This window comes from Rhipicephalus microplus, chromosome 6, assembly GCF_043290135.1.
Source record: "Rhipicephalus microplus isolate Deutch F79 chromosome 6, USDA_Rmic, whole genome shotgun sequence".
Lineage (NCBI taxonomy): Eukaryota > Metazoa > Arthropoda > Arachnida > Ixodida > Ixodidae > Rhipicephalus > Rhipicephalus microplus.
Window position 1 is genome coordinate 170115751 of NC_134705.1, and position 67299 is coordinate 170183049.

A 67299-nucleotide genomic window follows, 5' to 3' on the forward strand; every position below is an offset into this window, starting at 1 on the left:
CATCCCCAGCGCCTTGAAGCTGTACTTCAAGCAATAAACACCTCCGGACTCACTCCAAAGCCAGAAAAGTGCTATTTTGCATACAAGCAACTCTTGTTCCTGGCACACGTGATCAGCATGTCTGTAGTACGCCCCTACCCGCAGAAGACAACACCTATCGCCGCATTTCCGTCTTCCGCCGACAAGAAGGCCGTGCGTTGATTTCTCGGTCTCTGCGCCTATTACAGGCGTTTAGCCAAAATTTTGCTCGCATCGCCGAGCCACTCACTAACTTGACTAACACCGACGTCGCTGTCAAGTGGGAAACTCTGCCGGAGGAAGTATTTCGAAAACTAAAACGACGCCTGCAGACAGTGCTAATACTTGCTCATTTCGACGAAAACGCCGACACGGAAATCCGCACCGACGCAAGCAGATTAGGGCTGGGAGCCATCTTGGCGCAGAAGATTAACGGACTTGAAAGGGTCATCAGTTATGCGTGCTGGTCGCCATCTAAGGTGGAAGTCAACTATTCATCAACAGAAAAGGAGTGTCCTGCCGTCGTCTGGGCTACCTCCAAGTTTCACCCTTACCTCTACGGCAGGCCATTTAAAGTTAAGAGTGACCACCATGCCCTCTGTTGGCTAGCTAACTTGAAGGACCCATCAGGTCGTCTTGCACGGTGCAGCCTGCGGCTTTAGGAGTTCGACATCTTCGTCATTTACAAGTCGGGGCGAAGGCCCTCTGACGCCGACTGCATGTCTCGCCCCCCTTCGAACCACCGCCGCAGGACAACGAGGATGGCGACTGCTTCCTGGGAACCTTAAGCGTCGATGATTTTGCAGAACGACAGCGTGCTGACCCTGAACTCATGGGCCTTGTGAAATACCAAGAGGGTAAGGCTGCCATTGTTCCAAAGTTATTCAAGTGAGGACAGGCGTCGCTTCTCTTGCAAAACGGCATCCTCGTGAAGAAAAAGTTTTCATCACGTCGGGCCAACTACCTCCTCATAGTACCTTCAGCCTTACGTTCAGAAGTCTTGGATGCTCTACACGACGACCGGACGGCTGGACATCTCAGTGTCTCCCGTACACTCGCGAGATTACAGGAGAAGTATTACTGGCTACGACTTGCCGCCGACGCCACTCGTTACGTACGTACATGCCGAGACTGTCAACGATAAAAGACACCGCCGACTAGGCCAGCCGGACTTCTCCAGCCTATCGAGCCACCTCGCCAGCCGTTTCAGCAAACAGGCATGGACTTACTGGAGCCGTTCCCGACGTCCTATTCTAGTAACAAATGGATCATCGTAGCGACCGACTACCTCACCCACTACGCCGAAACATGGGCTCTGCCCAAAGGCAATGCCACCGAGGTAGAAAAGTTCTTCGTCGAAAACATCGTCTTACGTCACGGAGCTACACATGTTCTCATCACAAACAGAAGTATGGCCTTTACGGTGAACCTAACTCAGGTAATCCTGAGGTACATCCAGACAAGTCAACGCTGGGCCACCGCCTACCATCCACAAACCATTGGCATCACCGAGCGTCTCAATAAGACCATCGCCGATATGCTGGCCATGTACGTCAACATCAAGCACAAGACATGAATTGCAATCCTTCCTTCCGTACGTGACCTTCGTGCACAACACGGCCATCCAAGAAACGGCGCAGATGACGCCGTACAAGCTGATGCACGCAAGGAGCCCATCCACAATGCTCGATGCCGTGTTACCCAACGTCAGCGACGAAGAAAACATCGATGTGACGGTCTACCTCCAGCGGACTGAAGAAGCTCGACTACTCGCCCACCTGTGCTTGAAAAATCAGCAGAGGTTGGAAGCCACCGTTACAATCAACGACTAAGCTACGTAGAATACTAGCCCGGCGACCGCGTTTGGGTATCGACTCAGATAAGCTGACGAGCACTGAGCGAAAAACTTTCGCGATGGTACTTCGGGCCATATAGGATAGTTCGGCGTCTCTTTGCACTCGACTACGAGGTTGTCCCCGATGGCATCACGAACTTTCAACGGCACCGTGCACGACCTGAAGTCGTCCATGTCGTGCACCGCAAACCATTTCATGCGCGTTAAGGAACATAATTGTTGTATTATTTGTTGTTTCTCTATAATTGTGCTCTATTGATTATGCCTATTTGTTGTACTTTTTTGCTTTATTGTTATTTTTGCGTGCATCTTGCTCTCGTATTTTCTTTTGGGCATCTGGACGATGCCAATTTCAGAGGGGGGGCAATGCCATGTTCCTTTCCTAAAGTTTTGTTATCATCCTTTAATACTACGTTCAGCCCAAACCACGCCTACACTGTTCGAGAAACTTCGGGACGAAAGTGGATCATTTTGCTAAAATCACGCCCACTTTGTGAGCATTACAAATTATTCTGGAACATACGTCGCCGCTTGCGATAACGCTAGAATATTTGATGGCAAGTGTATAAATGCCGACACGATTTTCTGCTTGTCAGTTGATCGACGGCTGGCGCTCTTTTCCCCGCTATCAGTACCAGTGTTTTACTTTCCTTTTGCGGGGCCAAAAGTTCAGCCCAAATAAAGTTTATTTTTCGACCAGGAGTCTTCTCCCTTCGTTCACGCCACAACCCCGTGACAATATGCTGTGATTATTTGGGGTGAAGCTCGCTATGGCGTCACTCGTTTGTCTCCCGTTAACAATTGTAACCACCGGTGGCACATACTCGAGAGATCGGTACTTAGAATGTCCTTTGATGGCGGCACTTGTATATGATGAATACATGTTGAAAAGAATGATGAGAGAGCTGTGCTTGCACTGTACGGTGAAAATGCGAATGGTATGACACTAGAGTGCGTTTCTTGTAGAAAGAAGGATTGACGTTAACGTATAAAAGGAGAGAGAGACAATCACGCGACTACGATCGCGTGTTTTTTAGTGTTGTTGTACGTTACAAGGCACTTTGTAGTACAATAAGAGCGCCGTTCTGGCGCGCGCGCACATTCAGAGGCTCGGCGACGGAGAATGGACAAGGCTGCTGAGCGGAGTGCGCGTAGGGTGGCGGCGGCTCGCACTCAAAAAAGAGGCCCTGACGTGCGGGCTGCGAGGCAAAATCGTGCCGTGAATCTGTGCAGCGGCGCCGTGAGGACCCTGCTGTACGATAACGGGAGGCTGAAGCTGCACGGCCGCGGCGTGCGGACCCAACATTGCCCCATTCTCCATCATTCACCCCGTGAAAATACTGTCATTGTTTTTATAGAAGATGAAGTTTGTACTAATAATTGGCTTCTTCTAGCACAGTAGCATCTTATGTCATAATGTGCGAAAATTTTCATGTAGCATTTATACTCTAGTCCGTACGAGTGTATAATTTGCGGCTATATTCGCCCTATGCAGCTAAAATCAGCGCAAATTGAGCGAATTACACTCAACCATTGGTGGGACGTTGTCCGCATCGGCTATAGAACAATAGAAGCTATATGTCCGGGACACGACATCCTCGATAAAGTTTCGACACTTCCTCTATGAAAATAAAAAAAAAAACAAGAAAAGAAAAAGGAGATGATAATGGCTTTAGGTCTGGCACTTGTATTCCCCCAGTTTCTCAAAGGAAAACAGGGGGGGGGGGGAGGGGGGTTAATACAAGCGTTAACGGGATGAATGAGGAATAACACCATTTTCCGAACCCGCTCAAGTGCCACTATCTTGGACGTTGCAGTTTAGTACTCGTATTAAATAAGCAAACAGTGCTACGGTGAGCCCACACGTACGAAATCGCTTTGCCGGCACATTCATCGGTTTATGACCTCAATCACTTCATATGATGACACGGAAAATCTACAAAACAAACGCTTATCAGTCCAAGATGGCGGCACCTATGAGTCGAAAGGAAAATAGTTTTACCAAGCACCAGGGCAGAAGCGTCTTTGTACCTATATGCCCTATAGGTACTCGGGGGCAGCAATTCTCTGTCCCTCATAGCAGCTGCAATGCTCTACTGTCATCAAGACTATGGACTATGGTATGCTATTGTGTGCCCAAAAGCGCTTCATGCAACCTTATTGGGCCAGGTTTTGAGATCGGGAAGTGTGAATGAGTGAGCGATGGGTCGGTGTTCTTGTCTACTCCTCGCAACAATTAGAAAGAACTGTTTGGTTTTCAGTTGTCATTGCAAATCAATAAGTTGTGTGCGCGTGCGTGCGTGCGTGCGTGCGTGCGTGCGTGTGTGTGTGTGTGTGTGTGTGTGTGTGTGTGTGTGTGTGTGTGTGTGTGTGTGTGTGTGTTGAATTTGTGGTTTAGTCGACTTCACGCGTTGTAGTTTTCGATGCGTTCGTGTTTTTTGCCTTCACTATGTATGATGCCGAGTGAACGGGCTGCCGTCAAAGTTTGCATTTTTCAAGCCAAACCTTACCCATCTATATGCTGTGGTCATCCTGGTTTTGTGGTTGACTCATGCAGATCACTATACATATTATTCAATATTGAGAGGACCTGTGTTCATGTTCATGGCAGAAAAAAAAGTGATGTCGTGGTTTTACGCAATACATTGTTATCTCAGAACTTTCTCTGCATCGCTCACTTACCTCTTGCTGCACCACTGTTGAAACTGGGAAGCTGATAATAATGCTGTTGTGGGGTTGCAGCTATGAGTACGTTGCAGATGTGTTCTCGAATGGCCCGCAACAATGTGTTACGCAATGATTGGTACACTGCCGCTTAACAAATTTCAAGCAGCATGAATGCCACCGATAGTGCAACAGAGAAGTCCAAAGAAGGACACGGTTGGTTTGGTTATTATGTCTTTCGATATTCTTAGTGCTTTGATGATATTGGTTTGTTCTCTTGAAGTAAGGTAACTCGTTTGTCTTTACTGCTCGTCCTGTTTTGATGTGAAAGAAGCCTGCTATCGTATTCAGAAAAGCTGAACCAGTATACATGATATGTAAATGTCAGAGCCGGAATATTTGAAGGTACGTAGACAGCACTTTTTGTACATATTCCATGCTTCGCACAGAAACTGTTGTGGAGCATATATACCACCCAAGGCTTGTTGTTAGTATCTTCTATCAGGCATCTTGGAAACTTCGAGACGCCGATATGGCTTTTGTTATGTTCGATGTAGCCGAGGATATTAACTGTCAAGATAAATATGCCTCTTGACGAAAACAATTAGGCACGAACATACTTAGACTTCACGCAAAATGCCAAGTGTGGTCAGCACACCGTGGTGGAGGGAAGACAAAAATTTTAGAAATCTCAGAAGATTTTACAGTAGTGCACTTTCATCACGCCCGAAATTATTAGTTTGAAGCTGTCCTAATTTGTTTTCTGCAAATCACGCCATGCACGAGTACATGAATTTGTCAATGTCAATTGCTACGTTTCACCGGAGAAACAAAAGCACCACGTAAAGAAACTTGTGCAACTTTATCTGGTTGGGCTGCGCTTTTACGTCTCTTTTCTTCAAATATTTCTGAAGCAACCGCAAATGGCAGAAAGTGCATAGGTTTTTGCCCTTCTATACACAATAAAAGCTTATATGCGTCCGACGCAAGAATCTATTGTTGTCTAACAATAGATAGACATAACTGCACATTGAATAGCCGTACAGAAGTATTCGTAGCTTCATATTTTTATTTTAATTATTAGAGATGCTGGGACGAATACTTAGCAATGAAGCTACTATTGTGGTTGCCGGTAATCCTGTGTGTCCCAGAAACCCATGGTAAGTTGCAACACTTCAAAGCACAGCATTGATCAAAAGATTAAAATAGCTATTGCTCTGCAAAGCTGGAGCCATCTATGAACTGGAGTTCAGGAATTACTCGTGATTAGTTCGTATTTATGAGAACAGTATGTTCATCGGACCTCTTCATAGAGGATAGTATGCTTCTCCAAAAAACTATCTTTTTGATTTTTCCCGTTCTCTCAAGTAGAATCCTTCGATATGGCTAGCTATCGTGCTGACTTATTCACTGCCAACACTAGCTAATCTCCCTAACTTCAAGACTGACACGTATTGAGAAAGTAGCACACCGGGCCCATGCCGCCGTCCTCCTAAATTTGCCTCCTTCTCTCTTTCTTTAATATATATATATATATATATATATATATATATATATATATATATATATATATATATATATATATATATATATAGAGAGAGAGAGAGAGAGAGAGAGAGAGATTGTAAGATGGCGTTCATTACCATCAAGACTCTTCTTTATTGTTTCGAGTATGTGCCCCACAACCTAAACAGGAGGGGTGATGATGAGTGAGTATGTACAGATGAAAACAAGGGACAAGTAATAATGCTCACACCTATTTTCTTCGCGCACATGAGCGGCCGGACTGGCCGAGACTTAGGTGGGAAAAGTACGGCAAACAAAGGGTTTAAGACGTGAAACGTGGAATATTTTTGAGGCACGGCAACGACTGTTCGAGGAACCCTCGGCGGGAGTGACAAGGTAATTGACAGGAGATGTTCGTTCGCAAACAGCGTAAGGTCCGAGAAAGCGTGACTGAAGCTTTTCACACAATCTGGGTGTGCGAACAGGCGTCTAATGTAGTACTTAATCTCTAGGACGAAAGGTGAGGTCTCGACGGAAGTTGTCATAGCGTTGCTTGCGGTCTAGTTGACTGGCCTCTGTGTTGAGTTGAGCACGTTGCCGTGTGTCAGCGAGCCTGGAGACGAAATATTCTGGCGTAGTCGTGGACGTTTTTTTCGTTACATTGCCCCGTCGCAGTGGCCTAATGGTTAAGGTACTCGGCTGCTGACCCGCAGGTCGCGGGATCGAATCCCGGCTGCGGCGGCTGCATTTCTGATGGAGGCGGATATGTTGTAGGCCCGTGTGCTCAGATTTGGACTCACGTTAAAGAACCCCGGGTGGTCAAAATTCCCGGAGCCCTTCACTACGGCGTCTCCCATAATCATATGGTGGTTTTGATACGTTTAATCCCACATACCAACTTTCGTCGTTACATTGAAGAAAGAGGCGTCAATAGTAAATGTCGGCGCACGACCACAGACGAGGAAGAAAGGTGAATACCCGGTGGTTCGTTGAACAGCGGTGTTGTGTGCAAACGTTACGAACGGCAAGGTTTTGTCTCAGTTATCGGGGTTTGGTCCGATGTACATGGATATCATGTCGATTAAAGTCTGGTGGAATCGCTCTGTCAGGCCATTTGTCTGCGGGTGGTAAGCGGATTTAGTCTTATGAACTGTGCCATAAGTTTTTAGAAGTTCGTCAAGAATTGTCGACATGAAGGCTTTGCCTCGGTCACTCAACAACGTGTGAAGTGCACCATGACGCAATACAATGGCTTCTAAAATGAAGGCGGCAACGTCTGAGGCGGAGCTAGTGCGTAGAGGAGCGGTCTCCGCGTATAGTGTGAGGTGGTCGACGGCTTTGACGATTCAGTGGGGGCCCATTGGCGTTACGGGAAGTCGTCCGGCGAGGTCTATTCTGACAACGACAAAAGGTGTAACGGGCCATAGAATGGGTTTAATAAGTCAACAGGAGCTGAAGTTGGTCGTTTCCGGCGTTGACAAAGTGCACAAGAAGCGACATAATTAGCCACAAAGGTAGAAAGACCAGGCCAGAAGAAACGGCTCCTAACGCGGTTGAAGGTCTTCTGAAATCCTAAGTGTCCAGCTGATGGGTCGTCATGCAGGGCTTCGAGAACATGTTTTCGCAGTGAACGGAGAAGTACTGACACCCACCGATGCCCATCCGCAATGTAAGTTTAGCGCTGCAGAACATTGTTCTCTAGCTTGAACTGCCGTAGCTGACGACGTAGTCTGGCATTAGGTGGAGAAGGCGAGTCATCCAAATACCCGATGATGCAGTTATGGTATGGGTAAACACGTTGGCACGTGGCAAACTGAGCGCTGCTGTTTAAAGATAGGGACCCAGCAACTGCCAGGGGTGATAACGTGAGTGAAGAGGAAGCCGCTTGGTCACCTGAGGGGCATAGAGGATGTGTGTTTGCAGATGAAAGTGGCAGAGGGCAGCGAGAGAGAGCGTCCGCATCGTGATGCTGTTTGCCAGACCTGTACACAACGTCAAAAGTGTACACTTGCAAACGGAGTATCCAGCGACCGAGGCGCCCAGACAAATTCTTCAGTGAGCACAACCAGCATAGGACATGGTGGTTGGTAATCACAGTGAAGTGGAGTCCATACGGATAAGGTCAAAATTTCTGGATGGCCCAAACGACAGCAAGACATTCCTGCTCTGTTATCGCTTAGTTCTGCTCCGCAGATGTTAGAGCGTGGCTGGCATACGCAACTACTCGCTCACGGGAAGTGTCGTCGCGCTGGAGGAGGACAGCACCGATTCCTGGGCCGCTGGCATCTGTGTGCAGAAAAGTGGGTGCACTCTAATCGAAGTGATGGAGGACGGGGTCTGATGTCAAAGCACGCTCAAGGGCTTGGAAAGCACACTCGCACTCGTCAGTCCAAGTGAAGGCCGTGCCTGAGGTTAGAAGCTTGTGTAACGGCCCCGCAATGGCAGCAAAGTGACTGATGGAACGGCGGAAGTAAGGCTCCAGGCCCTCGAAACTTTGCAATTGTTTTTGATTGCTCGGATGTGGAAAACTAATTACGGCAGCAACCTTGTCGGGGTTGGGTCAAACGCCATCTTTGCTGACAACGTGACCCAATACTTTGATGCTCCTGCTGGCGAAGTGGCACTTTTTTGTATTGAGCAAAAGGCCAGTGTTTGAAATGCACGTAAGAATTTCGTTCAAACGTTTAAGATGTTCAGGAAAAGTAGAAGAATAAATTACAATGTCGTCCAAATAACATAAGCAGGCTTTCTACTTGAGATCACGTAAGACAGTATCTATCATGCGCTCGAATGTTCCTGGAGCGTTGCATAAGCCAAAAGACATGATGTTAAACTCGTAAAGCCCGTCAGGCGTTGCAAACACTGTTTTCTCATTGTCTGCTTCGCACATAGATATTTGCCAATACCCGGATCGGAGGTCGAGGCTGGAGAAATATTCTGCGCCTTGTAGGGTGTCCAAGGCATCATCTATGCGTGGCAACAGATATACATCTTTTTTCGTTATCTTATTGAGTGCTCTGTAATCAACACAAAGGCGGAATGAGGCATCTTTTTTTCTGAACCAACAATACAGGAGACCACCAAGAGCTGGATTAAGGTCGAATACTATCCCGTTTTAGCATGTCGGTGACGTTTTGCTTAATGATTTGCCATTCTGCCGAAGACAGATGTTATGGACGGCGGCGTACAATGGAGCTGTCTTCGGTTTCAATGCTATGCTCTGCAACGGATGTGCGGCCCAAAACTTTGGAATGTACGTCAAACAAAAATCTGTGTTTTTGGAGAAGGTCTAAGAAATGTCTCTTTTACTCAGCAGTTAGGTGAGGAGTTATGGCAGCATTTAAAGCAAGAGTGCTAGCCTTGATCTCAGTTGTAGCAGACAAAGGCGGTGATTCTGCGCAAAGGATAACCCGCAAAAAAGGCTCGCTGTCAGCGAAGCAGCTCACAGCAATGCCCTGGCGCTATATCACTGGCGGAGTAGTTTGGTTCAAGGCGGTGACCAATGCCTTACCATCGTTAAACTGCACAAGGCCGGGTGCAATGGTAAGCCCCGCAGGTTTGGGGTGAACTGATGGAGCTTTGAACACGTCCCCGCTAACTATAGTGTCCGAAGCGATCGTGAGAATTCGTTCATCTCCTGGCGAAATGAAAAAATCTGCGGCAGTAATGAAACGGAAGCTGTATGGATCAACATCAGATTAACTCTCAGTAGCTAACATATGAATTACTCGCTGACGACACGATATGAAAGCTGATGCCGAAGAAAGGAAGTCCCATCCTAAAATTACTGTGTGAGTGCACAAAGAAAGTACAAGAAGTTGAATGTGGTGAAGGATGCCATCTATGAAAACGCGGATTGTACAAACACTTGAAGGCTGAATAAAGACTCCACCTGCGCAACGAAGGGGAGGGCCATCGTATGGCGTCCAAACTTTTTTCAAGTGGACAGAAAAGTCTGCACGAATTACGGAAAGGGATGCGCCTGTGTCTACCAGTGCCTCTTTCTGTACACCTTCAACATACACCAATAAAATATTCGATGGATGGTCTGGAGGAGTTTGACGCGCGCAGTTCGAAAGATGCAACTTTCCCTCCCGAAGCTGCACTGTTTAGTTTTCCAGTTGGCGGTCGGGAATCGAAGTAGAAGGTCGAAGGGAGAGGAGGAACGCCGCATCGGTGCAGGTGAGGGACAATGTGAGAAACGGGAACTGCCAACTGAGCCAAAGTTCTGCGGAGATGGCGACCGACGTGCTGTTCTGATACAGTCGGCGATAGGGTGGTCCAGTGGGTTAGAAGTCGTCCCGTTGAAAGTCATCGTAGCTTCGTCCTTCGTCTTGTTGACGGCGTCGGCAAAACCTTGAAATATGACCACGGATACCGCAATAGAAGCAAGTCAGTCGTGTAGTGCGCCAGGTGTTGTAAGGCTGGGAAGATGATCGTGGTGCGAGTGAGTTGAGCGAACCATGCACTTCGGGCGCTGGTAGCTGCATTGGGCTTTGCTGGGGTGCAGACAGGTGTCATAGCAGTAACCTGAGCATAAGTTGGCATGGCTCACAGTGTATATATATATATATATATATATATATATATATAAATATATATATTTATATATATATATATATATATATATATATATATATATATATATATATATATATATATATATATATATATATTTATATATATATATATATATATAAAGAGAGAGAGAGAGAAAAACAGAAAGTAGACACCACGAAATGACCTGGCAGGACCCCACCTCGGATAAAAAGTGTGTGCTTCCCCCTTCCTGCAACTAATTTCTGCCTACACGCTTGCTTCAAGGTATTCTCCACCATTTTAGACCCCAGTGTTGCTTTACAATTCAATGAATAGGTTTTTCATTGTGACGTGTGCCTCAACAAGGTAGTAAAAAAATAACAAATCTGTGCTCACACTTCAAAATGAGAATGAATTGGTAAGCAAGATAATCAATTATTTATTTATTTTTTGTCAATATTTCGGATACCTTTGTTTGTGTTTCGCAAATTTCTTCGTACGTGCACTTAGCGCCTCCCTTTATGGTGTGCACCATTTTCGTAGAATATGTACAGCGGATGCCCAATACAAGGTTCCGCGGAAGGGCAATTTTTAGGGGTGAAGTTCCTTCAGGAGTGGGTCTGTCCATCCCTTGTATGTAAGTAGTAGTACGTAGCCACCGAAGGCACATACCCATTTTGAGCGGGTATGTGCCACAGAGGATGCGAGATGGGAGATGACGGTACTTGAGTGTTCACAAGATGGACACGTGGAAGAACAGACAGACAGACAGACTAGCAGACGACGGACAGATGGATAGATGAACGGACATACGGACGCATGGACGCACAAACATATAAAACGACAGATGAATGGACGGACTCATGAACGGACGCATGGACAGACGTACAGACGCATTGATGGACTCACGGATGGTCGCGTGGTCGGACGGAAGCAAGAATGAACGGACGGATCGAAGCATGGACTGGCTGATGGATGCTTCGCCCCACTCATCATCATTCACTCCGTGGATATGCTGTGATTTTATTTCATCAAAGTTCTAGCTGGGTGACATTCGAAACGGATGATTATAACCAGAGCCAATGCGATTAAAACGGTGGAGTGTAGGTTTGCTTGAATGTCGCCTAATATTGGCCAGCGCGAATGAGTACTCCCCACGTTACTTCTTTACCAATTTGACCACAATCATTGAATGTACGTTAATTCATTGTGCACGTGTAGTACGTGAAGTTCCATTGGATCGCCAGCATAGATTGCAAGCAAACTTTACCTCGTCCCTGACGGTCTGTCTAGCCGCTGTGTCGTGGACAGCGTAGCGTAGTGCAGGCACGACTGCCCTAAATTTAATGCAAGCGCTGATACCTGTTAACTAGCCTAATATTACAGTCTGCTTCCTAAAAACACGTAATAAACAGTAGTACAAAATAATCTCCAGTGAGGTCAACATTGAATAGTGGGTGTGATATTAGGAATATGCGAATGTTATTCATATAGGAGACAATGACTCAAGTCAAACTGAAGAATTATATCTATTCTCCAACGAAGAATAACAGGTGAGTAACATTATAAATTAAAAGGCCTCATTCCTGTATGTTAATCTAAGTTGTGAAAATTACCGAGAGTTCACACTTGAAAACTAAATTCCTAAATTGTTTGATATCTTAGTCCTACGTACTGTGATCCCTTTTCAGCTATGCCAAAGAAGATTCCATCAAAGTGCCTCAAACAACCATATGTTGGTGTCTGCCACCTATTGTTTGGCTATTATTTCTACAACCCTAGCAGACAAACGTGCCAAAGCCTTCCAGCTGGAACTTGCGCTGCAGGCCCAAATTTGTTCTCGTCGCTTTTCCTGTGCAAGAAAACATGTATCCGTGAGTGGAATTATTATTCTGACATAATTATTTTTTGGAATACTGAAGAATACTTTGCAATGAAGCAAAAGCATGAGGTTTTAGTTATATATATCCCAAGAAATGTATCCATATAATGTATCCGAAGAAATGCGACAATCTTGCTTGGGATACTAGAAATTTTGGTCCGTCTGTCTGTATATTAGTCCTTGTGTCCTGTGATTCAGCCGATGGCGAAAGTTTAAGCCTTCGCTCAACTCCAGTACGCCATGATTTTCTAGTCCCGTTCATGCTACTGAATAATGTCAATTAAAACAAAAAGATTACGCATATTTGATTCACAACATCAATACCTTAGGGATCGGTAGTGTGGTTCTTTATTTACAACGTGTATAGATACGTAATTCTAAATGCCACATTGTTTATTACGCTGCACTGACAATGCGATGCTCTGCACGTAAAATCCGGCGTTTCCTACGTTTCGCTAAAACGAGAGCATGCTTAAAACTTTCTTGTTTTTATTTCTGCCAGATGTCGCTATAACTCGCACAGTGTTTCCAGAGAGAAGAAAATCATCTTTCAACGTCATTTGCAGCAAATTGTGCATATATGCGACAGCTTTTTTCTCAAAAGTGACAACGGAAGGCGTCTTCTAAGAACATAACCTTTCCTTCGCGCGTGCATGTTCTCTTGCAGGAGCGTTTTGCAAAGTTACGAAAAAAAAAGAGGTAGAAAAGTGCTTGCTATTAGCACACTTCAAGTAACATTACAACTTGTTGCTATCGCATTCATCACTTCGCCCTTGAGGTGAAACGGTGCATTTTTCATTGTATTATTCATTTAATTTGCTCCTAGTTCTGGCTACGTTTATGGCTCATATCTTGATATTTGTATAATAGAAGGAAAAAACATGAAAATAAAACAATGTAGGTAAAATGCTCTACTGATTGTTTTTCTGCTAGCTATTTTGTCGCATGAATATGTGCTATCCACCTTTTTTTCAGCCCTAACATTGGAGCATGCAAAGCGATGCCTCAGGCTTCCTGTCGAAGGTCCGTGCGGCCCAGTAGTTGTTGCGTGGTATTACGATTACGGAGGCGAGGATTGCAAACTGTTCAACCGTACAATCTGTGGTGGCAAAGGAAATGACTTCGTGACTGAAGCGAAGTGCCAAGCTGTATGTCTACGTAAGTACAAGTTTAGGTCCAACACAAACAAAACATGTTTCTGGATTTACTTCCATATAATATTTCTTTTTTTTTCTGTGCCATGGTAAGCATATGAGGCAATCGCGACATTATTACTTCTTCTATATGCAATATAGACCTACAATTGTAAGCACAATTCTCGAAAGAAAAGATGTTTGCACATGAAAAGTGCACGCCAGCTTTTAACATCAACCAAATACTTCAAGGTACATGTATGCATTTTAAAGCACGGCTAAGAGCAAACATTTTGTCGCGTCGTGAGAAACACATATGAAACACATGACAGTCGCGCACAAAACCCACACGCATACAACCACTCTATAATGGCAGGAGAATAAAGCCTGGTGATCGGTAATTACCAGGTTGGTCATAGAATTTCGGTGACACATAAGAGTTTTATGCAAAAGAAACTAGACAAGTTCGCAGTACTGAGACCAAACCTTAAAGAAGTGCGGGGCTGAGCAGCCTTGATTGTTTCTCTTCGACTTTCCCTTTCTTTTCTCATCCGTTTATTTCTCTTCGTAGTTTGCAGTTTCTCTGTATTTTTTCTATCTATTTATTTTTGCTTTTTATACTCATCGCTTTCTGTCTCTTTCTACGTTTCGCTTTTTCTCCTTTATGTTAAACTTTTTTATGTGATTTCCCCAACGTTACGTTAAGCTCCACCAGCATATGTCTGCATGTCTGCATACAAAAGCCGGGGCCCCTCAATTGCTTCCCTCCTAATATTATCTTCAATGAGCTGAATGACAAGAACAAGATTTCTCTTTGAAGTGAACACGTACTAATATGCTACAAAAAACTACGATATAGGTCGTCGTGCCTGCGTTAATGTTAATATCAAGGTGCTCTTCGAGGCGCGAAACAAATGGCTATTCCGTATGTATTTTTGCATGGTTTACAACCTAAAGTTTCCTACAATTTGTATGAAACGCTATGGGTTACGCCTATAGCAACAAGTACGGTGACAGTATACGACGATATATGTGAGAATGAGAATACGACAGCGCGACATCTAAAGTGCTCTACACTTTAAATGGACGCCGCTTACACTGAGTGACAGAGACCTAGGCCGAGCAGCGCAGGGTCAAGAGCTCACACGATCATATTAGAAATCACAAGCATTGGCTAGATGGAGTGGCGATATTGGGGGAGGGGGTATCACTCTTATGGGATAGAGAAAGTGTACAGATCGAAAGAAACAGAAGTTTTTGCGAAAATTATACCATGTAGAGGCGAGATTTAAACTCGTGTACCCACTATCTGAAGGCAAGTCCCCTAACCCTTCAGCTATCCTCATACGCTAGTAGACAACAACATAGTCTTGAATGGTACAGAGAAGCAAGGGGTTGAGAAAAAGATGTGAGTATGGAGAGACTGGGAAAAATTGCGGAAAGAATAATAGCAGAAAAAGAAAGAGAGTCAAATAGAGAGAAACGACAGGGATACGAAATGGTCAGTTAAATGAGAGAAATAAATAAAAACAGATCAACGATGAAGCGATAAATTAAGCGAAAAAGAAAGAAAAGAGAGCAAGAAAATCTGACGTCTTTCATACTAGTATCAATGGCCTGAAATCAAGCATATTCGTTGAAGCTGTTTTGTTGCGCATGTAAGCACGGGAAGATTGGGCTTGCATTCTCCACTCGTCCTTGGTGGGGATCATCCGCTCGCTTTTAGAGCAGTTCAATATACTCCGAATATTATAGTGCAAAATGAAACGGCCTTTTGTCCTGCGAAGCTGCGTTACTCTGTTATCGTTATTGGGATGTGCCACACTCTGAGCGGGGGAAAATAGTGTGCGTGCTCTCAACACATATAAAGGCCAGCCATTTTTTACACCCATCACCGATAAGCCCACATTGACACGTATGCGCTCTCACTCAGCACACAAATGTGCTTCCTTCTCCGTGATCCGAGCCATGCGTCCTATCAAGCTCTCATGTAGACAGATGGCAGGCAAGCGCTTAGGAAGACCCTTCAACAAATTTTATTGCTGCCACGCTGTCCAACACACGGAGCGTGGTTGGGCGTCCGTGCTTTCTGAATTCATTCAGAATAGGACTGCGAATGTTATACCATGGCGTCTGGTTATACTGAGTGAACATTACGACCGTTATGTACCTAATATTAAAGAGAAGCACTAAATGCCTCACCCGAAAAATGAATGTTAGTATCGGAAGCGTCCAAAAAAGCGACGAAAAAATCACCACACTGTGATCACGGCATAATATGACGTCATGACATCTCCGACCAACATGGGGACGTCGTCATGAGGTGCCTATGACGTCACACGATGACTTCATTGAACGACCTAGCCATTTAGCCAGCGGTGCGCTAATTGTCCAGGCATTGTAGTACAACTTCAAGTGTTAAAAGCTTACAATGTCTCCTATGCCGGAGGCAAAGTCAAGTCAGGTTTATCGCCGCCTAGAAACTTTTCTGCACCCACAGGTGCGAAACACTTTCTAGGTTGTGATAACAGTTGGTAGAAGCGAGAAGAGGATCGGCAGAATCGATTGAGATAATAAACAAAAAGCAGGCTCTCACATTTGAGTCATGTTAGGTGAAATATTGGAAGAATTCACCTTGTGCTACTCGGTTGATTGTCTTCAATGATGTGTGCAATGTGCGGCGGTCTAGTAGAACAATAAAGAAAAGAGGGGGCGAAAGAACTAAGAAAAAAAAGAATGTAAATTCACACCTCTAAGACAAACTCTCTAAGATTACGTTGTCCGCATGGTCATTTGGTCTTTGCACGAAGTAAAAACCACAATGTTTCAAGTGGCCAAGCTGGTGTGGGTTGTTTCCTCGTCGAAGTAGTATGTTGTAGCAGTAGCCCCTTTTATAGTTAGCTCTAAGAATTGTTCACTGAATCCTTCTAAATCATATCACCAATGGCATCAGTATTTTTGCATAATAAAAAATACACAGCATATCTACGGAGTAGATTATTCTAAAAGAACTGGTTGTTGGGCTAGTTGGTAGAGCATTTCGAAAAGTTAATTCGAGCGCGAAAACTTGACACGATCACTCACGCACACACCCATGCATCAACCACACACAGCACCCACTTCCAACTGATTTATTCATAGCTCGAAGGTTTGAATATCTACAGGATACATCGTGTGCACACACACCATAGACGGCCAACAGCATACATTATCAAACGTACAGTTAATCAATGTCATAGCCTGAGAGCGATAAACTGAAGTTCGCTTGGTAACAGAGAAATTTAAGGGGCGCATACACAGTGATATTTATCGTTTTCAATGAAAAGGGCCTCTAACACTTCACGTGTAGTTTTACTTGCGCTTCTGCCCAGAATCTTCGTCTCAGAAAATCGTGAGTCACAACCACACGAGATGACATGCGCAACCAGGTGCGCATACTTGTCATCTTTTTTTTGAAATTTTGGGCGTGTTCCCTTAATCGGTCATTAATACACCGTTCGGTTTGGCCAATATTCACTTTTCCGTAGGATAAGGGTATAGAGTACACAACCCCCATGGAACACTTAACAAAGGCCCTCTCATGTTTCTTCTGGCAGCCGCGCTTCTTCCTATTGCACACATGTTGGCACAGCCTTCCGATTTTTTCTGGTGCGGAAAACACCATCGGTACGCCGTGCCTGGCCGCGACTTTCTTGAGGTTGTGCGAGACCTTACGGATATATGGCACAACGTGTGGCCTAATCCTTGAGGACTGGGTAGCAGTCATCGCTTCCCGTGTTCCACGTTTAAACTTCTGCAGAAGTGATTCTGCTCTATCAACTAGCCCAACAACAAGTTCTTTTAGAATACATTTCTAGTACAGTGGGCCTGTCTTTTGACCCGTTAGACCTTGTGTGAATAGTTGATGGACTTGTGCGCAACATTATCGAGGCCACATGCCAAGCAAGGAAGTGTGCCTTCTGCATACGCAAAGGTTCCTTCCTGAGGAAGTTTGTGCCTTATTCGGAGGTGTTCAACCATACTGGAGACATGTCCAAAGGGTTTGCAAGATTCTCAAGGCGGAAGTTTGGCGTCAGGTGCGTTTGTTTTCTGACTGGCTCCACGTGGTTCACTACAGTCTTCTTCCGCAATGGCAGGCTGCTCAACATCTTCGATGGCTGAGGCAGCAACTGGGCGTACTCACGGAAGTAAGGTGGAAGCAGGTCCTGAACCCACTGCTCAAGGTGTTTGACAAGCAAAGAAGGGAAGAACAAGCGCACTGTGGTGCTACAAGACGCATACATTCCGGCAGAAATCGAGAGATGGCTTCGGAAGGGACCAAAGTTTGCCGTTTCGCTTCGCATTTCTGCCCATGAACTTGTCGGACTAAACAGGGACTTGTCTGCGAAGGCCAATCAAGACCGGGACAGATGCCTACAAGATGGCATGAACTGTTTATCGAAATGTGCACCGCAGAATCAAGATAGACCTAAAGTTAAAGTCTTGGATAACATCGTGTCGTTCTTTAAAAACCACAAATTAACGTTAATGCTAGCCGACAAAGAAGGTTGCTTTGTGGTCAGGCCTGAGGGAGCATACAAAGAAAAGGCTTTAGCGGCTATCAAGAACAACTTCCACCCAGTTAAGTTGGCAGCTACTCGCGTTAGGCCTAAGTTCGCTGATTTTTGCAAGAATGCGGGGCTTCCAATGTTAGCTAAGGACATAAAGAACAGCAAAGGGAGCAACCTCAACGTTCTTCTCTCGGCCAAGACAAACAAACCGGATGTACCTTTTCGCACTATTGTTAGTGAAGGAGGGTCTTGGCAGATTAATGCTAGCAGATTTCTCCAGAGCAAGCTAAAGAATCTTGTGGTGAATGACCCTTTCCGTACGAAGGGCTCAAGTGATGTGTGCGACTTTTTGCGGTCTCGCGTTACTACAGGCAACGCCTTTTCAATGGATGTTGTAGATCTGCATTATTCCGTGGCGCATGACAAGCTTCTAGCCTCTGTAAAATCCTGCATAGAAGAGAATGATGACGTCGATTTCATCAATGACGCGGGCGTTAAGGTAGACAATTTTTTATCGCTTTTAGAATTTTATCTCAATGCAACTTTTATTCTGTTTGACGAAAAGCCATTTCTTCAGCGGCAAGGTATCTGCATTGGTTCCTGTGTCACACCGGTCCTTTGCGATATTTTTTAGCGGATGTAAATAGGGACTTCGACAATGCTTTTAAAGGGGGGGGGGGAGGGTTTAAGGTTTTTAGATACATTGAAGATTTTTTAGCCCCGCCGTGGTGGTCTAGTGGCTAAGGTACTCGGCTGCTGACCCGCAGGTCGCGGGTTCAAATACCGGCTGCTAGGGCTGCATTTCTGATGGAGGCGGAATTGTTGTAGGCCTGTGTACACAGATTTGGGTGCACGTTAAAGAACCCCAGGTGGTCAAAATTTCCGGAGCCCTCCAATACGGCGTCTCTCATAATCATATGGTGGTTTTGGGACGTTAAACCCCACAAATCTATGAAGATTCTTTAATTCTTTTAGATGAACAGGGTGACCTGAGATCCCCTGATTTTATTTCAAACGTTTTTATAAGACTAGGACGAGGGCTTATTTTTACTGCTGAATTGTCTCAAGAAGCTTGTCTGCATTTTTTAGACTTAACCCTCACGTGGAACGATGAGTATCTTTGCTGGTCTTATCATCCTCGTGTTGAGAAGCAGCTGTTGCCGTACGATTCTGCCCACTCAAAGATTGTGAAGAGGAGTGTTGCATCTTTTTGCTTGGAATCAGCCCTTAAGAGGTCATGCCCACACAGCATGAAACTTAGTTTCCTCAATCAGGTGAGCCGACTAGAGGCTGCTGGGTTCCCTCGATCGGTCATTACGGCCGTTGCTGAATCACTTCTGCAGAAGTTTAACCGTGGAACACGGGAGTTCTATATAAAGAGTGAATGTTGTAGAAAACATGCAAATATATGACAATCGAAAAATATCAAAAAATTTTTGTGGCGTTTAAATCCCGCAAAAACCACATCAACATGCGGCAAGCGTGGTCCTCGAGTGTTTATGTCATAGGGAGGCACACTCTGAAGTAAATGTTTCATGTATTCTTCGCCACTATACCCAAAAAAAAGCTTGCAAAACACAATTAAAAAAATAATATTTAGTTAATGCCCACGCGAAGTGGATATACGAAAACGGAAAGTAGACTTAAGTCACATTGTACAGACGGAGTGCAAGGGGAAGGGAACTGATTGGCTGGAATTTTTCAAGAAAGTCAGATTGCGATTTCCAAGAATGATCTTAGGCTTAAGAGAACGGTAAAAAAACAATTCAGTGTTAGGAACACAAAAAAGCTGACAATTGTAGTTGAAATAATTCAGTAACTGAACGTTCTGGAAATTCACTCAGTTTTCATACGTGAAAGTTCTCGTGTACCCTTAATTCAGTGCTTACAGTGATTTTGCCAGGTCAGTGAGCACTTCGCACGTTGTCATCTAATAAACCCATACGGTACTTGCTTGTGTAGTAGACCTTATGTATACAGCTATCATAACGCTTCTTGCTAAGGGAGAACACAAAAGCCATTGCACACGTCTTTCAGCCTCAATTTCTCTTTTGTGCCACATGCCATTACATAAGACGCGCCAGCAACTGAACAATTGAAATAATGTATTGAGCTCATGAAGCCCGCTTTTTTTTAGAGGGGGGAAGAGGTCCTCTTGACATTTTTCGAAACAAAGTAATGTCATAAAATTGACGTGTTCTTATTCTCCTTTCAGATATTCACAGGCCTGTCTGCAGCTTGCCGCCTAAACCAGGTCCTTGCCTGGGCAGTCAACTACGCTGGTATTTTGATGACCATCGTAACACATGTCAAAAGTTTCAAAATAATCGTTGCGGTAAAAACTATAATGCGTTTACATCAATGTACCAATGCATGAAAAGATGCAGCTGTAAGTTTACATTTCTGAGTGTATTTTCAATTCTCAGCACATGTGTGTGTTGACGTGCACTAATTTGAGTTGTTCAAATAAGCTTTAGGAAACGTAACAGGCACACACCTGTCAAAAGCTGGCCTCGGCGCAGCCAGAGAACATCGCAAAGAAAAGGGCGTGCATTTAAAACACATTTTTTTTGCAAGTGCTATATTCTAGCAAGTAGGTAGCTCTAATAGTTCTACATCTAACGCTACTCGTAGGTAGAATTTCTTCCTATATTTATTTTGACAATAGTTGGGAAGAAGCCGTTATCTAGCAAAAATAATTATTTCCGATAGCTATTCTGTGTCATCTAATAACTAGGGACGCTTGCTGTAATTAATTGCGGTAAACTTTCAGTCTTTTGATGACTGAATTTCCTGGATAATCCTACTAGACTCAATTAGTTTTACACAGCAAGGATTAGCGGCTGTAGGATAATTTTTAATAAATGGAATATTTGTGAAAATGCGGGGGATTGCAAATTTGAAAGCCTAAGGTAACTCGCTATACCTTCTCTGTTGATGCTTGCATAGGCATATCATGCAGTTCTTGAGTTTCAGAGACTATAACAAAACAACGAGGAAGCTGTAAATATGGCTGTCCTTGTAAGTTGTGGGAGCATGTTTCTGGCACTTTATCATTCAAGAATAATTGAATGATATATAATTGTGCCCGATGATATAGAATAAAGAACTGTTGGACAGTGACTTTGTAAAAACAGTATGGTGACTAGAAATACTGAAAACGGCAGCTATCAACGGTCTTTTAGGAATGTGAAAGACAAAGGTTTTGGAGTAGAAAGTAAAATTTTCAAGTGAGGGGCATTTAAGGAGCTCGGGCGGTCGTGTGCTGTCATGCAATCATGTATCATGGCACAATGCTGTGAAAAACTCAGCTATAGCTTCGCCATCTGTAGCATACTGAGAACTCCCACCAAAAAGCCTTCTTCCTACTGTTTGCCAAGCGCCTTGCTGCTTGTATGAGGTGCCGAGCATGTGAGTGGTCCGGGCTAACCACGCCGCGATAAACCACGGCGGTTGTCCCCTCATCCACTTTAATGGGTATGCATGTGCATCAAAGGTGGGAGTGCCAGTCAACGCCACCTGTTGCCAATGCGGCGAGGGTAGGACACTCATTGTTTTTTTTTTACGTATTAGCTTTAGTAGCACGTGGTCTTATTGCGAGCTGGCAGCAAACTAATCATTTCTCGTATACCACGTAAAGGCACTAAGTCTGTGAGAACGAGACCTTCGCTATAAATGTAGAAAAGAAAGGGAACATAAGAGCTTGTTTTCTTCGTTAGAAGCAATATTATAGAGAACTCACAGACAATTATACTAAAGAAGGTATAGGAAATTTTATTCGACATGTAAAGAAAGAAAAGTGGACGAAAGGACAACTTGCCGTGGGTAGGATTCCAAATCGCGGCCATCGAATAACGCGTTCGAAGCTCTACCAACTTAGAAACCACGTCTGCAATCCCCCCATCTACATTATGGGGTATGCATGTGCATTAAACGTGAAGGCGTCAGTTAGCGTCGCCTGTTGCCATAGCGGCGAGTGTAGGACACTGGTTTTTCGCGTATCGGCTTCACGTAGTGAGTGATCTTATTACGAGCCAGCAGCCGACCAACAATCGTGTCCAACGATGCAGCTGACCAATAATACCTGTTCCGGCGATGATTGACCTTCGATACTTCCGTAAACGCTTGTATAAAGCGCTCGTTGGTTGCCGTTATCGGAAAATACTTACGAAGGATATCATTTAGGTTTTGGGAGCAGATTCTAGTATTTGGTTATGAATGATGGCAGCTGATTGGCTTGTGCTATGGCGTCATTTTCAGCTAGTGTTGTTTGTTTTTAGTAGAAGTGTGGCAACTTGGGCTAGTTGGTATGACATAACGATAGTTACAGCGGGATAACAGTGTCGTCGTTCTGTGTCATCTCTGTGTCGTCGTTCTGTTCTCGCTCTATAACTATTGTTGTTTTCCAAATTAGTTTACATGCTTCATTGTAGATCTTGCTTAGGGTGTCTTGTGGGTCGCTTGTTGGGATGGCCGGCGTGGTAGCTCAATTTGTAGGGCGTCGAATGGATTATTCGAAAGTCTCAGGTTCATATCTTGCCCACGGCAGGTTATCTTCTCATCCAGCTTTTCTTTTTTTCCCATTCTTCATCTTTTTTCTTACTATTACTTCTAATATTATCCTCTATAATCTCGTTGGCATAACTATCAGTCAGTTCTCATTAATATTGTTTCTAACACAGAAAACGAGCTCTTAAATTTACCCTTCTTTCCTCTATATATATAAGAAGCAGCACGTACAATGTTGCAGGGTCAAATTACATTAGAAAAAGAGAGAGAAGAAGCTCCTACATGTCAAGCATCTTCTTTGTCTTCGGCGATGGTGCTTTCCCGCTGTATCATGCCAAACCAACAAACCAACTGGTATGCGGGTATTTGGCACGGGTGAAAGACGTTATACTGACCCAGGAACGGCCAGAACATACGTGGGTAATTTTAATGCGTGAGGGTTACGAAAAAGCTCACATCGTCAGCGTTGACCCGACGAATGTAAAAAAAAAATTGATTGCCAGGGCCCTAGCAAGAACAAAAACCCAGCATGCATTCTGTGTGGCAATAAAGTATTCTACTACAGAGCCACGACAAGTTTCGGAAATATTTTTCAAGTAGACCGTAACTTTTCAGAAACGTCAATTGTAATTAAGTGTTATCCGCTCAAGTTCATTTATGTAGCAGTGTTTAGCATTAGCATCCTCGCAAGCACCAGTGCTTCGTATCAGCTTACCACATCTGGTGTGCCTAATATTCATGTTGATTCTTGGCATTGTTATGCAACTGTAAACAACAGGTTATATAAAACACATGCGGCTGCTTAACGTGTGTTTTGGCGTGCATTTGCACATCGCGCTACTACGTAACGTCTCTATCAATAAAAATATTACAACACAACCATCTTCCATCCGCATGCCTTGCATAACATTGATTCCCAAGTTTCCTGGGATCCGTCATATTTTTAAAAAATTCACCCCAAGGAAAATTTTGTTATTACGCATTATTTACGGCACACAAAGGCTTATCCACACGTTACCAGCCATGTTACAATCATATGAGCACCAAAACATAAACATTGATGCTTTGAACACTACCGAGGTAACAACATTAGTTTTCTATATGCCTGTGCAATGTTTTCATTATACACTTTGTTAAGGTTGGTATTGCTGTTCCTCAGCGAATCCAGAATTACGATATTATTGAGTTTCTTTTCTTTTTATTGACAAATGTGATTATATACGCTCTATGATTTACTGTGCTCTTTTCTTCTGTTTGTATAATTTACTGCACCCTTTCGTTTGCAGTTTTTGTTGTTTTTCTATTTTTACCATTGTATTAGTTTTGGTGAAAAGTAAACGCATTGATTGATTGAGCAACTGGTTGATCTATTAATTGAAACTCGCGCATTTTGTTTCACTCGTTAATAGAGTGTGGGCGTGTAAGCGTTAGTAATACAATATAAATCAACAAATTTATGTTGCTACTTCAAAAAATGAGGAAAATGAGCGTGACCACGTTCAAGGTGAATTCATTGTTTTTGGGGGCCACATTGGCGCCATCAGATGTGTCTAAATAAGTTTTATAAATAGGCTGGTCTCACCTGTTGTCACTCCCTCGTAGCGTCGCCAGCACTAATACTTACACTTCGCGACAGCAAACCATGTAAGATAGTGAACATGGCAGCTATGAATAAAGCACTCTAAATAGGGCAACATAATGCCAATTTACAAGGTTTTACATACCAAACCTCTATATCCTTATCGGGCACGCTGTATTGGCATAGGAGTTCCTAAATGTGAACGTGAATATATTTGCATGGCTGTTTAAACATCTCAATACAACATGTGGCCTCTTTAGCCACAATTAAATGCGGTATTTAAACCAGCGCCCTCTGCCTAAACAATCCTAAGCACTAATGTGCTACCTAGAGCACTAGAAATGCCTAATAAATCAAACATCGCTAGTTGTATACAAAACAAAATATTTGTACGAATCGAATACAGACTGTTTCTATGTGTTAGCTGCGGGTGTTGCGTTAATTCGCTCAATATTTAGCAGTCATAGCAAGAACAACAAATAACTGCTGATGTTTGAAGGAATGCTATCGTTGCTTATGTACTAAAGCTAGAATGGTAAAAGGTAAACTTCTAATGGTCTTCGTGTTTGCTAACACAAATGATGGACAAAAAAAAACAAAGTTTGTTTTACTTAATATTTTTCTGTCTGCAAACGTCGGTTAAAGCGTCAACCACGTAATACATTTAGTCATGCAACTTTGAAAACATTGTACGTCAATTTCATAGGCAAAGCACCGCGTGTGCCTGTGTGCATGCGCATATTGCTAATTTGGAGCTAGGCATGGAACAAATATGGATAGTGGCACTCTAAATACTCATGTATGAGTCAGATAACTCCACATCGCGCTTGGCGTTTGCAACCAGGAGTACTCACAGAAAAAAAAATTTGTTCTATTCTCTGTCCTATAACTGGAAACTAAGTAAAATAGTGGCAGATTGCTTTGATAGCACACAAACCGAACAGTGCATATGAAGTGAGATGAGTGCACTCTTGCACTGATGTCAGCCACTCCATTGTTTGAAGTTGTTTCGGACGTTATCTCTATTTTCAACACTTGAAGCTGTCCTGAAATCATGGGCGTGTGTCATTATGAAGACGTTTTTATCACTCTTTTAGATATGAAACCAGCAAGTGGATCAATTCATACTGAGCACTCGTCATCAAGGCCTATGTTCGAGAAGAACAGCTTCGAGCACCTCATAGCCACATCCTGAGCAAGATGACAGAAGATACCCTAAATAAATTTTGGTAGTCAAGAGCAACTGATTTTTAGTGTGCGCAAAAGAAAAAATATCAGAAAGTTATGTTCCCTTTAAAGTCTATCCTGGAGTTGCCTTGGTTTCTTTATTGTTCTAACTCGCTGCTTTTTTGCTAATCAGATATCAAGATGGCAGATGTACGACATATAAATCGGAAAGGAAAAACCGAAGAATATGACTAAGTCCTCGAACTATTTCATTGTTCATCGTTAAAAGGTCAATTCAGCGTAAAACTCACGAAGAATGACATAAGGCACACAGTGCTTGTGCCCCTGTTGATTGTATCAGCCTTCGTGTTTTGTGGGCAAGCGTGGGCTTGCGAAGAAGTTCATGTTTGTTTTCAATAGTAATTGTTAGGGTTCTGATTGATAGATATGTGGGGTTTAACGTCCCAGAACCACCTTATTGTTGCGAAGGCAATGTCTTGCGGAAAGCTTTTTCTTTTTCAGCTACAGCTGGAGTTCGTTCTTTGCCAGATGCTCTTGTTAGGGGCGTTATTTAACGACTTGTCTCGAGGAGGGCACCTCGACGGAGAATGAGAGTCTGATCAGAAATAGCTGCATCCGGTCGGTCACTGTGCAGACTGCGCCCCAATCCAGGCACTGCACTGTCCTCCCGACCGGGCTGCAGAATTTAGGCGCCTTTCTTCTCTTTTAACCACTACCACCACCACCCCAAACGAGCGAGCCGCCGCTCGCGTCCTCCGAGGCAGTCGGGGAGCGACATTTCAGTTTCAGTTTCAGTTTGAGTTTCAGTTTCAGTTTTATTGAGCATTTTCTTCACAGAGTTGCGAAAAATAAAACGCAAGGATAAGAGCAAAAAGCTGCTATGTTAGCAGCTTGACGAGGCTCCTACCCCTTTTCACTTGGCATTACAAAAAAATCAGCAGAGCACAAAACATGAAAAAACAATTTGACGTCGATTTTCAAAACTTCAAGAAACTAGGAAATAAAAAGAAAATGCATCAAAATTACACCAGTTTCAGGTTTACATAAGATAAGCAAACCACAAAGAGAGAAAAAGAACAAAAAACAAAAGAAAACAGCGTGCGTTCAATCATGAAACAATGCACACGTTGCTAAACGGCTACCAAAGTATTACAAAATGATTATACAACGTTTACAACACTGGGTATGCGAAAAGCACAAGTTTTAATGCACAAAGAAAACACTGACGAGTAAAATGTTGCACGTTTTACTCGTAAAAAAAAGCAACGAAAAAATGTCAAAGAAAGCAAACATCATAGGATGCCATGTTACACACGAGCACTATTATAGGGTGTTTCTTTTACATATAGTACTGTAGCCGGACAACTAGAAGATGCTAAACTAAACGCCACCATTTTGGATGAGAAGGTTCTTATGTTGTTTTTTATGTATATAAAAGATGTCGATGTTTTTATTTTCAAACATGTTAAAACAAGCTGGAATACAGTGTTCAAGTCTTCTCAAACCGTGATTAGTTCGCGAATAAGGAACGAACCAGGAAGGCCTTTTCGGAATGTCATAATAGGATGGTGTATTTTTTCTGAGGTTACACAGTTTAAGAAAACAAGCGTTGTTTGATAGCAAGCTTTGTTTGTATTTCATAATAAGGTTGAAACTGTGTATGTGATCGATCGGTAAAATCTTATATTCTCTGATTAAATGACTTGTATGTGCGTCGTATGGTACGTTTGCAATATGACGAATCGCTTTTTTCTGCAGTAAAAATATTTTGTTCCGATTTGCTTTAGTTGTATCTGCCCACACTAGACTACAATAGTTTATGTGAGATGAAAACAACGTATTATAGAGTAAAAGTTTAATGTTTGCTGGAAGTATCTGTCGAAGCTTAGAGAGAGCACCACACGTCCTAGCTATATTTCTAGTCATTTTATTAACGTGTTCGTCCCAATCAAGATTTTCATTAAAAATTACTACTAATGATGAAACTTCTTTGACAACCTCAATTTTTTCGGGCCCGAGATATATATCCAAACCACGACAGACAGCCTTCCGAACCGGTGCGAATACCACAGCTTTGGATTTTGTTGTGTTGATCATTAAATAATTTGCAGTACTCCATATGAAGATGTCGTTAAGAATGTTGTTGGCTGAGTCTGCAAGCTTACCTAAATCATTACCATGAAAAAATATACTAGTGTCATCTGCATAAATTATAAAGTCCACATATTTGCTGACACTTGTTATGTCGTTTATATAAATATTAAACAGTAGGGGCCCTAATATGCTGCCCTGAGGTACACCTGACTTAATGGTTAGTAGGGAGGATTGGCTGTCACTTATAACTACAGATTGCTTTCTTTGTGATAAATAAGATTTCAGAAAGTCAAGTGGGGTTCCCCGAAAACCATAATGACATAATCACAATTTTGCATAGAGTACTTCGTGGTTGATTCTATCAAACGCTTTGGAATAGTAAATAAAAACCCCCAGTGTTAACAGTTTCTTTTCAAATGAGTTAAGTATGAGTTCTTTTTGTGTGAGGAGAGCCAGTTCCATGGACATGCCCCGTCGGAAGCCAAATTGATGCGGTGATAATATAGAGTACTTTTCACAAAAAGACATGACACGTTGATATATGATTTTCTCTAGCCCTTTAGATATAACAGGAAGTATCGAGATCGGACGATAATTAGAAAAGATATTTCGGTCACCAGATTTGTATAAGACACTAACTCTCGCATGCTTCATTTTTTTCTGGGAAAACTCCCGTGGATAAGCAGATATTAAACAGATGGGTAAGAACAGGTAACAAAAGATCAAGTGCTGCTTTAATAGGTCTAATTTGTAGGTCATCTATGTCCCGAGCAGTAGTGTTCTTTAGTGACATAAATGCAGACAATACTTCTTCAGGAGTTGTGTTTAAAAAATATGCGGTGCTCATGTTTGGCACACCTAGAAAGTCCCTGTAATCACTATTACAGGCACGAGAAGGGTTTGATAAATCAGAGGACACCAGCGTTGTGAAGTACACGTTACATTTATTAGCAAGTTCTTGACCCTTTACTATCTTGTTATCTATGTTTAACTCAAGTGCGTTGTCTCGAGAGCAACTTCTATTTAGAAGCTTATTTATTTCACTTGTGTGCACTTGTGTGGGCGTAAAGGCCGTTTTAGAGAACGTGCTCGTTTCAAAAAGCTGCTACCGTTTTGTTCCGAGGCAGGCTTCACGCGACCATGAAAACTCGTGTTAGGATTGGTTATCCTCGGCTTGCTTGATTGGTCCGCGCACCCGTGCATGATTGAAAACACTATTTAAGCAGCCAATCAGGCCATTTTTGGCATGAGAGGACTCGAGGCCAACAGCGCATCTCACCACAGGAGACCAGTCATGCAAGCCGAGGGGTATGCCATCAATTTCTGTGTTGTATTTGTGATTTAGTGCATTGTGCTAACTTAAGTTGTGTAAGATAAATAAAGCCCAAATGAGTGCTCCCCGAAATCATCGTGTCAACTTGTCATCGCTTGCCTGTGCGGAATAGCTTCCATGCTTCTTGGCTTCGACGGTCTTCAGATGTGTCAAGCCTAAACAACCCCGAAGTTTTGCTACAATATGGTATTGAGAGACGCCGTAGGGAATGGCTCCTGAAAATTCGACAACCTGGGGTTCTTTAACGTGCCCCCAAATCTGAGCACACGGTCCTACAACATTTCCGCCTCCGTTAGAAATGGAGCCGCCGCAGCCGGGACTCGATCCCGCGATCTGCGGGTTAGCAGCCGAGTACCTTAGCCACAAGACCACCGCGGTGTGGCAATTGTTATGGTTTAACACTCCCAAACCATCATATTATTTTGAAAGACGCCATAGTGGAAGGCTCCGGAAATTTCGACCACGTGGCGTTTTTAAACGTTCACATATTTCTAAGCACACAGGCCTCAAGCGTTCTCGCCGCTATCGAAAGTGCAGTCGCCACAGTCGGGATTTCATCCCATGACCTGCGGTTCAGTGCCGAGTGCCTTAGCCACCAGACCGTCATGGCGGGCAGATGTTTGTAATTTTTTACTTCAGCTGGAGTCGACTTTTTGTGTTTTGCTCTGAAAAGTGCAATTTCTGAGAAAAAATTGCTCTCTAAGGGCAGAGTGACACAGGAGGGGAAAGCTTGTTGATTTAGTTATACAAAACTCAAAATTTTAGGGACGCTAGCTTACTGTTGAAAAGGCACAACGCGAATTACAAAAACTTTTACCAGCAAAAAAATTTAGCCCACTGTATGTAAGTGGGTATGTATGTAATTCCCCAAGTCGATTTGTCGAACCGTAAAAAGCATGAAAAAATTTCTGCTTGCACAGTTTACTATCGCAAACATTCATATTCCCCTTTCTAACTTATCAAGCAGTAGCGTAAACGCAGGGTAAGGTGGTTAGAACCCCCCTATGCATCTCCTGCTGCTTTTATTTTTTGATCAATTGTTACGCAGGCCATAAAAAACTTTAAAATAACAAAAAAGATGGTTGAAACCGTACTGACTCATTTCATGGGTGTCAAGAGCCTTAATGATCATTATCAAGTGTTATCTCTCTTTCTCTCTCTCTCTTTCTCTCTCTTTCTGTGTGTGTGTGTGTGTGTGTGTGCGTGTGTGTGTGTGTAAGTGTGTGTGTGTGTGTGTGTGTGTGTGTGTGTGTTTTCATGAATTTTTCAGGGCATATACCAGGAGTTGCCTGTCTTTCGAAGTGGAGTTCACGTCTACTTTCAGCCCTCGTGTCACAAGCTAGCAATTTATGAAGATAGTTTACAAGTCAAAACCAAATTTTGTGTGAAAACTGCCATATCGGCCTTATGCTGTGGAGTAGCAAGGGGAGCGGGAGTGGATCTAACGTTGATCCGGGGGCCGTATATATATAAAACTGTAAAAAATGCCGCAGGTTGGCAACCCCCTGGTATATACCATTTACGCTATCGTCATCCAGCACAACAGCATGTAAAAAGCAGCTAGTTTGCTCATGAATTCCCTACCGCCAAGCTCTGTCAGCTGGATTTATGGCAGCCTACGGAAAAGAGGATCCTGGGACCTTGGCCGACGGTTTCGCATATGCGCAAAGTCACGAAAGCCCTCTTGTACTTCTTGAGGACCACCAGACTGCACAACCGCTTTTGAAAGAACATGCAGTGTGAGACTTCGCTGTGTAGTCTCGAGCTGACTATTCATCCTTCTCTTTCTTGCCCCTCTTCTTTTCTATCTCTTTCTATTATTCTCCTTTCCCCCTTCCCAAGAGTAGGGCAGTCAACCGAGCCTAGCTTGGTTCACATCCCTTCCTTTGCTCTCTATTTATCTCGCTCTCTCTTTCACCACCGCAAACATTTTTTAGAATCCGTCCAGTACGAGTATAGTCACAAAGAAGTATCTTGAGGTGTGACTGCATTCTCTTTTAACGTCTAGGTGGAAGCGCTGGAAACTAGGCAGGAAAAGGTGGCATGGAGAAAAAAACACTTCACGCACATCTCGTGATCTTGAGCACTTTGCCTCTTTTTCGTTCTTCGAATGCGCGGCTTTTCAGTGCGATTACGTGCTGGCACGCGCGAACAAGTGACGGCATCCCGTGGTGGCCTCTTGTATCGGCCGAGCATGCCATACTGCATACTTAAATCAGCCAGGGCTTCAGAGGCAGGCATTTTTGAGACTGTAGCGTCATTTGTCGAAATAAGAGTAAGCGATTTGAGTTGACTGAAAATTTATTGTAATTTCCAAGTCACGTGCTGCGCTATAGTATTTGGTTTTCTTATTCTCGGGAGCCTCGCTGACCAATCAGCAGTGTTTTCCCCCCATGCTGACGAAGTGTGGCAGAACCCCTTTACAGTATTTTATACCCACCATTTCCACCCTCAACCCGCCGAGAAGTGTGCTGTAGCCCCTATAGTAACAAAATATACGAATGAAGAACTACCGACCTCCCTTACTCTCCTTAACGGCTGCACAGTTCTACAAAAAGTAAACAATTTTTATTGTTTATCAAATCTTCAAGATCGCGACTCAAGCCACAATTCATAACTGATCATAGCCACGTGCTTCAATATTTTTTATACACAATAATTGTTACGTTTAACAGTGACAGTAAATCTATTCATAACTGGAAGTATACGTCATGACTCTGACGCCGACACACTCGAATAGTCTCCCTTTGCCGCATTTATTCCTTAAAAACACGCCTAAAATATTTCTAAAACATTTCTGCACCACCGTTTTTGCACAAAAGACAATCCATGGCTGCACAAATTTCGAATACAAAACGCCACTTGTGCGCAAAATCCTTACGAAGTTTAGACAATTGGCTTTGATGGGAGACATGAAGCCTTAAAAAAATATTGCACAAGGTTTCTACGGAAGCGTCTCGAACGTTGTCTCGTTGTTATTTTGGTAATTCATTTATTTTGCATGAGACTCACACATCTGCATTGTGTACGCTTACATTAAGCGTTCCACAGTTATGAGGTGGTTAACTGGCTTTCTGCTTTTTCTCCGACTGCTTTTGGAACAAGGTTAGTAAATTTATATGCAAGGTATAGGCTATCTATATGTATAAATCTTACCACATACAAAGTATTGCAATTTTTTAAAGATATTGTTCCAGAGCGCTCAAGTTAAAAGTCGACATCAGGAATGAGAAGATTTTTATAGAACTTTACTGCTTACTGTAATTAAAGCACAGGGCCCTTAAAATTAGCTACTATGTGCAGAACACTACATATCTTCGAATTTTAAGAGTTGCGTTTGATAGTGCGTTATTAACGGCAGGAAAAACAAAAATAAAGCTTTTCTCGTATATTGTATTGTGGACTACTGATATAATTTGCATAATTTAAAATATGTAAAACAAATCCTCGTTTTATTCTTCGAGGTCATCATTTGCAACAAGTAAAGAGCACAATAAACACAAACAGCAGATCTTTTCTCTGGAGGTTACGAGTATTATGAGAGTAGAAATGGTTCAGGTGTGCATACCAGTAGTCTTTCACGACCGTCATGAAAATGAATTACCGTCAATGAAATAAATGAGATCAATGAAAGTTCAATTAGGGTTATGTAAAAATCTTTCGTCATACTAAAAATAAGTAGGCTTTCTGCGAATAGCAGCTAATGACACGTATCACATGCAACATATAGCTGCATGTAGTGACAATACACACACACACTCACTATATATATTGTCACGGGGTCGTGACGTGGTCGAAGACAGGAGACTTCTTGTTGGGATTTAACTGTTTATTTGGGCGAACCTGTGCCCGGTAAACAGAAAGTCCTATTACAGCAGCAGTCTCGCACAGATAGCAGTCTCAGACTGATAGCGGCGAACGGAGCGTCGGCCTTCGATCAACAACTGACAAGCGGCGAAGCGCGTCGGCATTTATACTCCCGCCGTCGAATGTTCTAGCGCTATCGCTGGCGGCGGCGTACGTTCCAGAACAATCTGTACCATTCGCACAGTGGGCGTGATCTTATTGAAATGATCTACTACAGTCCGGAACCCTCTCGAAAACTGCAGGCGCGGTTTGCGCTGAGAATCGTGTGGTGTTTTGGGACGATAACAAAAACTTGGGAAATGGAACGTGGCATTGCCCCCCTCTGAAAAAGGCATCGTCTCGATGCTTTAACTAAAGATGAAGGTACAATAATAATGCAAGAAAGTACAATAAATAAATTACGATACAATAATAATACAAAAAAACACGGTTTCAGTTTGGTAACGCGCATGAAACGCCTTGAGCCGTGCGACATGGGCGACTTCAGGTCGCGATCGGCGTCGTTGAGAGTTCGTGATGCCGTCGGGGACAACCTCGTAATCAAGTGGGCCGAGACGTCGAACCACCCTGTACGGTCCGAAGTACCGTCGCAGAAGCTTTTCACTTAGTCCACGTCGGCGTATCGGCGTCCACACCCAAACACGTTCACCGGGCTGGCATTCCACGAAGCGTCGTCGAAGGTTGTAACGGTGGCTGTCGGTCGTCTGTTGATTCTTGATACGGAGCCGCGCAAGTTGTCGGGCTTCTTCGGCGCGATGAAGGTACTCGCTCACATCGAGGTTTTCTTCGTCGGTGACGTTGGGTAACATGGCATCGAGGGTCCTTGCCGGGCTCCTTCCGTAGACCAATTTGTATGGAGATATCTGCGTCGTCTCCTACACCGCCGTGTTGTATGCGAAGGTCACATACGGAAGAATGGCATCCCACGTCTTGTGTTCGACATCGACGTACATTGACAGCATGTCGGCGATCGTCTTGTTAAGCCGCTCGGTGAGGCCGTTGGTCTGAGGGTGGTACGCTGTCGTCCGGCGGTGGTTTGTTTGGCTGTATGCCAAGATCGCTTGAGTTAAGTCGGCAGTGAATGCCGTTCCTCTGTCGGTGATAAGGACCTCCGGGGCGCCGTGACGTAAGACGATATTTTCGACGAAGAACTTAGCTACCTCGGATGCACTGCCTTTTGGCAGGGCTTTTGTCTCGGCGTAGCGGGTGAGGTAGTCGGTAGCTACCACGATCCACTTGTTTCCGAAAGCCGATGTCGGGAAATGCCCCAGTAGGTCCATACCGATCTGCTGGAAAGGTCGGCAAGGTGGATCAATTGGCTGCAGAAGTCCCGCTGGCGTTGTCGGCGGTGTCTTGCGTCGCTGACAGTCCCGGCATGTCCTCACATAACGAGTGACGTCGGTGGTAAGACGCGGCCAGTAGTACCTTTCTTGTATCCTCGCGAGCGTGCGAGAAACACCGAGGTGCCCTGCCGTCGGATCGTCGTGCAGGGCCTGCAGGAGTTCTGGTCGTAGAGCTGAAGGCACCACAGGGAGATACTTAGCCCGAAGCGGTGAAAAGTTTTTCTTTTGTAGAAGACCGTTTCGTAGAAAAAACGACGCAAGTGCGCGCTTGAATACCTTCGGGACTTCGGCGGTCCTGCCTTCGAGGTATTCTATTAGCGCCTTAAGTTCCGGGTCGGCCCGCTGTCGTTCAGCGAAGTCGTCGGTAGTTATCGTTCCCAAGAAGTAGTCGTCATCCGAGTCGTCGGGTAGCGGTTGGTCGACAGGCGCACGAGAGAGACAGTCGGCGTCGGAGTGTTTTTTGCCGGACTTGTAAATGACAGTAATGTCATATTCTTGAAGTCTCAGGCTCCATCGTGCGAGGCGACCTGAAGGGTCCTTCAAAGTGGCTAGCCAACACAAGGCGTGGTGGTCGCTCCCTACTTTGAAGGGCCTGCCGTAGAGGTATTGGCGAAATTTCGACGTAGCCCAGATGATGGCGAGGCACTCCTTTTCTGTTGTGGAATATTTTGCTTCTGCTTTGGATAGCGATCGGCTGGCGTAACTAATAACCCTTTCAAGTCCGTCAGCCCTCTGCACAAGAACGGCGCCAAGACCTACGCTGCTTGCGTCAGTGTGTATTTCTGTCTCGGCGAATTCGTCGAAATGGGCAAGTAACGGAGGCGTCTGGAGGCGATGTTTAAGCTCCTGGAAAGCGTGTTCCTGTGGCGTTTCCCACTTGAACTCCACGTCGGCCTTGGTAAGGTTAGTGAGAGGATCGGCGATGCGGGCGAAGTTTTTCACGAACCGCCTATAATAGGCGCACAGGCCCAGAAATCGGCGCACGGCTTTCTTGTCAGTGGGCGGCGGGAATTCGGCGATGGCGGCTGTTTTTCGTGGATCAGGACGAACTCCAGACTTGCTGATAACGTGCCCCAAAAACAAGAGCTCTTCATACGCAAATCTGCACTTTTCTGGCTTCAGTGTGAGTCCGGAAGTCTTGATGGCTTGAAGTACAGCTTCAAGGCGCCGAAGATGCTCGTCGAAACTCGAGGAAAACACAACGACGTCGTCTAAGTACACAAGGCAAGTCTGCCACTTCAATCCTGCCAGTACTGTATCCATAACGCGTTGAAAAGTTGCAGGCGCTGAGCGAAGGCCGAAGGGCATCACCTTAAACTCGAAGAGGCCGTCCGGTGTTATAAGCGCCGTCTTCTCTCGGTCTCTTTCGTCGACTTCGATTTGCCAATAGCCAGTCTTGAGGTCCATTGACGAAAAGTACTTGGCGTTATGGAGCCGATCAAGTGCGTCGTCTATTCGTGGGAGAGGATACACGTCCTTTCTTGTGATTTTGTTCAGGCGGCGATAATCGACGCAGAAACGTAGGGTCCCATCCTTTTTCTTCACTAACACCACGGGGGATGCCCATGGGCTCTTGGACGGCTGGATAATGTCATCCCGCAACATTTCATCAACATGTCTCTTGATGGCCTCACGTTCTCGCGTCGAAACCCTGTACGGACTCTGACGGAGTGGTCTGGCATTTTCTTCGGTTATGATGCGATGTTTCGTGATTGGGGTCTGCCGAATTTTCGATGACGACGAAAAGCAATCTTAGTATTGCAGGAGCAGGGCCTTGAGCTGTTCTTGCTTATCGTTCGAAAGTCTGGGATTTACGTCGAAAGCTATGGGAGGGGCTTGGTTCCTCTGAGCAGGTTCCGCAGAATCGGCGAGGGCGAAAGCACTGGTGGCTTCGACAATTTCTTCGATGTATGCGACCGTTGTTCCTTTGTTCACATGTTTGTACTCATTGCTGAAATTTGTGAGCATAACCGTTGCTTTGCCTCCCCGCAACTCTGCAATTCCTCTTGCGACGCAAATATTTCGGGTGACCAACAGATGCTGACTGCCTTCAACGACGCCTTCGAAGTCAGGTGATTTAGAACGCCGACTAAATTAATGACGCTTGAGCGAGGCGGAATGGTGACTTGTTCATCCAGCACATTTAAAGCATGGTGTCCCGACGGCATGCGCGGTGGTAGTGCTTCTTCTGTGGATAACGTTATCGACTTTGTTTTTAGGTTGATGACAGCACCATGGAGGCATAAGAAGTCCATGCCAAGGATGACATCTCTCGAGCAACGCTGTAGGACTACGAAGTCTGTAGGATAAATACGGCCGTTAATGGTGACTCTCGCTGTGCAGATTCTTGCAGGCGTTACGAGATGACCTCCGGCTGTGCGGATTTCAGGGCCTTTCCAAGCTGTCCTAACTTTCTTTAGCTTCGCGGTGAACGACCCACTGATGACAGAATAGTCGGCTCCAGTATCGACGAGAGTGGTCACACTGTGGCCGTCGATAAGAACATCGAGGTTGCTAGTTCGCCGTCTCGCATTACAGTTAGGGTGTGGCGTCGGGTCACGGCTGCGTCGGCTTGTTCCGCTGCTTCCATGTTGCGTCGTCAGGCCACCTTGGGTAAGTGAGCTTTCGCCGTCAGGGCTTTGCCTGGTTGGCGTTGTGTTCGGAAAGCTCCGTCGCGGCGTCGTCGTCGTCGGAGGATCTTCGGTAGTTCGTCGCACAGCAACCGCACCTCCACCGGTTGCTGCCCTTAGTTTCCCGGATACGGGCTAGGAGACCGGCCCCGCGTTGGGACAGAGTACTGTCGGTGGTGCGGTGACGTGCGGCGGCTGGGCGACGGCGAACGCGAAGGGCTTCGTGGTGTCCACCGAGTTCCTGTCAGGTAGGCGGCGATGTCACGTGGTCGTTCTCCTGGCTGCGGACGCGGTGCATTGACGGCGAAGCCACGCAATCCCATCTGTCGGTACTGGCATCGGCGGTATGTGTGTCCGGCCTCGCCGCAGTGGTAGCAGAGCGGGCGATGGTCATGGGTGCGCCAGACGTCAGTCTTCCTCGGTGCACTGCGCTGGGCCGCTGGCGAACGGTATGACGTCGGTGGGGGTGGTGGCGGCGGTGGCGTCTGTCGACGGAAGTGCGATGGGGCGGCGTTTTGGCGTGGACCGGGAGGAGCGTTGTGGCGCAGTGCAGCGGCGTATCTCATAGCTTCCGGCTCGGGCAGCGGTGCGTGGGGAATTTGAAGCGATTGCCGAACTTCTTCTCGCACAATGTCGGCGATCGAATCCACTTGAGGCTGCGCCGAAGGCAACAGCTGGCGCAGCTCTTCCCGCACGATCGCTCGGATCTTTTCACGCAGGTCTCCGGAGTTACTGGCTTGAGCAGCAGCGCAGTCTGCAGTCAGGCGACGATTATACTGTCTGGTGCGCATGTCCAGGGTCTTTTCAATAGTGGTCGCTTCGGCTACAAATTCTTGGATGGTTTTCGGTGGGTTTCTCATCAGCCCCGCGAAGAGCTCCGGTTTGACCCCTCGCATGAGGAAACGAACTTTTTTCTCCTCAGGCATGTCTGGGTCAGCGTGACGGAATAGTCGGGTCATTTCTTCTGTGAAAATGGCGACATTTTCATTTGGTAGCTGAACCCGGGTCTCTAATAAAGCAGCGGCCCTCTCTTTTCGAGCGACGCTCGCGAACGTTTGCAGGAATGCGCCGCAGAAAACATCCCACGCTCGGAGCGTGGACTCCCGATTTTTGAGCCAGGTCCTTGCGGTGTCTTCTAAATAGAAGAACACACGACGCAGCTTTTCGTCATGGTCCCAGTGGTTGAGGGCGGCCACACGGTCGTATGTCTCTAGCCAGGCCTCCGTGTCTTCGAACGATGACCCATGGAAAATTGGCGGTTCCCTGGGTTGATGCATGACCATCGTGGGCTGGGACGCTGCGGTTGTCATTGTCGCTGCAGTCGCGGTCATGGCCTTGGTCTTCCGCGGCTTGTCGTGTAGAAGCCCGTACTCCGGTGGTAGCCCTTGCTGTCGGCGGCTTGTTCGCTGCTCCTGGTTGGCGTCGGTGTCTTCTCCGCGACGTGGGCTGGGTTCACGGCTTGACGGGGGCGTCCGGTACATGAACGAAGCAGCACCTCCACCAAATGTCACGGGGTCGTGACGTGGTCGAAGACAGGAGACTTCTTGTTGGGATTTAACTGTTTATTTGGGCGAACCTGTGCCCGGTAAACAGAAAGTCCAATTACAGCAGCAGTCTCGCACAGATAGCAGTCTCAGACTGATAGCGGCGAACGGAGCGTCGGCCTTCGATCAACAACTGACAAGCGGCGAAGCGCGTCGGCATTTATACTCCCGCCATCGAATGTTCTAGCGCTATCGCTGGCGGCGGCGTACATTCCAGAACAATCTGTATTATTCGCACAGTGGGCGTAATCTTATCGAAATGATCTACTACAGTCCGGAACCCTCTCGAAAACTGCAGGCGCGGTTTGCGCTGAGAATCGTGTGGTGTTTTGGGACGATAACAAAAACTTGGGAAATGGAACGTGGCAATATATATATATATATATATATATATATATATATATATATATATATATATATATATATATATATATATATTTATATATAAATATATATATATATATATATATATATATATATATATATATATATATATATATATATATATATATTGCTCTAGTGATCTCCTTCATTGGGTTCCTTAATCGGCTTGACCAAAACTAGCGTGGGAGGGTAAGAGAACTTGACAAATATGAGTGGTTTCTTGCTGGTCGTTACATGAATAACTTCAAAATTCTGTCATTTATGACGTGAAGCCCTTTACATCATACGCGTGTGGCTCACAGACGTATAATGTGGGCCATAATATGTGCGTATGCGCCACAGGTGACTGAAAGTTACCCCGGAACGGGCAATACCTTCATTAGAGATATTTTTCAGAAAGCGTTAAGAGAAATGCCGGGTCGTCGCTGTCGATGCAAATAATACATATAAGGATACCTGCAAAAATCCAACCAAATAATTCTGCATCACAAGCAAGTGTACCACAGAGCCCTGCTGGGTCTTATAACTGCTTGGAAAAGTGACCTGTGTCGGGGAAATGTTTGTGAAATGGAAATATTGGTCGCAGTGCTGATTATCTTATATAATAAACACTTCATTTGGACTCCTATGATACATGTGTCACGTAAGGTTAACGTGAATTGTACACAGAAACGCCACCCAATAAAGTTGGTGACGTAGCATCCAGGACTACCAACCTCGAGGATGGTAGCCCTGGATCGCAAGCACAAGCGCTGCACTCAGCTTACCACTTCTGCTGTTGTTAATATCATTTTTGCTGTTGGCATTGTGACGCAGCCCAAAACAACTGGTTATATTAAATACACGCTCCAATTCAACATATCTCTGCACGTACAACTAACAATTGTACATATATTTAGTGTCATTTTATAACGTTTTCCTAAATAAAGAAATCACACGACAGTTATTTGCCCCCCGCATGCTTCACATAAGGTAGATAGATTCCCATGATACCTGTGTTCTGCCGAAGTTTTATTTCATTGTTTATGTAATTTAAAGCAAAAACACTTTGCTATGGTTACGACAGGACTGAAGACCTCCATATAATTACCAAACCAAGGCCACTTTATCTGCGCTATTTTCGAAGTCATCATCGTACCTCGGCTGTGACAATACTAACAATTGGGCAAAGTCCTTTAAACAAATTGCTGACAATTTGAACTAATTAGAAGAAAACCTTCCTAACTCATGCCTGAAGTCAATATTCAGAATATTTTAACTCGGGAAATAATATATAATCGCAACCACTTTTTTAAACACGGGCTTGCTTGCAACGAGAGATATCTTGGCCCTATATAACTTCTTTTTCCGAAATTTTCAGCGTTCGCAAGAAATTTTCAAATTCAGAACGTCACAATTCCTAGTGTATGTCAAGTGTCACCATATCTTGGTAACGACTGTAAGCCACCACGTCAAGTTTGGTATTACGACCATGCCCTCAAGTCCTGTAAAATGCTCGTTACTGGGTCGTGCACCACTAACGACAACCAGTTCCCAACAAAAGACGCATGCGAGATTAAATGCCAAGGTGAGTATGCGGCAGTCTACATGCTTATTTTTTCGTAGTATCGCTTTCTCGATTTCTCGAGAACTGCGTGCGTACATGAGCAGGATTCACAGACGTGTGCACTTGCGGCATCTCTCGCTGGTGACAGTGGTGACCTGTAGTAACTGAAGTGGAAGAAGGTGGAAGCATTATACCGCGAAAATAAAACTAGTTACCGCAAATGACCCTTGGTTCTGTAAAGCAGAAGCCCAGTGAAATATTCCCATAAATTCAGTGTCGTACTTCGAGCTGCGTCGTTTCCTAGAGTTTTATAAGTTAATATTAGGGTTCCATATGTTTTGAACGGGAGGAGTTAAATTGTCCAGCGAAGCCAGGCACTTTGTTGTACATTGCTCCGACTTCATCAGAATGCTCCTGTGGATCGCTGCTACGCAGAAAGCGAGAGTCATTTTTTATATCTAACTTTTTTCGTCAGATATGATTTTCTGCGAATTTTTTATTTATTTATTTATTTATTTATTTGATACCCACAGTGACATAAGGCATTACTATGGGGGGAATACAACATGATTACAAAACAGAACATAAGCTCAATTTGGGGGAAGTACAGTGCAGCCTAACCAGATTGTAGGAAGTACACTGAATACACAACGTAACGGAGATTGACAAAAATGTACGAAAAATGCCAGCGGGTAACATACAGTAAGACGAAAACAAGTACAATATTTATACCGCACAACAAAACACCTGTCATCAACTGAACAATTCATTTGACTCTAACAAAAGAAAAAATGATTCACTACCAACAGCGACAACTATCGCAGAAGGTAATCGATTCCACTGGGAAACCGTATTAGGGAAAAAAGAATTACTGAACGCTGCTGTCTTACATCGGTACTCCCGCACTTTGTAAATGTGATCGACTTGTCCAGACACGTAATATTTCCCATTCAGTTATGATAGCTCCCCATTGCGGCCGCCACCAGACGGCACCACGTGCAGGTTTCATGCAATCATAGAAATGGGCACAGCAATTACCTGCGAAGAGAACACTGCATGTTTAGTAATGTTTGCATGAATGCGTTACTGCTCCCACAGCATGTTTAAAGTAGTGACCATGCTGCTGTACATTTTCTTATTGAAAAAGTTTCCAAGGCGCTTTCAGCACATCATTGTACTGCGTTTGCGATGCTATGTTTTGCGGCAAATTCTGTCATAGTTGGAGCTGGGAGCAATCAACTGATTTGACTCATTCTGTTTTATGATTTCTTAGGAGCGAAGCTCCTTAAGGCATGGGCTGAGCGACCTGTCGTAATGGCATGTAGACACCTCTCGTTACTTCTTGAACCGGCCATAGATGGTGGTACTTGTACATATAACGAAATGCATATACGCTGAAAAATGCAAAAGGTACGATACTATAGGACGTTACTTATAGTATGATAAATATTAAATATCGCAGCACATCCATGAATGATGACAAGTGAATAACGATAAGTGGGGCGAAGCGTCCATCAGTTCGTCCGCGCTTGCGTCCGTCCGTTCGTTCTTGCTTCCGTTCATTCGTTCGTCCATTCGTTCATCCGGGCGTCCGTCCATTCGTTCGTCCGTACATGCGTTCATGCGCCCATCCATCTGTCCACCCGTGCGTCAAACAAATAGACAAACAGACGACGAACGAACACGGCCAGAGGATGATTCACGGTTTTACCATAAAACCGTCCGAAGCTTCGCCCTACTCATCATCATTCACTCTATGGATATTCTGTGATTTTTTTTTGCTTTTTAGAAGAAGCTGGGGGGGGGGGGGCGTGAAACCGGTAGTTGTGACCGGACGCCAGCATAACTGTAAACGTGAACGACGATTGATTGGTAGTCGCTTGATTTCATTTCCTGTGGTAATGCGTCACTCGATAAGAATACATGTTATTGTTGCACTGTCAATAACATTTTCTTTCCCTATACTGCCACAGATAATGATATACATGTATATTCATATGCCCATCTTCACAAAAACTAGTTTGTATGTAGTGTTATGGCGTTCATTAGCCGGCACACAGCGAGTCTACACAATGACGACAATAACGGCCAAGCACGGACTCTCCGCGCGAGCGGCGTTCTTTTTGGGCAGACCCACTAGAAAGCACTTCAGAGTTCAACCCATTTCAGTGTTCGGCGGCTTCTCTGCAATTACCCCGGGGTCGAAGAGGGAGCTGCCTGGCGACCTAACATCTTGTCACTACGAGCGGGTCATAGTAAGCCTTCAGGCGCTCCACGTTGACTATGTCGCGCCCGTGGCGGCGCATGTCCGAAGATTGTTCAATTGGCTCGATAAGATAGTTGATCGGAGATGTGCGCTCGATCACACGGTAGGGACCTTCATATTTCGGGAGTAGATTGGAAGAAAGGCCAGCTACAGAGGTCGGGATTGAGAGCCATACAAGGTAACCAGGAAGGAACGTGGGCTCAGAAGTGGCGGAGCCATCACGAATACTCTTCTGCCGCTCTTGCTCATGCGTCGTAAAAGTCTTGGCAAGCTCGCGACACTCTTCAGCAAGCCTGGCGGTCTTGGAAATAGGTGTACACTCAGATGGATCCGGCGTGTACGGGAGTATCGTGTCGATGGTGTGTGACAGGTGCCTTCCGTACAGCAAAAAAAAAAAAAAGGTGAAAAACCAGTCGGGCTCTGAGGGGCGGTGTTGTAGGCGTAGGTGACGAAGGGCAGTATGGTATATCCCAGTTCGTGTGGTCGGCGGCGACGTACATCGACAGCATGTCGCCGAAGTTGCGGTTAAAGCGTTCGGTCAGACCATTCGTCTGCGGGTGGTAAGCAGTAGTTTTGCGGTGGACAGAATGGCACTCAGTGAGAATGGCGTCGGCAACTTCTGACAAGAAGACATGGCCTCGATCACTGAGAAGCTCCTGGGGTGCACCGTGGCGCAGTATGAATCGATGTAGTAGGACGGACGCAACATCACGCCCAGTAGCCGCAGGGAGAGCGGCGGTTTCGGCGTATCGCGTTAAATGATCTACGGCGACGATGGCCCAGCGGTTGCCAGTGGAAGTCAGAGGAAGTGGTCCATACAAATCAATACCTATGCGCCCAAACGGACGGTCAGGGCAAGGTAACGGTTGCAGACCGGCTGGTGACATGTGTGCGGACGGTTTGCGGCGTTGGCAAGCGAGACAGGAGCGAACGAACTGCTGGACGTAGCGGTACATCCCGCGCCAGAAGTAGCGTTGTCTAATGCGATGGTAGGTTTTGAATACCCCAGAGTGCGCGCACTGTGGATCAGAAGGGACGGATTCACATATCTCCGACCACAGACTGCGGGGTATCACGAGTAGCCACTGCGGGCCATCGTCGTCGTAATTGCGTCGGTGTAGGAGGCCGCCACGAATGGCCAAATGGTGAGCTCGACGACGCAAGGCACGCGTGGATGGCGTTGCGGACGGATCAGAGAGCAAGTCGATCAGTTGGGTGATCCAATTATCTTTTCGCTGTTCGGTAGCAATGATGTCAACATCAATGGCAGAAACAGCAACCGAGGATACTGAGCAGAGCACATCACCTTCAGGCAGAGGGAAGCGCGAGAGGGCGTCGGCGTCAGCATGCTGGCGTCCGTTGCGGTAGAGCACGCGGATGTCGTAGTCTTTTAAGCGAAGAGCCCAACGGGCGAGGCGGCTTGAGGGATCCTTCAATGATGACAGCCAGCATAGTGCATGATGGTCGGTGACGACATCGAATGGACGACCACACAAATAAGGTCGAAACTTTGTAAGAGCCCAGACAATCGCCAGGCACTCTTTTTCCGTGACGGTGTAGTTTGTCTCGGCTCTCGTGAGCGTACGGCTTGCATATGCCACAACATAATCAGGGAACCCGGGTTTGCGCTGCGCCAGGACAGCGCCGAGGCCTACACCACTGGCGTACGTGTGCACCTTAGTTGGGGCAGTAGGGTCGTAGTGGCGGAGAATGGGAGGAGACGTCAACAAATAGCGGAGCTTCAAGAACGCGTTGTCGCACTCTGACGACCACGAATTGAGGGGCCCGTTACTTCCAAGGAGCTTTGTCAGCGGTGATATATTCGTGGCGAAGTTTCGTATGAAGCGTCGGAAGTATGAGCACAGGCCCACGAAACTACGCAGTTCTTTGACGGACGCAGTTTTTGGGAATTCGGCTACGGCCCGAAGCTTGGCTGGGTCAGGAGGAATGCCATCCTTAGACACGACGTACCCTAGGATGGTGAGTTGGCGTGCTGCAAAGTGGCACTTCTTCAGATTTAGTTGCAAGCTGGCATTGCTCACACGTGCGAAAACTTCTTTTAGACGTTGGAGATGGGTGGAGAAATCTGGAGCGAAGACAACAACGTCATCGAGGTAACACAAGCACGTGTGCCATTTCAAGTTGCGCAGAACGGTGTCCATCATGCGCTCAAATGTCGCAGGTGCATTATACAGACCAAACGGCATGACGTTAAATTCGTACAAGCCGTCGGGTGTGATGAAGGCAGTCTTCGGTCGAGCGTCATCAGCCAGGGGTACTTGCCAGTACCCCGAGCGCAGATCGAGAGAAGAAAAAAATTGGGCTCCGTGAAAGCTGTCAATTGCGTCGTCGATGTGCGGCAGTGGGTAGACATCCTTGCGAGTGATCTTATTGAGCCGTCTGTAGTCCACACAGAACCACACAGAACCGTCTTTCTTCGCAACAGCAGACCTACTTGAAGCATATGAATCCACTGTAAAAAAGTTTAAAATGAGAATAATTTCATGAAGACACTATAAAAAAAGGATCGTAAAGGTCAAATGCATGCCCTGTAAGATGTAAAGTGGAAATATAGCAAGTCATGCAGAAAAACGATTCCAAATTTGGCAAGGAAGAAAACTTCGGTTGCTTAATGAAAGACAAGTGCCATAAAACACCAATTCGGGTGAAGATTGGGACAACGGAAACGCTGACTATCTAGTGAAATGGCACACTGTGTAGGAAAGAAGGAAGATAAGACGCGACGTTACCTGCACATGATTGATTGATTGATTTGTGGGGTTTAACGTCCCAAAACCACCATATGATTATGAGAGACGCCGTAGTGGAGGGCTCCGGAAATTTCGACCACCTGGGGTTCTTTAACGTGCACCCAAATCTGAGCACACGGGCCTACAACATTTCCGCCTCCATCGGAAATGCAGCCGCCGCAGCCGGGATTCAAACCCGCAACCTGCGGGTCAGCAGCCGAGTACCTTAGCCACTAGACCACCGCGGCGGGGCTACCTGCACATGCTTAGGCATGTTTCGATATAGGAGTCGAAAAGGATACGAGTGGCGAAAAGGGAGACGCACGAAGACAAAGCACCGCTTTTTCATTCGTCTGGTCTCTTTTTTGCACCTTCTATTTCGAATTATGCAACATAAATACTTCCATTTGTTCCCTCTTAGATTAAATATGAAGTACCTACTGCCTCACGGAAGCGCGTTTGTTATTGGGTAAGAAGTAACTTCTGATAAACTTCATTTATGCTCTATGTACAAGAACTGACAAACCTGTCATGGTCGTTCAGAAAATAGAGGGCATGATTGCTGACCAGAAGGTAACAGAATCAAATATCGGTCATGGCGGCCACAATTGCCACGCAGGCAAAGATGCTCGAGGGCCATGTACTTAGATTAAAGTTCATGTTGAATTACCCCAGGTAGTCGAAAACTCTTGAACCTCCACCACGGCATCCTTCACATTCATACCGTACGACGACTATTATAAGATTACAAACGACTGGTTCACGCGCGTTATACAAGTGGTACCAATAGGTCAACCCTCGACCATTAAAAGCATTTGCACGTTTTTGTGTAGGTTGAAAATTGCGCAGTCATTGTTATTAGGTGTAAGCTTACCATTTGGCTGTACAAAGAAATATTCTATGAAGAGCCTTGGCTGCAGCTAGAAGGAACATGGTTAACTACCCCATACAGAGATTGTTGTTTGTATAGGAGCAACACCAAGGCGTTGTCTAGAAGGTACCGTGGTATGAGTCTCCAGACAGTACAAAGGCACGAACAAGTGATTCTCAGAAATAATCCACCAACAGTACGCTAAGAAGGTGGAAGTGCAATGCGTCACTCTTGCAGAGCACTGTACGAAGTACGATTATAAGAGCGACTTCTATAACACTTCTAGCCTAGAAACAGAAAAGAATTTGGGAAGGAGGCTCTTCCTCGAGTAATGGCGAATTCGGAACATACCTGAAAAGGTAAACCTGGCGCTAAGAACAATGACCTCAATAAACTTTCATGGCATCTGAAACGTGTGCGAGAGCGAAAGTCGGAGTCATGGGGAAACAAGACGTGGAGATGCTTCCACGACCAACACAGCCCCCTCCACAGCAATAGGTCTCGAAACGTCGGCCTCTCTAGAAAAGTGGCTAGAGCCATTGCAAGCTTCTAAATTCTTCAATTATTTCAAGTGTTGCAATGTAACTAAAATTGTGAAATAATATCAGCATTACCAGTAGCGAATATCTCCCTCTAAAATGATCGAAAATTTTTTAGGTAAAAGAACTAATTATCAGGAGTAATAAATAAGAATATAACAAAGTTACACGCTATCACATGGTTACGTTGCTGTACATACTATAAGTGACTCAAACATTTTCAGCGTCTACCAAACCAATGGATGTGGCATGCCTGCAAAGTCCCATCACTGGAAAGTGCTCCACGATATATTATGCCTGGTATTTCGACATCTACAGCCGAGAATGCAAAATGTTCAGCTATCTGTTCTGCAGAAAACACATCAACTTTTTTGTCTCAGAAATCAAGTGCCAGTCTGTGTGCTTACGTGAGTACAACCGCAGCCAAAGTAACCTTGGAGAATATTTCCCATTGGCTCACGCAATTTTCAGAATAGATACTCAATCACCATTTGGAGATCCGGAAACTTTTTAACTATACCTGACGGGCTTAGGTGCATATTCTTAGTGGCTCCAGAAGACATTCTTAATTTAATATTATTTTATAGTGCTGAAATGTTTTTTCATAGATTTTAAGCTATGAACTTCTTTATTTCGAGCTCATCGATAGCTTTTTATTAGTCTTGAGATATATCAGGGTTCCACCATATTTATGAACGACATTGTATGTGAATTATTAACTTCAAATGCCATTGGTGGCATCCCACCTGATGGCCCCTCGTGTATTCTCAAATGTTACAGAAATATGGTACATACAGCGGATAGCTCAAAGTTCCACAGCATTCTGATAGCAATGTCAGTATGGTGCATCTGAACGCTTGCAGCTCATTAACGATGTCATGTGATCAGAACCATGATAGCCTTCAAATGTACGTGCCCCTTAGGCAGTGTGGCATGTGCTTATTCATAACTGAATTGCTGAGGGGTGGGGTTGCCACTTACTCTAAGCTAGTTGCGGCATTCAACACGGCAATGGAGCTTTTAATTCTGGAACCGCTATAATCCGCCTTTGTGCAAAGAAGACCGTAGTGACATTATTGGTGGGTAGCTCATGAGAACATCACTTTAATAGTTTTCCCTAATTCCTTTTCAACAAATTCATAAAAGCATTTGCAACAGTCAGTCAGAGATGCATGTAGTAAGACGGTAAGTAGGGCCAGTTGGTTAGGATCCATCGTGAACTTACAGCACACCACCAGAAAAAATACAGGACAGGGAAGGAGCAAAATAGAAAGAAAAGACAGCGCTTTTTTTCTTTTTCTTTCTCTTTTGCTTCTTCCCTGTCCTGTGTTTTTTTCTCGTGTTGCGCTGTAAGTACCTTCAGAGATGCATGTATCCCAAACAAGAGGAAAGACAAACATTACAGTGGGGAGGGGCAAACAGCATCAAGAGTCACCAACGCAGTGAACATTTCACAATGACTACTTATCCCGAAGATCATGATAAGGACAACTTTTAACCAATGTTTAAAAAAACAGGCTCAAAACATATGATCGGAAAATGTGAGTGCAGCAATCTTTCAGACACTTACGCTTAATGTGAAGATCACGCGAACACTGCACACTATGCCTTCCTACCAAGAATAACCCATTTTAAAGGAACTGATTGATTGATATGTGGGGTTTAACGTCCCAAAACCACCATGTGATTATGAGAGACGCCGTAGTGGAGGGCTCCAGAGATTTCGACCACCTGGGGTTCTTTAACGTGCACCCAAATCTGAGCAACGGGCCTACAAAATTTCTGCCTCCATCGGAAATGCAGCCGCTGCAGCCGGGATTTGATCCCGCGACCTGCGAGTCAGCAGCCGAGCACCTTAGCCACTAGACCACCGCGGCGGGGCTTCGGAAGGAACTGCATAGGGTGAAGTGCCTTGTCTAAAATCACGCTGCTCATTGCATGTATACTGCGCAAAAAATATCGCTTTTGACTGAGCAGCGCGAGCATGGCTGATGCGCAGTATTAAAGAAAAGGCCATACTATGCTCTGTTCTCATGCCAATCCTCCAAAATATTCACGCAAATTTTTTCTCGTCTTTTTCTATCACATTCAGTGGTCAAGAGTTGAGATAAACTAGGAGCTCACGTATAAGGTCTGAAGAACTTTAAGCTATTACGTTAAAAGTACAATGTGCGATATTTAGCCAATGCATCTCGCTTACCAGCAGTGTCTCAATAAAGAAGTTGCCTGAATTCTAGCTGTAGCACCCCCCCCCCCCATGTCATCAATGTTCTGAACCATAACGTGGACATTCAAAACGTGAATAGGCTTAGCCTTTTTAACACTGCTGGCAAAACATACTATTAGGTAAGGTTTCATGATGTGGCAAAATGTAATTTTTTACGCAAGCGATAAAATCATTCGATATAATTGATAGTCAGCGAAAGCAACGTTCAATTTCTTATTCTGCGAATGAAAAGCCCGCCATTTCATAGAGCTATTAGACTGTATGGTACTGAAAGGAGTCTAGCATCCATATTTCTAAATGCTCAACATGTGCAAGTGAAAGTAAGTATATTTAGGAAATTTTATGTTAAAAAATAATTTTCGTAGGCGTATGAGACCTAGTTTCAAAAACTACTGTCGTTCTGATACGCAGGGTCATGTGTTATAATATACGGCATGCTTGGGTTCAGAACCTTGGCATCGAAATTTATTTGTGCTATCAATTTGCCAGTCGCCAACTTAGCAGGAAAGTTATTTCTCATTAATACCGCTTACCACAGTGATGAGTTCCACAAACTTTAGTTTCAAAGCAACTTCTGGTTTACTAGGCTGAAGAGTGCGGTGGAAGATACTTTCTACCACCACACATGCAAATATAAAATGGTTCATTTGCAATTATGCAATCAGTTTATCCAATTTGCAATTAGGCAAATCATAGTCTAACCTTCAGTTTGTATTCCTGCAAGCAATTTCTTACAAACAAATGAAGAACCGTGCTTACAGAATACTGCGGGCTAATCAAAGATCTTCACGCCTGTCCTTTGGGCCTTTGCTAGAGGTAGTATAACCCCTTACAGAGAAAAAAAAAGTAGTATAACTCCTTCCGTTCTGAGGCGAATTTCATTTTCGTTCTATATAACTTCCGCAATGTTTGAGATAGGAGTCAAATTGGGAAGAAGCGCAATATAACTTCCACAATGTTTGAGATAAGAGTCAAATCGGGAAGAAGCGCAATGAAACCATCTTTCGATGAGGTAGGGGTAAAGGTTAGCATTTCTAACAAAATAAGCTATGCTACGTAAGCCTTCAAATAAATAAAGGTGTACTATCTAGATATTTCATTCGAAATGTAATGAGCCTTACTCATACAGGGCTTGCAGTAACTGAACTGATATGATTGCGTGATTCCCCACTTTATTATCACAAGAAAAAAGCTTTTGGATTGACGCTTTAGGCGGATGCTTGGACAATACTACAGGTTTAAGTTTTCAAAAGCCCTAATGTCTTACAATCATACAAACATAAGGTGCAGATGTGAGGAAGGTGGCTGACTCTACAAGTAAGATCACGCCATCCATACAGCTACTAAAGTGCTCGACATAAACATACGTGCCCACTCTTACCTAAAAACGGACTATGAAAAGAGCGAGTGCTCGGCAATTCTATATAAATTAGATTTCGATTGCGAAAGGAATGTTGAAATTAGTATCATGAAGCAGCACAAAATCATAAGCAGGCAGATAACAGGGAACGTGCGAGAAGCGCACAAAGTAAAAAAAATAATTTAAGGTTCTATCATTTGCTTAGCCTGGTTTATACTTTACGAATTTCATTAAATCTTGCATTTCTTTCCAGCCCACAAGACACCAAAACCACTCTGCAGCTTGCCACCGCTCTCTCACTCTTGCCTGCGCCAGGCTTACCATTGGTACTTCAACCCGAAGAACAACATTTGCCTCACTTACCTAAAACATCATTGTGCGAAAACAAATAATCGTTTTAAAACACAAGCATCTTGCATGAGGAGGTGTAGCTGTAAGTTCACAAGCTTTCTGCAACTACAGTGCTTTTTCACTCCTGTGTGGGTTAAATGGTGCCATATTAACAATGCCCAACGTGTTTTTTGACCGCTTAATGCGAGCGAAACGTGCAGCGGGTATTCCATGCATTCTACTTTAGCTTTTTCATCCACGTGGCTGTTTTTGTCACGAATATTTTATTGTAATTGGGGCTTCTGAAAAGCTTTTCGGCAGCCATGGAGTGAGTACAGACCAAATTTTCAGCGCTCGTAGGGTGTCACCAAATTTCGCCAACCGAAGCGCCGTGGTGCGAGCATTTGCTTGGGGGCTCCTGAAACTCGCTTGCGCACAGCAAGGTACACCAGGTTTGTGGCTCTTAGCAAAGGGCGGTGGCCGATTTACAAGCGCTGCAGCCGCTCAGTCTTCTGTGATTGCCGGGACGTGCATTTTCTTTCATGCGACTACGTTTTGAATAGCCAAAACTGTGGCTGGAAGCTGGCCAAACTACGCCAAAAGGCTCAGCAACATCGTCGTGAAAATTTGAGTAGTTGCAACACCGTACTGCTGACCATGCTTATTTTTCAAGGGTCAAGCTCCCTAAAGCCTAGGCTTGTCTGCCGTAGTTCTCGTTCATAGCCACCTTTAGTACGTGAAGTGTTCACTAGATTGCGTTTGCATCGCTCACATAATTCGAGATGTTTCGACACATCTCGACAGACAGACAGACAGACAGACAGACAGACAGACAGACAGACAGACAGACAGACAGACAGACAGACAGACAGACAGACAGACAGACAGACAGACAGACAGACAGACAGACAGACAGACAGACAGACAGACAGACAGACAGACAGACAGACAGACAGACAGACAGACAGACAGACAGACAGACAGACAGACAGACAGACAGACAGACAGACAGACAGATGGGGAAGCGGATGAGCTGACGGACGGATGGACAGGCTAACTATGTACTGTGAAATATTCACGGAAGGTTCACGGCTTTATCGATGTACCCCCAGAGCTTCGCCGACTCATCATCATTCACTCCGCGGACATGCTAGGATTTTTCCTTCGAAAGTGAATCGTTAGAAAAAAAGCAGTTTCAAGTTGCGCATTTATGCAACGAGAGGAAACCTACCAAGCTGCACTTTTTTTTATTTTTTTTCTGAAAGGCAGCAGTATCAAATATTTTCGTGCGGCTAGATGGCTGTTTTGTGTTTTTTCGCAACATGCTATAGGATTATTTAGGTTAGGCAATGGAGTAAGTTTAAAGCAGAACACTGAAGCTGAGGGTGCGTGCAGCTTCTGAGTGAGAGTATTTGGAAGCAAACTATGTTAGAAGCTTTCTAGTAATTGTAGCGGAGCTAGACGCAGCGTGAATGCTGACCCACGTAGTTTCGTTCAATTTTGAAGTCTGCAAAAAATAACGTGCCACACAGATGCTTTGAGATACCCTCGAAACCAATAACAATTATGTTGTAATTCCGTATTGATTAAGCTTGACCCTGACTGAGCAGTGCACACTCGTGTACACTCTACCGTGACATGCCTAGGTCCGGATCTATTTAACCAGATTGTAGGCTTTCGCGTGCCGTGACGAAATCCTTGTTACAAGGGTTACAAGGATCATTACAGGCCGATTCAGTGTTGGCTACGTCGGTCTTTCTCTGATGCATCAGTAAATTTTCGTTCTTTTGAAGTTGTGGGTTGACACGCCTCATGGCGGTCAGGTTCAGAATAGATGTTCTGTCGAGATGAATATGTAAAAATAAATAGTTTATGTTGAACTTGACCGTTGCTTTTTAAGAAGAATTTATACCTAAGATTCTTGTCTTTCTATTTTGTTCAACAAGCCTAAACACCTGTGTGTTGAAATATACGTGTAATATATGTTGGTAACTGAAGTTTGCCTCCTGTGGGCTTCTCCAGCGCCAATGTTTTTCTGACGAAATTTTTTTCTGACAACTGCTGGTTTTTAACACGAAATTGCTTTATTTTTGGGTCCACCATGGCACCGCGGACGTACTTCCGTCACAGAAGTGACGCAAAAAATACGTGCTAAGAGATCCTCCCATAAATCAGAAGGCAAACACCTCTCGTGCGAAATCAAACCAGTAACTTCTCAATTCTCAGCGCTAACCGCTACGTCACAAAATGTACGTTGCGTGGAGTGCTAAGGGCAAGCAAATTATATATACCATACACCACTTGGCAGACCGCAGAGCTTCAAAACGTATGCGCATTTCGTTCGCTATCAGTAGCGAGATGGCGTGACGGTCTCGCGTTCGACGAACTCTCAATGTCACCGCCTCCACGAAGCGCCGCTCCCACGGAGCGTCGTCTCTCCGGCGCGCGCTTATCAGACTCGTAATTCAGAGAAGACGAAGGTCACTTCGCAAGCTGTCGCGGCCGCGTTTACGAAAGGAGCGCGCTGCTGACACCCGAAGCAGAAAGAAATGTGACAGTTGTTAGTCCGCGCTCGTCCTGTGTATGCCAATTTCGTGCGTGCTTTCTGCTTGAGGTGTGTGCTGCAAGTTCCGAGCTACTTTCCGGTTCTGACGGGACCTTGTAAGTTGTTGCTGTTTCTCAAATAATGCACAATAAACACTCAACAACCTGTGCAAAGACATGTTGCACTTTTGTGTTACACCTATTTTTATATAGAAGGATGAAGCACGTTTTATTTTATTTTTTCAATTGGTTGATCAACTGGCCGGTTTTTTCAAGCTTTCGGGGTGTCGAAAGCACCACTGTGACTTTTTTCCGGTTTCGAATCTTCTCTAGGTGAGTAAACGTGTTATACATGTACTAAAACACAACGTTGTGGATTCAATTTCCTTCTTGAGAATGGTTTTCATATATTGAAGCTTCCCCTCAACTACAAATACTAGAACACCATCTAAATAGTCGTCTGTTTTTAGTTGTGCAATATGTATTCTGAAACCAACTGCCGGGTAAGGAAAACATGACTTTTATGCGGGTTGTCTAAGCACTGCCCAGCGATATTCATTTTGAAGAGTTTGGAATAGGATCAATGATAACGTTACAGTGATTTGGTTTGTGTGGAGGATATTCCTAGCTCACGTGTTTCTCAGTGAGCGTAAGTTTTTAATAAAGAAACTGCAAAAGATAGCCTTGGAGAAGTTGATGCATAAATTTCAAAAGCAGTAAAAATAGTTACTGTATGCCCGGGAGAAACCGCAAGTTGGTAGCGAAAACATTTACCGCATAGTGGTGGATGTTTCACACCATAGATCTACTTAACAGAATCAAAGGTGCCCTTATTGTAGACATTAAACTATAGTTTAATGTCTAAAGTTTATTAACTCTAAGAGTAACAATCGACACCCTGTGAAGACGTCGCAGTTGTGCATTGATGTATTCAATTGAGTTTTGAAATTTTCTATCACCTCAATCTCGACTCAAGTGTTCGGCAGTAGCACTCACCCAGCGGTGTTCATGTTCACCGTTGTCTTTTTTTTTTGTTAAATTCGTTTCGTCTATCCGCCGAAGTGCTTCTAAGAGGCCACTTGGAAAGAAGCGCGTGGTTCACGTCTGCTTGACCAGGTGTAGTTTAGGTGAGATTATGCTCAAATATAGTATGTATTCGATATAACTTTGAACTTGAACCCAATGATGAATTTTGTACAATATCTTATTTACGGTTTTTAAAGATTATATAGTAAAAGGCTCAAGAGGTAGTGATAAGAAAGGAAGCAAACGTGCTACTCGCTGCTCCTATCACTACAATGAGATTGACTTTTACTTTTTACTTTTTGGGACGTCTTTCTCGCCATGCTATAAGGTGTGTCTGATGATATTGTGTTGCTTTTTCTCTACAGACTTGAAAGCTACAAGTGCTTCTACACATACTGACCACAAAGCAGCAAAGATAAAAACTGGGGCGTTTCAAAGCTACAAATACCTCGCAACTACTTCCTGATCGACACTGAAGAATATGCGGAAATTCAACGAAATTTGAATACAACAACGTTAACTGTTTTAACTACTACACAATTCCTCTTCAATTAAAGTACTGCCGCTTTAGAGCTTTTTCGAAGTAGTTTGAAAACTGTTGGTGAACACTGATAATTTTATATCCCAAAACCAAGTTATGAATACGAGAGATGCTGGAGGGAAAGGCTCCAGAAACTTTGACCATTGTTTACCATGCACTGACTTCGCACAGTACACGGGCTCTACCATTTCGCCTCCGCCGAAATTCGACCGCTGCGGCTAGGATCGACGCCGCAACCTTCGGGTCAGCAACTGAACACTCTAGCCACTGATCACCGAGGCAGACTCTAGGCATAAACACGGCTCGCTGTCAACGCTCTTGCCTACGTGGGCATTGTGGCGTAGTGCTGAGCGTCGCGCGCTGCTGTTCGAGACGGTACTAGATCAACACCCCTCGGCAAAGCTTTGCATACTGTTTCCCTTCTTTGCAATTTGTTCTATCTATCTATCTATCTATCTATCTATCTATCTATCTATCTCTCTATCTATCTATCTATCTATCTATCTATCTATCTATCTATCTATCTATCTATCTATCTATCTATCTATCTATCTATCTATCTATCTGTCTATCTATCTATCTATCTATCTATCTATCTATCTATCTATCTAGCCGCCTACGACTTTTATTTCTCCTGGCCGTTCCAGTAATAATATCAATACCGAAATTGGCATGAGATAACATTTCTGTATGATGAGCAGAAATGTAGACGTAACCTGAAGATCATGACATGTATGTTATGAATGTCATGATTTACATTGTATGGTCTTGCTACTCTTGCGTTGATTACGTTTACATGACGTGTTACAGAACTGGTAGAGTATGACATGATTACATGGTGAACACAAGTGACAGACCGTCACGTGGAAATGATGATATGCATGTCATTTGAGTCATGACTACATGCCCCACTCATAATGCGCTCGCGGCCATTTCGCGAGTTTCACATAGGTATACCAAATTTGGTATTACATAACGTGAACTCACAACGAAGGTAAATGACGCACCCAAACAAGAAAATCATGACATGCGTGTCGTGCAACAACATGATTACATGCAATGCTCCTGATGCACTCACGGTCGTTTCGCTATAGGTTCACATATACCAAATTTGGTGTTATGTGAAGTGACTGGATTACGAAGGTATATGACTGGTGATAACATGGTAATCATGACATACGTGTCATGTAAAAACTTGACAACAGGCACCGTTCATGATGCGCTCACGGCCGTTTCGCCAGCTTCACATTACCAAATTTAGTATTACGTGACGGGAATCGATGACGAAGGTGAGTGACCGGTGCAAACATGATAATCATGAGATGCGTTCCTAATACAACCGGACTTAATTCCGCGCTCATGATGCACTTACGGCCGTTTCGCTAGCTTCACATATAGCAAATTTGGTATGACGTCACGTGAATCGACGACAAAAGTAAATGACACGTCCAAGCCTTATAATCAAGATATGTGTGTCACGTAAAACATGGTTACATGCTATGCTCGTAGCCGGCTCGTGGCCGTTTCCCTAGCTCACCATGTAACAAGTTTGGTATCACGTGACTTGAATAGACGACGAATGTAAATGAGACGTCCAAGCATGATAATCATGTCATGGAAGTCATCTGCGGCATAATTTACGTCCGCCTCGTAACGTGCCGAGTTTAAAGTGACATATCAACCTCCCTTATTTGTGCTTAGCATGTCATTGGTTCCCACTGTACGTTGGTTCTGCTTTTTTTTCATTGGGTCCGTTGGTCTATACATTTATGTGTGTTTCTTTCAAACAAACTTTATTTGGAATAGTGCGCGGCATCTTAATCCTCTCGCATGTTTGTTGACTCATGGTTGTGGTCTTTACCATTATAAACCATTCAACACGTGCACCATTCTGCGCATTGCAGGCGTCGCAAACAGCTCACGGTGTAAGCCCCGTCCCTGGTTAGCCCAGGTTTGAATCTTTCTGTGTACTTAGTGTTTCATTTACGAAGAATTTTCTCTTATTTTGTAGGATAGTGGTTACCTGTGGTGGCGGTGACAGACATCTGCAGTGCTTCACCCGACTTTTGTTGTTATTTCATAACAGCTAGCTTGGGCTGTAAAATGCACAAGGGTGCTAGCATAGACAGTATTGACTGCTGTATCATCCAATGGCAAAAAATAAAAGCTAGGCAAACATCTGTAGGTGCAACGTATTGCGCCTGGCCAATTTCTATAGTTCGAGCACAAACCGGTAGCTGAAGCAACAATTTTTTTAGCTCAGTTACTACAGAAGCTTTATCAATAGCCAAACACCTGTGAGAGAAGGCCACCTTTATGGGGGGGAAGAGGGAATTTCATCTATTCTTTCAGTTTTACGGCACGTATTGCGTCCGTGTCACATGAACCAGCTCAGTTTACCAGTATATGCTTTATCAAACGTCGTGCGAAAGCAGGTTCAACATGTATAGCTGCTAGAATAATCAGCACCTCGGTATTTAAAATGATATGGCAATCACGCATATGAGAAGATATGATGCATAACATGCGCAGAGTAAGCAAAAGGAAGAAAATTAGGAGGAAAAGAACGGCAGGGAGGATAACCAGCTTATAGGCAGCCGGTTTCCTACCCTGCTCATTGGAAGGGATGGGGGAGATGAAAGATAGAGAGTAGAGAGAGAAGAGAGATAAACACAGCACTTTCGGCAGCACACGCGCGCACACTCAATCATAGTCCAGTCTTGTCTTTCGCGGTGTGTGACATTGCTGTTACAGCCGCTTGTTCAAGTCCGTGTCGCGTAGGAATTTCAACAGAGCTTTTGTCGCCTTCTGTTGCAATGTCTTCTCTCGGGCACTTGACAGAATAGTGTCCACAGACATTTGCGCTCCCAGCCACCCATAGGCCTTCCAACCCTGGCCAGGAGGCGCTGCGCCGCGCGTGTTTGTCCGCCTTTCTAGCCAAAACAACTAGAAGATTACCGTGCTAGTGAACCCTAGCCTTTTCAGATATTAAGTTTACCATTCGTAGCTCTATGTCTGTCAGGAACAAGAGATGGTTTGACCGCTTGCTTAGCAACCATTTTTGTTTATTGGCAGTTTTATCACTCAATTTGTTTTTTTTTCACATTGGCTTTAATTTCATTTAGGATTCATTTAAGTATCCTGCCGCACGGTTCTTGACCCATCCCCCTTTGTGGGTGAGCGCCATCTCTATGAGGTCATCAGCATTAGCTTCATCAACCAGTCGCTCGGTACCCCGCTCCCGCCTTCTGCCTGCGCTATCTCAGCACGTTCACGCGCTCTTCACGCGCTGTTGTTTGGTCGTCCAGCACGTGCAGCGTCACCTCTGACTTTTTTCGAAGGTATTAAAAGATTGTAAAAACGTTTCCATGGTGTGAATCTTATCAGAGCTCAGAGCGATTCATACACACTCTTTGCGAGACCAAGCAAGTCAAACTGATGTCTTTAAGCGAGTGCTATGGGCCTTTTGAAGGTGAACAGCCGCCTTTCTATGACATTGAAAGTGAGGTTGATTGATTGATATGAGGGGTTTAACGTCCCGAAACCACCATAAGATTATGAGAGACGCCGTAGTGGAGGGCTCCAGAAATTTCGACCACCTGGGGTTCTTTAACGTGCACCCAAACCTGACCAGACGGTCCTACAACATTTCCGCCTCCATCGGAAATGCAGCCGCCGCAGCTGGGATTCTATCCCGCGACCTGTGGTTCTGCAGCCGAGTACCTTAGCAACTAGACCATCGCGGCGGGGCTTGAAAGTGAGGTAGCAGCACGAAGTTTATGTGAGTGTCACCGGTAAAACGCGCATTTGTTGCGGCATTCGTGTCTTCTCAGAGCTGTCGGCAAACCACCACCACGCTTTCGCGTGCGTTTGTAAATAGCGTTCGAATTTCGATTGTTTGAATGCCAAGCTTGTCACGTGGCTCTAAATTTATGAGGAAGTCAATGTGAAAAGAATAAACTTGCGTTTACTCTGTTGAGTGCCTGGCACCATCTCAATGCGTAGTGTTCCGTTCCATAAAAGTTTCACTTTTGCCGAAGTTTTCATCGGATGTTAACAAGGGTGTATCTTGAGTGCAATGACACTTAAGAATTTTCGGCAGCTCCTTTGAAAGTATAAAAATGCGAAAAAAAAGTATATTAGGTCCGCTTCAACGATGCATGTTTCTTACAGCGCATGTTTTATTTCGGATTATTTCCACGTCTGATCACGCAGCATGTTCACTGATTCGAATATATACTTGGTTGTTTTGACAATTCGCTTGGTCTTCGTAATATCATGCAATACCCACTAAAGTCGAGCATATTTTTAGCTACGGGGACATTCGTTCGTGATAACTACGTTGAATTTCGCGAAACCATCGAAAATTTCATATCTACATTGGTTCTTTTTTAAACTTCTTTTCTTAGCAGCAGGTGTACATCGCCCGCGGCTCGAGCGCAGACAGGGTTATAATATTTTACGCGTCATAACCATCATATTATTAGGAGGCAAGCCGTTGTGTGAGACTGCATATTGATTCCGGCCACCTGAGTTTTTTTTTAACGTGCACCTATATCTGATGTGCACCTATACACACACGCACCAAGCGTCACTTCTGTTTGCATTGAGAGTCATGCCACCATACACGTAAATATGCAACACCAACACGCCCTGTCTATCATTCTTGCACCAAAATATGAGCACACTGTTACTGCGTTTCGCTCCCGTGGAAATGCAGCTGGCGTTTGCGGGGATTCCTAGCATCACAACATCTCATCATGGTAACTCATCGGTGGGTGTTGCTTGCAAGACCTGTACGTTAAACGCTCAGCGTGAACAGGCGCATAAATCTGTTTACACTGAGTGGCGACAAGAGGTCAAGAGCCACCAGCTGTATAAAAACACTAGCAGGGCCCAAATTACGGTATTTTAACAGTGGTGCGTTAAGCTAGCAAGCTCCACCACTTTCGTACTACCAGTGGTTGTGCCGTAAAGTCAGAGCCCATTCACGTAATCTACAGAAGTTGCCTCTTTGCGTGATTCCCATTTACAAACGCGGTTTTCTTTAGTATAAATCCAGCCAAACACATGTCTTTTAGGTATTAGTTTGTAGTACTATACACAACTGAAATATTTCGAAGTAACGAGAGCGCGGAGCATCGGCGAATTGCCATATTCCACTCTTGACGCCTTTGCTTCTGGTATTGCTTGTATTGGAAACGGTAAAACTTGAGGGGCAATTTTCAGGTGTTCGTCATGTTTAAACTTTCGTAGCAGCAAACAATGCAGCAGTAGTGCATGCCGGCTTTTCAGGATGACGAAGGAGCAGTGACCATCACGTGCAAAATACGAGACAAGCGCCCCAAGAAACACGCTTTCTGTGCGCGCAATGGGAAAGCCCAGCAAGCGCGGCCCACCCGAGCGACCGGTGCTCTGCCCTCTTTTCACTAGGGCGGCCAATGGCGCTGCGCTAACTTGAGCCTGTATTTTCTATACCTTTGTCAAGAAAATATGCTGACTGCGTCTGCTGTGTGATGTCCACTGAACTTCAAGTGTTGTGACGAGTCGACGCTGGCAAAACATGCCAACGGATGCCCGCAAACCCCGTTTGCGGGCACCCCTCGACCTATAGTGGCATTGCGGTGAGTTTCCGATGTGACCAAACTGTCTCGTAGAATATTCATGCCACAAATCGCATCGCAAGGTACTATTCTGGCGCAGTGCATTTATGATGAGCTAAAGCATCTGAAGACAATGTATTCCGAAACTAATGACGTCTATCATAAACAAAGAAAGCGTACTTGTTAAGCTGACGCCTGCTTATAACTTAGTTTGCTGCATTTTACGTATCACAGTTATTCAAGAAGCATCAATGACCACGACATAAAACAAACGGCGTGCACAAAAATTGTTCACATCAGCACAAACCCAATGACCACATCATAATAAACGTTCTATACGCAGCACCCCGCCGTCTAATGAAAGAAACGTGCGAGATGACCGCACCGACGATGCCAGTTGCCCCGGCCTCAACTCTCCAAATTTTATTTCTGACGGTGTCAGACGTTACGTCATTGTCAGCAATGAAACTGCGTCTGTGGCAAACGTGGCCTCAGAGACATCAGTAGACATTGATTTCAGAGACGAGGTTGCGAGGCGCTACTAGCACCGTGCATGCTTGCAGTGAGAATGAGGGCCAAGAGAGCATGCATTTGAACTTGTTGGTTTGGTACGTTGAATGAAGCCATAGCACTGATAATACAGGAACTACAGAAAGACAGAGACCATGGCGCTTGTCTTGTTCATTTTCTGTTGTCCCTGTTTTATCAACGCTATGGCATCACTGAGGATGAAGGATCTGATATGCACTCAAGTTTCTCGGCTCAAATAAGAACAATTATTGCGATTTTACGTTTCAAACCACGGTATAATTTTGATATTTTATGGTACGTGACGAAAGAGCATGGTATCATAGAGTATACGGAACGCGATCATTTTTCTCGCCCACGATTCCCTCGCTTCTTTCCAACATTCGCGCATTTGTGGGCGCAGTGTGCTACACTATATCTACTGTTTTGCTGCTACTTTAACCCAACGCCCACCATTTCTTCCAACATACACATCTCACGCACACTATCCTACTCCCCACTCTGCATAACCTCTCTCTATCCAAGCCATCATTTCCAGCATACCCCGAAATATTTACACTCGGAAAAATTACCGTAGCTGGTACTGGAAATGATGCGGATATAGTGGGAAGAATACTGGGTATGCTGAAAAAAGCATTATTGTCATAGTTTGCAGTGACCGGTGGCATGGTGTACGTCAGATGGTATAGTGAGAAGAATGATAGACAGTACGAGAAAAATGGTGAATATAGTGGTAAGATACTCGGCCCACTATAGCGCGTATACTGTAAAGCGGCCCCGCAGGGGCGCCTGCGCAAGAAGGCGTTTGGTGTGTAGCGACACCACGGACCCGAGCTAACGGGGGAGTTTCGGCTCCCTCCCACGCCTAGCCGTGCGTGGCTTTGCCGTGTCCGGGGAAAAGGGGATCCGGGGGGTTGAGCCGACGCTGGGTGATTGGACCGTTAAGGCCCCCCGGCAGAGGTGACAGACCCCTTTGGCCCCGGCTTCACGTAGACGGCACCCCTGGGCTGACCCACTCAGGGGAAATCCGCAGTTGCCTTTTCCTATCTCTCTCTTCCTACATCTTAGTCTTTTCTCGTCTTTAAATCTGTCCTGTCTTCTTCTCTCTTCCATTTACTTCCGATTTTTCATGGCGGCAAGGGTTAACCTTGTGTAATTACTCAACCTTGAGTAGTTATATTTAGTTATAGTGGCAATGTACGGCTGGCGTCTGCAGCCTTATGCTATTAAGTGCTTCAGCGTCCCCTGGTTGGACTCCATGGTGGGTGGTCGCCATTGCTGCCGAACAAAAAGTACACTACTATGGGAACACCTACATTTCCCCGTCTCCTAGATCGTCTCCCGCCTAAGAGGGGACGCACCGATGACGTATCAATTTTCAGCCAACCCAGACAATGCTTTCCCAAATTCCATGTTGTGCACAGCGAAAACCCAACAAAACAAGCCAGAGCAATATCTCCATTTCTTGTTGCTAAATATCTCCAGTTCTTGTTGCTAAACCCTGACAGAGGTCTTTGGCCCAGGATACAAGGTTACAAAGATGGCTAGCGGAGACATTCTCCTTGAGCTGCCTGAAAAACACCACTATGAAAAACTTGGCAGTCTCGTAGCATTTGGTAATATCCCAGTGTCTATTTCACCTCATAGATCAATGAACACCTCACGCGGAGTTGTTTCAGAAGCAGACCTTCTTGAAATGTCTGAACAGGAACTGCTTGAAGGGTGGAAAGAGCAAAATGTCACAGATGTGAAACGAATCGTCATCAGACGAGACAACAAAGAAATACCTACCAAACATTTAATACTCACCTTCGCATCTAGCACACTGCCTTCATCTATAGACACAGGATACATCAAACTCTCTGTCCGTCCCTACATTCCCAATCCAAGACGGTGTTATAAATGTCAACGATTTGGTCATGGCTCGCAGAACTGCCGGGGTCAGGAAACTTGTGCAAGATGTGGTAGCCATGGCCACCCATCTGATAACTGTGTTACTACGCCTCACTGCGTGAATTGTGACGGGGAACACGCCGCGTATTCGCGTTCGTGTCCTAACTGGAAGAAAGAAAAAGAAATAATCACTCTTAAAGTCAAAGAAAACATCACATTCAAAGAAGCAAGACGAAGAGTGTCGCCATTTTACGGCGCAACATATGCTGATGCGGCGCGTCAGGGGGCAACGCCGCACCAGCCCTCGCCACCCCTTCGGCCTGCGCAGAGCGAGCCGTCGGCTGTGGCACCTGCCCCCAAGGCGGCTCTAGCCCAGGCTACACCGCCTACTCCCAAACAGAGACCGGAGACTCCAGAGTCTTCGGGTCTCAAGGCCTCCCCTCACCAGGCGAGGCCCAAACTCCAAACTAACAGCCCGCACGTGCGGGCATCCAGTGCCTCCGAGGAGGCAATGGATACGTCGGCACCCTTGGTGCCGAAAGAGCGGCGTGGCTCCTTGGAGCGCGCCAAGAAAACAAAAAAGCAAATAACAGGGCCTGGTGACAGCCCTGTTAAGTGAACTCAAACTCCGCGTCTAAACAGCCACTCGCTTTTCGTACACACAGCATTATTTTACATTCACCATGAACACTCAAATTATACAATGGAACGTCAGGGGCCTTCTCAGAAACCTTGACGACATCCAAGAACTCCTACACGAACACTCACCAAAAGTGCTGTGTGTACAAGAAACACACCTTAATTCAAAACACACAAATTTTCTTCGCAAATACGTTATTTTTCGAAAGGACCGTGATGATGCCATGACATCATCCGGAGGTGTTGCCATCATAGTGAATCAAGGAATTGCATGCACACACTTACAACTCCAAACATCCCTTGAGGCAGTGGCTGTTCAAGCGGTTCTTTTTGATAACCTAATCACAATCTGCACTATTTACATCCCTCCTAGCTATCAGCTGCAAAAACGTGATTTACACTCTTTAATTGATGAACTTCCGGAGCCTTATGTTCTCCTTGGAGACTTCAATGCGCATAGCAGGCTATGGGGAGACTCTCGTTGCGACGCGCGAGGTCGACTGATCGAACAATTCCTTCTCTAGTCGAACGCATGTCTCCTAAATAGAAAAGAACCAACCTACTATAATCTCGCACATAACACCTACTCCTCCATAGACCTAAGCATAGTGTCTCCATCTCTTGTGCCTCTACTCCAGTGGAAAGTCGTCAGTAATCTGTACGGAAGTGACCACTTTCCCGTAGTTTTGAGCACAACTACAGCAACTGAGTGTATACCCCGTGTTCCCAAATGACTCATAAACAGAGCCGACTGGGAAAAGTTTTATACTATCGCTTGTCTAGGTTGGAATGACATCTGTACTTTGAACATTGATGTTGCTGTGAACTACTTCACAGCGTTTTTGATTGATGCTGCAACAAAATGCATCCCACAAACAAATGGGTACCCAGGAAAACGGCGTGTGCCATGGTGGAACTCTGAATGCCGGAACGCGCGCAAACAGCAAAACAGAGCTTGGAGGCTGCTTCGGAACTCACCGACAGCCGAAAATCTTGACACCTTCAAGAAAATAAAGTCTCAAGGCAGGAGAACGCGTCGGCAGGCCAGAAGAGAAAGCTGGCAGAAGTTTTTGTCAGGGATCAATTCATACACACAGGAGGCTAAAGTCTGGAACATGGTCGGTAGGATAGCACGAAAACAAGTACACACACTTCCACTCGTGGACACTCGGGGTGATACCTTGGAAGATCAGGCAAACTTCCTCGGTGCACACTTCGAACAGGTGTCCAGCTCATCCCACTATACTGACACTTTCCAAAAATACAGAACAAGAATAGAAAAGCAGAAACTTGAACACAAATGCACTAGATCCGAGGCATATAACCAAGCTTTCAGTCTAGCTGAGCTGCAAATGTCTCTAAACTCCTGCAGTACTTCTGCCCCAGGTTCTGACCGTGTGGTGTATGAAATGTTAAAAAACCTACCAATCGAAACACGAAAAACCTTACTTTGTTTGTACAATGCTATCTGGTTTTCTGGCGCTATCCCTACCTCCTGGAAAGAGGCTATTATTATTCCCATTTTGAAAGAGGGCAAAGACCCTTCTTTACCCTCGAGTTATAGGCCTATAGCACTTACAAGCTGCTTGTGCAAAGTCTTTGAAAAAATGATAAACTGCCGACTTGTACATTTCCTTGAAACAAATAATTTGCTCGACCCATTTCAGTGCGGGTTTCGAGAAGGTAGATCCACCACAGACCACCTTGTTCGTATTGAGGCACAGATCAGAGACGCCTTCGTCCATAAACAATATTTTCTCTCTGTGTTCCTCGATATCGAAAAGGCTTATGATACAACATGGCGTTTCGGAATTCTAAGAGACCTTTCCCACCTTGGCGTGCGTGGAAGAATGTTTCACATAATCAAAAGTTACCTGTCAAACCGGACATTCCGTGTCCGAGTGGGCACGGTTCTTTCCCAAACATTTGTTCAGGAAACAGGCGTGCCACAAGGTGGTGTACTTAGCTGCACACTTTTTCTCATAAAAATGAATTCCTTGCGCTTGACCATCCCTCGCAATATGTTTTATTGCACATATGTCGATGACGTCCAGCTTGGCTTTAGGTCTTGCAATCTGACATTGTGTGAGCGGCAGGTTCAGTTAGGTTTAAACAAGCTCTCCAAATGGGCAGAGGAAAACGGATTCCGACTGAACCCACAAAAAAGCACGTGTGTTTTGTTCTCTCGAAAGAGAGGCATGCACTCGGAACCTGACATTCGACTGAACGGGCAACGTCTGTCCGTCAAAGCCGAGCATAAATTCTTAGGCCTAATCTTGGACAACAAGTTGACCTTCGTACCGTACATCAAGTATCTAAAAACAAAATGTTTAAAAGCCATGAATGTTTTAAAAGTGTTGTCACGTACTACTTGGGGTAGTGATAGGCAATGCCTCATGAACCTCTATAGAAGCCTCATTTGCACCCGCTTAGATTATGGGGCCGTTGTCTATCAGTCTGCTACTCAAAGTGCCTTGAAGATGCTGGACCCCGTGCACCATTTGGGCATCCGCCTTTCTACGGGTTCTTTTCGCACCAGCCCCGTAGAAAGCCTTTACGTTGAGTCAAATGAGTGGTCGCTTCATCTGCAAAGAACCTACATGTCCTTTGTTTACTTCCTTAAGGTGAAAGCAGACAAGGAGCACCCCTCATACTCTACAATTAATGATTTGTCAAGCTCAACTCTGTTTCAAAACAGGCCTTCGATGAGGCAGCCCTTCTCAGTTCGCCTGAAGTGTCTAGCTCAAGAAACTGCAGTGTCACTCGAACACAGTTTAATGGCTCCTGTAGCATACCCGCCACCGTGGCAGTGGCAGACTATAGACTGCGATGTGTCTTTCCTAGAAGTTACAAAACATGCACCTATTGCCCATATCCGAACATACTTTTTGGAACTTCAACACAAATACACACGTCCTGAGTTCTTCACAGATGCCTCCAAGACTAACTCCTCTGTGTCCTACGCTGCTGTCGGCCCATCCTTTTCGGATGCTGGCCCTCTACATCCACGCACAAGTATCTTCACAGCGGAAGCTTACGCGATACTTGTGGCAGCTAAACACATCAAACAATTACAAATACAAAAAGCAGTAATTTATACAGACTCCCTCAGTGTAGTAACGGCTCTGCACACTCTTAAAAAACACAAAAACCCAGTCCTTGTCTCACTTTACTCCATTTTATGCACACTCTACACACTCAAACAACATGTTGTAGTGTGCTGGGTGCCAGGGCACCGTGAGATTCAAGTTAACGTGAGGGCGGACCAGCTCGCTGCATCCGTCCATGAGAGCACCGCCATTACATCCATATCAATCCCGGCCCTTGATCTTAAGCCGTCTCTCAAACGAAACCTCCGGGACTACTGGCAGAGCAAGTGGGATACACACACACAAAACAAACTACACGTTATTAAGCCACACCTTGGTCATTGGCTGCCTGTATCGAAATCGCGTCATACAGAGGTAATACTAACGAGACTCAGGATAGGACACACATACACGACACACACATATCTTTTGTCTGGTGGCGATCCACCATTGTGTGACAGATGTGGTGAACCATTAACCGTCCTTCACATGTTAATCCAGTGTAAACAATTAGAAACTATCAGAAAACAACACTTTACATTACCCTACCGACAACATATACCTTTACACCCTGCAATGTTCGTTGGTAGGGAACCGCTTTTTAGTCATAAATCATTGTTAGCGTTTTTAAAAGAAATTAATAATTTTCATATCATACACCCGGGCATTCCGTAGCACGACCTCTCTAGAGAGGTTTTTGCTGCGGCGGTTACACAAGAAAGCACTTGCCTCACGGCCCTTGGACGCAAGGGTATGAACGAGTGAGGCACTTGTGCTAATGCCATTCATATCCACCATCGTTTTTTATAATCACCAACTCTTGTCATCTGTCCTCACCCCGCACACATTTCACGGCATGGTCATGATGTTATTACTTGTATGTTTTTACCCGCCTTACCACGAGGAATTTTATGGCCTTTATACAGCCG

The 67299-nt window shown here is 44.9% G+C and overlaps 2 protein-coding genes across 2 annotated transcripts; both read left to right on the top strand.

Moving 5' to 3' along the window:
* Positions 1 to 5638: 5638 nt before the first annotated feature.
* Positions 5639 to 25478, top strand: LOC142765038 (kunitz-type serine protease inhibitor A-like). Its single transcript, XM_075865604.1, has 5 exons — positions 5639 to 5697; positions 12274 to 12456; positions 13440 to 13622; positions 20363 to 20536; positions 25333 to 25478. Exons 1-5 carry the CDS (start codon positions 5646 to 5648, stop codon positions 25428 to 25430), a joined length of 690 nt encoding a protein of 229 aa, XP_075721719.1. The 5' UTR covers positions 5639 to 5645; the 3' UTR covers positions 25431 to 25478.
* A 6383-nt stretch (positions 25479 to 31861) lies between these two features.
* LOC142765039 (carboxypeptidase inhibitor SmCI-like) lies at positions 31862 to 54654 on the top strand. Its single transcript, XM_075865605.1, has 5 exons — positions 31862 to 31955; positions 39979 to 40185; positions 46815 to 46997; positions 50431 to 50610; positions 54443 to 54654. Exons 1-5 carry the CDS (start codon positions 31904 to 31906, stop codon positions 54541 to 54543), a joined length of 723 nt encoding a protein of 240 aa, XP_075721720.1. The 5' UTR covers positions 31862 to 31903; the 3' UTR covers positions 54544 to 54654.
* The last annotated feature ends 12645 nt before the right edge of the window (positions 54655 to 67299 follow it).

Bases quoted from the DNA above. Each gene is read 5' to 3' on its own strand.
- LOC142765038 (XM_075865604.1), top strand. From the start codon at position 5,646: ATGAAGCTACTATTGTGGTTGCCGGTAATCCTGTGTGTCCCAGAAACC. The intron at 5,698-12,273 runs GTAAGTTGCAAC...ATCCCTTTTCAG, and splicing joins GTGTGTCCCAGAAACCCATG to CTATGCCAAAGAAGATTCCA. The intron at 13,623-20,362 runs GTAAGTACAAGT...TTCTCCTTTCAG, and splicing joins GTGCCAAGCTGTATGTCTAC to ATATTCACAGGCCTGTCTGC.
- LOC142765039 (XM_075865605.1), top strand. From the start codon at position 31,904: ATGAGGTGGTTAACTGGCTTTCTGCTTTTTCTCCGACTGCTTTTGGAA. The intron at 46,998-50,430 runs GTGAGTACAACC...ATTTCTTTCCAG, and splicing joins GTGCCAGTCTGTGTGCTTAC to CCCACAAGACACCAAAACCA. The intron at 50,611-54,442 runs GTAAGTTCACAA...TTTTCTCTACAG, and splicing joins TTGCATGAGGAGGTGTAGCT to ACTTGAAAGCTACAAGTGCT.